General features: G+C 40.6%; 1 protein-coding gene across 1 annotated transcript; it reads left to right on the top strand.

The window, feature by feature from the left end:
• The first annotated feature begins 14,644 nt into the window (after positions 1-14,644).
• LOC18425429 (NADH dehydrogenase ubiquinone 1 beta subcomplex subunit) lies at positions 14,645-30,125 on the top strand. Its single transcript, XM_006829978.4, has 4 exons — positions 14,645-14,991; positions 15,325-15,411; positions 16,437-16,532; positions 29,831-30,125. The coding sequence occupies exons 1-4, from the start codon at positions 14,857-14,859 to the stop codon at positions 29,885-29,887; spliced, it is 375 nt and encodes a 124-aa protein (XP_006830041.1). The 5' UTR covers positions 14,645-14,856; the 3' UTR covers positions 29,888-30,125.
• The last annotated feature ends 41,964 nt before the right edge of the window (positions 30,126-72,089 follow it).

Genomic DNA, 72,089 nt, shown 5'->3' with positions numbered 1-72,089 from the left:
CAACATGAATTAGAATTAGCTCTTTTTTTTGACAAGAATGAATTAGAATTGACTCTCTTTCTCTCTCTCTAGGACTATAAAGAAGTTTTAGACGGTCCAGTTTCTGTTAATTCAGCCCTCTCTTTCAAGTCAGCTCTTATTGATATTCGATATCCTTTCTGCTACCCTTATTTGTACTCTCTTAAAGCTTCTCCCTCTAAAAACCTTTCTCTTTCGATCTCTTTCATTTTCTGGTCAAAATAGTCTCTCTCTCTTTTCGTTCTTGTATCAATGAACTGTTATGAACATTTGCACAAAATTTTTATTTTTTTTAATTGTTCAATTTCACTGAATTGATTCTCTAGGTTGAAACAAATTCTCGTTGAATTATAAGTAGATTTTTCAATCCTAATAGGTTGCTCAGTTCTCATATAAGGAGAGTTAGTGAGAATGAAGAGAAACAGAGAGCTTGAAATGGGTTCTGATTTTGTTTGGTATGAAATATCTTATGCATGTGTTGCCAATAGGAAAGGAAGGCAATATTTACCATTATGTTGGCAAATGTAGATTGCTTGCTTTTTGGGGTTATGTCAAACTCTACTATTCTTGGCTAAGCAGTTTTGTTTGAGCGCGCGATTTGAAACTTGACAGTGTTAACCAATGTTTGAAAAATCGATGAGTCGAACTAGACTCGCCCGGTTTGACTCGGGAATCGACACCTCTATGTCGGTTTCAACAAAACACGCAAAACCGCCGGTGTCTAGAGAGAAACGGGTAATTATGAATAGTGAATCGCCGGAGTCACTGTACAAACACGGGTGAACAATAAAAAGCTTTGTGAATCATCAAAATTTGGCTTTTTTTTATCATTTTTTTGCTTTTTCAGTTTTTAAATCGAATATTGCAGCTTTTATCTTTAACTTTTCAGCCTTATTGTTCGATATATTAGAGCTAAAAGCTTCAATTTCGATCACAAAATCATTGGATTTGTGAAGAACAATGGTTTTTTTTTAGGTTTCCGCCATTTCTTATATTTCAAGCAAAATAGGGCATCATTTTTTATAAAATCAGAGAGTTATTAATCTTAAGAGTGTTATTGAGAAGAAATTATTCGTACTTTGCGATTTTTTTGGTCGATTACAAGTCAGATTTGGGTTTGAAGCCACCGTTGTAGAAAACCAGATAAGAACTTCGGGTTTCCATCATTTAATCGATTGTATTCAAGTTTTAGCAAATAATTCGTTCATAGTGTAGGGTTTTGATTTCTTATGGTGTTATTTATCATAAAATGTATCTAATTTGATCTATTTTATCCGATTTGAGGTGGATATTTTAGTTCGAATCACTGTCGTCAAGTTGAGTTTACCGTTTTTTTTTTTTTTTTTCCGCCATTCATTGGATTACAGAAGATAGGCTAGGCGGTGCTATTATAAAAACCAATGATTAAATTAACTTGTATTTTTCAATGTTATTGTTAAATTTTTAATGCAAAAAAATGGATGTTGATATATAAAACGTATGTATATTATTGACACATATTTTATAAGTATATTATCTTGAACGATTTTATAATATAGGTGAGCATGAAGGATGGACAAGCTTCAGGGATTTTGGATTAAGAGCGCAACAAAACACTAACACTCATGGATTTGGGTATAGTCAGGTGCCCACTAATTTGGATGATTTGTTTTTAGATCGAGTAAATGAATTGTCACGCGAATTCAATCAATGGCACTAGCGTGACATAACGAAAAACGATGTCGTCTATCACTTTACTTTTAGGTCGTATTTTACGAATTGTATGCTTTATTGTACTCCATATATGATGATGTACTTAATCTATGATAATTTTATGCTTTATCCTTTTGTGTGCTGTAAATTAAATGGTAAACAATAGTTCATGCAGGGAAAGAACACATCAATATTCACATTTTTATGCAAAAAAATGAAAATTCTTAATGGATACCTATGTTGAATAGCCAATTAGGATATTAGACATGAGAGTATACGTTTTGCGCAGTAATGAAATCCCCCTGGTCCGGCTGCAATGGCAATATCATTCAAGAGAATAATCAACATGGGAACGGGAGGATGAAATCCAGGAGAAGTACTCCTACCTCTTTTATTAATGACAATATGATTTTGAGAACAAAATCCTTTTTAAAGGGGGGGTTAGGGTGATGTAAGGACCTCAAATTTTCCGGACATGAGACGCGCACGGCAATAGAATCAAAAGAAGGAGGAGCATCGCCATGCGTGAAATGGAGCATTGTCACACGTAAAATGGAGCATCACCGTGTGTGAAGGCAGGAAAGAGGTAACGCCGCATGTGAAGACCAGGAAGGGGTAAGGCTGCTCGTGTAGGCGAAGACAGAGTAACGTCACGCATGAAGAGAGGGTAGCGTCGTGAGTGTAAAAGCAAGGTTCACTGTTGCCGTACATGCCAGCTATGCGCCAGTCAGAGCCATATCTGTCAGTGCCACGCCTGTCAGGGCCGTACGTTTCAGCGCCGCCCACGGTCAGCCACAGTGGATTCTACCTACCTTGGGTACTTAAGCCCTCTCCCCTTCCCATTCCACCGTTGTTTCCTCTATTACTCTCATACTCTCTCTCTCTCTCTCCCTCTCTCTCTCTCTCTAAGAACCAAAGTCAGAGTTGACTACTGCCCTTAGAGAAAGCCATTGCTTGGAGCTTGAAGTGGCCTACGAGTGGGAGATTTGAAGGCATCGTGAGCATCAGATAAGCAAGTTTAGCATCTTTGCATCAACAAATTTTGTAGAAATCAATTTTAAGTAGTGAAAGTGGGTAAGATGATAGGATGAAAAATATGAGTGTGTATGGGTTAAAATGAGAATGAAATTCAAGATTCATGCCTCTAAATACCATGATTAATTAAGCAAGGTAAATGATATTTTTAGTCGTGCAAATTTGCAAAATAGTTCACTGGTGAGGTTAGTTTAATATGGACAAGGTTTTGCATCAAGAGTTGTCTTGGTGAGTGAAATGTTAAGTGTCCTTCAAAGCATGTTAAACTTGAGAATGAGAATTTCCAGACCTGTAATTGTTCTTGCATCGATTTTTTCAGTGGTCAAATGGTATCCAAGTGAGGTCAAACTGGTTTTGAATGAAATATATGGTTGTCTGTTTAGATTTTTCTTTTTACACCATATCAAAATTTCGTATGGGTTAAGAGATATGCCCCAAAATGTAAGGGTATGTCACTGTTCACAGTTGCTGGGATTTCCAGCGACTGTCACCTATTTTATGTCGAGATTTTGACCTATCAAACAATATCAAAATGCCTTCAAACCACCACCATTTGAAATATCTATGAATAAGCTTAAAGTTACATGTTGAACTCATTTTAAAAGTCCACGTAGATTGAGAGTTATGCCCCGAATGTGAGGGTATATCATTGTTCACAGTTGCAGGAAATTCTAACAATTGTCACTCACTTTGTGCCGAGCTTTTGACTTATCAAATGTCGTCAAAACACCTTCAAACCACCGCCATGTTAAAGATCCACGTGTAAGCCTAAGGCTGCATATTCCAAGCATATTGAAATTCTCCCTAGACTGGGAGTAACCTTCTGTGAAGAGGGGTACGTCACCTTTACTTGTCACAGAAAATTTAGTTCTGAGCCCGTGTTGTGTTATCTTTTACTGAACTACTCACTGATCAACTCAAGTGCGAAAGTGTTATCCTTGATAATTGATAAGCGTGACTGTTATTACATAATTTTCATGTGACAAATACTGAATGCTATAGTGTTATGTGAACGATGCTATGTAGCTATGCGATAGGTGAAAACTGATAAGTGCAATGCTATATGATAGTTCCATAACAAATGTTACATAATAAGTGTCATGTGATAACTCTCATGTGATGGATGTCTTATGCTAAGTATCATAGAGTTATGTGACAATTGTATAGTTCTGAGCAAGACTCAAACTTTGAATGATGAAACTAGAATTATCTGTAAGTATGGGTGAATTTTGAATTTAATGCTTGAGCATGTTAAGACGTTGTGATAATGGCCACTAAGCAATGGGACACCCATTGGTAGTGGGTACCATTCTATTATGATACTGTGGTACTGGCTACTACGCGATGGAACATTCATCGGTAGTGGATACTAATATACTGATACTTCCTGCTATGCGATAGGACACCCATCGGTAGTAGGTACTGTTATGCTTAGAAAAGCGATGCCAGCAATGTTCCCTAACTCATTGAATGATAGGATGGAGTTAGGTGAAAGTGAAATGGGAGCGTTCCACCCCCCGAAATTCATATGATGAGACTAGTGAGTGCTTATCAGGTAAGTGCCTATCGAAACCCAAAGCGCGCTGGGGACCGTGTGTGTGAATACGAGGGCATTATGAAGTGGATTTCCCCACTTGTCATTACCCTCCCTCTTGAGGGACGATAGAGGTCCTAAGCAATGGGATTGGCTTAGGCTAATGGATAGGGCTTATACTTCGGGAGTAGGTGAACTAAGGAGTGAGTGAGTAATGATTGAGTAGTGAATGTGAATGATAATGATTGAATGGTAATTATGACATTTTGATATGATGCCTGTTATATATGCATTAATGAGATTTCTTATTTATATAATGTTTGCACTATGATTCTCTATAATTGGAAGAATTGTTCATGACGCATGATAGACTCAATAATGATGCATAGCACCTAGATCTTCTTACTAGGCTTTACAGCTCACCCCAGTGTATCTCCCCTCCTTGTAAATTGATATAGACAGGTCAGAAGGGCGTGAAGTACGTTATTTGTGGCCTACAGTCAATGTCACTTTCCTTTGGGAGGAAACCCAGATCTTGTATGTAAATGGATAGTTTAGCCCTAAATTTTTTTGATTTTGGAAGAATGTAATATTGGACCCTGATGCCCTAGATTCAAGTGTAACATTTTTGGAAGAAATTTTATGTAGTGCAGTTTTAATGATGTATGGATTTTCCCCCCATTTTAAATATTTATCTACACTTAAAATTATTGATTTAGTTCTTTGTCATGGTTTACTTTGATCACCGATATAACGGCATTGAGTCAACTCTTACGTGAGTGACATGCACTATCTTAGGATCATGGACCTGCACTCGATCACCCTCCTGCGTGAAGTGAAGGGTGGTCGGGGGCGGGGTATTTATCGATGATATTTTGGTATATTCAAAAAGTCGGGAACTACATGAGCAGCATCTAAGAATTGTCTTGCAAACTTTGAAGTCGGAAAGATTGTATGCTAAATTAAGCAAGAGTGAGTTTTGGCTCCACAATATAGCTTTCCTTGGGAACATCATTTCTAAGGATAGGATCATGATCGACCCCTCTAAGATTGAAGCAGTACTTAAGTGGGAGAGACCAAAAAATAGAACTGAAATTCATAGTTTTCCGGGGTTAGCTAGATACTACAGGCGCTTTGTAGAGGGATTCTCAAAGATAACACTTCCCCTTACTCGGCTGACCCAGAAGAATGTGAGATTTGTGTGGTCAGATGAATGTGAGATAAGCTTCCAGGAACTTAAGAAGAGAGTTACTGTTTGAACACATTTTTTAGCACCTTGGGTCCCCTATGCGAAATAAAAAGAGAAGTTGGTCAATAAAGCCTGAATTACAATGGAATTCTCGATAGTCTCGAAATTACCCCAAAACAAGTGGAAATGTTCATAACGACTTCAAAATGCCACTTGCCAAGTTTCGTCGCAATCCAATAGGTTTAAGGTAGTGCATACAAAGACACAATTTCAGAAAAATTATTCTCTAGCACCCTCAAACGGACTCCATAACTAGAACTCTATTTTCAGTGTGTCAAATTACTGTGGGACTACTGTCATTGAATCTGGCACGGCAAAACACCCCTACAGGTCAAGTATCAGCTTAATCAGACCCTCCAAGATAAAGTTATGGGTAAAAGACTGAAAATGGGTAAGCCGCATACTATTCATGTGCGCCCTCCCTGCACCAAATCACCATTAAAGGTGATTGTGTTTACAGTCTCGGGCAGTAACTTTCGGGAGCCATATCTCACTCTTCCCAAGTCGGATCATGCTCAAATTTTGTGAGCTTGTTCAACTCGTTAAGACGAGCTTTTTGATATGTGGCATGCCATGTGACGACGCTCGAGTAGGGAGAAAAGCTACAGAGAAATCAATAATTTGTGAAGGAAGTTGAAGGAAATTCAACAGCGACACGTACCGCTCAAGCAGCCATAACACGACGCTCGTACATCAGATTGACAATATATTAGTTCCATCGTGTGCGTAAGGTTCAGGGTTACCATTGGTCCGAACCCCGTGCATGATGAACGGTCCAATTTTATGCACGAAGCCGATATAGTTGTTGTAAATTCTGGTTGTCGAAATTCAGATTTCGATCAAAAACTCAAGACTGCAAAATCTTCGTCCGGGTACAAAATCAAGCTACATTTGTTGCCACACGATCGTGACAACATGCTCAATGCAATACAGTGAAGAAATCACGAAGAAACATCAAGATATGAGCACATCATCAATCTGAAGTTTTCAAGATTCATCTGAAATTCAAGTCGCACATCGTGGCTTAAAAACACAATCCGTGGTTCGAAGTTGGTATCAAATCGATCGCCATGACGAGCCCTACAAGAAAGCAATCATGCTTTTGTCAAATGGGCATCAGAGCAATCCCGGATCATCCATGGAAGATCACGTACGTTCTAGGGCAGCAGCAGGGACTGTTTCGAAATTCCATGTAATGTTAGGCAGCGGCAAAACAGTCATTTTGCACCCATTTTTAGAATTTCTTTTGATTCAATTAAATTATAATTATCATCAATTATGAGAGTTTTTGGGCATCCACCCATGTTTGGGCTTAATTTTATAAATACATGTTAAACCTAATTGTAAACGGACACCCCCTCTCATACTTTCAATTCATCAAGAAAGTTCAAGTTTTTGCATTGAGTTGGATAGGCATGTCTTGGAGAGAGAGAGAGAGAGAGAGAGAGGAGAGAGAATAATTAAGTCAGTACCCCTCTTCCCCAAGGTAATTCTCTCTTTCTTTCTTCTCTCTCCTCCTTTCTCTCTCTTTTCTTTCTTCTTTTTTTCTCGATTTTCTCTCTCTTTTCTGAGAACATGCACGACTATGGTAGAGTCGTGCATGCCTCTCTCTTCCTTTTCTTTCTCTCTTCTCTTTCTTCTTCTCCTTCTTTCTCTCTCTTCTCTTTCTTTTTACTTCTCTCTGTCTGAGCATGCATGGCGATGGCAACGCCATGCATGGATTTCTCTCTTTATTCTATTTTCTCTCACTAACACACACAACGATGGCATCACCGTGCATGTTTCCTTCTCTCTTCTCCTTCTTTCGTTTCTCTTTATTTATTCTCTCTTTGCTCAATCTTTCTCTCTGCTTCTCTCTGTCTGAGCCTGCATGGCGATGGTAGTGCCATGTTGTGCACGATGATGCTCATCGTCGCGTATGACATTCCTCTCCTCATTCTTTTACAAGGACATTGAACTCGGCCCTTTCCAGAGTGACGGGTCGGGTCGTGTCTGAGTCCCTTACAACACGAGCGGCGATGCCTAACCCTGCGCATGTCTTTTCTCTTTCTTGTCCCTCTCTCTCTTGTCATGGACAGCGACAGGACAACGAACCTGTCGCTATCCATGTTCTTTTTCTCTCCTCTTTCCTCTATCATGAGCGGCAAGACCCATCGCTATCCATGTTTTTTCTCTCTCCTCTTTCTTCTATCATGGGCGGTGGAACTCATCACCATCCATGCTCTTTCTCTCTCCTCTTTCCTCTGTCATGAGCGGTGGAACCCATCGTTGTCTATGTTCTTTCTCTCTCACCTTTCCTCTATCATGGGTGGTGGAACCCATCGCCGTCCATGTTCTTTCTCTCTCCTCTTTCCTCCATCATGAGCGGTGGAATCCATGGTCGTCCATGTTCTTTCTCTTTCCTCTTTCCTTCGTCATGAGCGGTGGAATCCATTGTCGTCCATGTTCTTTCTCTCTCCCCTTCCCTCTGTCATGGACGGCAGAACCCATCTCCGTCCATGTTCTTTCGCTCTCCTTTTTCTCTCTTCTTCTTTTCTCACCTTTCTTTTTCTCTCCCTTCTCTTCTCTTACTTAGTTCTTCTCTTGCCCCTTTCCTTCTGTCTCTCCTTTCTTTCTTTCTTTTTTTCTCCTTTCTCTCCACATTCCTCTCTTCTCTTGCTTCTCTCTTCTTCTCTTCACTCTCCTTTCTCTTCTCTCTTCTCTTTCTTTTCTTCTCCTTTCATTCTCTTTTCTTCTATCTCTTTCTCTCTCCGCTTTTCTTATCTCTCCTCTTTCTCTTTATTTTTTTGTTTTTTCCTCTCTCATTTGACCAAGGAACAAGTCTAACATTGTCACAATAGTCTCATCGTCGAGAGCCAGTCTGAGTAAGTCCCGAACTCACCTTAAATTCCTCTCTCAACGGTTGGTATACCTGCCCTTGCTCTTGAGCAAGGTTCCCGAGAGAGCGATCTCAAGTCTCGGGTTCCCTTCGAAACCTGAGACTCACCAGATCATCTAGATCCAGGGGCAAGATCGAGGTACCCAATCACTCACTACAGCCCCGATACTGACTTCGCTTGAAGGAAATAAGGACTTTGTGATTTACATCGATGCTTTTCCTAAATAGCTCGCGTGTGTACTCATGCAAAGAGGGAAGGTCATTGCTTATGCCTCCAGGAAGCGGAAGCCGTATAGAGCTTGAGACCATAGTATTTGCTTTAAAATTCTAGAGACACTACCTCTATGGGGCCCAATTCAAGGTGTTTACGGATCATAAGAGCCTCAAGTACCTGTTTTCCCAGAAGGAGTTGAATATGAGGCCAAGAAAATGGATGGACTTATTGAATGATTACGACTGTACAATCGATTACCATCCATGCAAGACTAACGTGGTAGCCGACGTACTAAGCCGAAAAGTCGTAGTCTCAGTGGTGCACCTGATGGTTTGAGAGATGAGATTGCTAGAGGATGCAGTGGAATGGCACCCAACTCTACCCCTCAATGATGGGGTCAGAATGCTTTCGTGTTTGAGGGTAGAGCCACAACACTTTCAACAGATCCAAATGGTGCAAAAAGAAGATCCTCAACTTATGAAAGTCCTTGAAGAAATGATTTTTTAATGGATTCCTTAAAAACAACATTTATAATGAACTTTAATAATTTTTTCGGATTTTTTTTAAGTTTTAATCCAATCGACTCGGTCGATTTCAGATCCGGATCGCCGATTCACTGATCCATATGGGTTTTGAGGTGTCTGATCTTGGGCACCGATCCGTTTTTTAAACCATTGATGTTAACCCTAAACATAACATTGGTATTGTGGTTACCTTTTTCATTTCTCTTGAATATGCCACATATGTACAATCTTGAAGTTTAGTAAGTTGATATTCTAAAGTGACAAGTGAATTAAGGCCTGAAATTAGCTCAAAGCATGAGTTTTGAAAAGTGCATGCTTTCCTTTTTTTTCTTCTTCTTCGTGTTCTGTGGTTTTTTTTTGCATTTTTTGTTTGGGCTTTTTGGACTTGGGTCATCTGAGATTTCTTTTTTCATTTTTTTTTATATGATTTTGGCATTGTTTTGCATGTTGGTTTGGAATATTTGTAATTTTAGTAACTTTCAAAGTTTTTTTCTTTTTGTAAATCTAATTCTCTTAATTATATGCAACTTTTATGAACTGCTCCATGGGTTTTGCTGATGAGCTTTGAAAGGTCTTTGTGTTTTTTATTTATGAAATTTGATGCAGTTTTGTCGAATGTCCAGCCATGTATTTTTGTCATTGTTTATTCCTTTTGTATTTTCCATAAATGGAACCGAAAGAATATTTACCAGTGTTCATCTGATCTTAAGTACCCTATGCAAAATGACCAAACAGGATGGCAAAGGAGAGGCTTTGAGAATTCTCAAAGAAGAAAATATATGTACACCAAGAGTTGAAGATTGAAAACTCTCTCTCTGTAAGAGATATGTGTAACCAATGCTGAAAACTAATCTCTCTCTCTTCTCGGTATTTGGAAAATCATGTCTAGAAAATAGATTTCAAATTATACAGATGAGTTCCGATGATGTAGGCTTCAATGTGTTTTAGTCATGTTTTGATTTTAGGTAAATTGTATGTAATAATATAAACTGGTCTCTTGTGGGTTATCTGCAGTGACGTTTATAAAAAAAAATCATTCAATTTTTTTAAGGACATAACGATCCAGGTATTGTACCGGAAATGATATAATCTAAAAGGTTGTGTACAACAGTTGCTAATATAGGCCAACAATTGCCTTCTCACACCTTATATTGGAAATTACTTTTTGCGAAATTTATTTTGTCATTACATAAAATCATCTTGTACAGTTGTTTGAATGAATGTGATGTGAATAGAATGACTTGGATGAGCTTGCGTTGTGAACAATGGTTTAAAAAGCAGATCGGTGACTCGGATTGGGTATCTCAAAAATCGATTCGAATCGATAAATCGACGATCCGAATCGGGAATAGGCTGAATCGGTCTGATTAAAGCTTCAAAAAAACCCGAAAAAATTATTAAAATTCATTATAAATGTTGTTTTTTAGGAATCCAATAAGAAATGAGGGTACTACATTATTAACTTTTATTTTTTTCATCAATTTGTGAATATTGAGATGCTCTTTCCCTGTATGTACTTATGTTGACCATTAAATTTACATTACACAAAAGAAATCATAGAATTATCATAGATTAATTATATAATCATATATGAACTACAATAAAGAGTTGACTAAATCGATGAAAATTTGGCCACTAAAATATCGAATTGGCAGAAAACCCTAATCCGCTAAAAAAACCCAAATTATTACAACCTAACTGACTATAATATTATATACCAACAATATTTTATAATTATTTTATTATATAAATAATAACAAATCCAAAATTTTTTATAATATCATCTAATTTAAAATGTATTATTGACAACTGTAAGAAAAATAGTACACTACATGATTTATAATACAAAAATTAATAAATAAAATAAAGATTTGGTAATCAGTGTAGAAATTATTAGAATGTGTACCAATTTTCTTTAATTTTTTAATTTTCTAGAATAAATTAGCGGAAGAAATTGTTAGTAGAAAGAGAGAGATTTCAAATGGCCTCATTGTATGAATCCTATCTTTAAATTAATATTACTAAATTTATGTTAAAGACTATCTTGTTATAAAATAAAAAATATAATTAGACCATTTATTCCTAGGTTGTATGAAGAAAATACCTTTTATTTTTTTGACAAGAAATACTTATTGTGTTATCTTTTTTTTTTTTTTACAAGAAAAATATGATACTTGTTGATTATCTTTGTTTTTTCTTTTTGACAAAAGAAGAAGATATTGTACTACATTTTTTTTTTTTCTTGTTGTATTACTTTTTATTTTTTTTGCAAGAAAAATAAAAAAAATGATGCTGTCAAAGTACATTTTATTTTTTTATGCCTTTTGTTTTATTTTATTTGCAAGAAATACTTGCTATATTACCTTGTATTTTTTTTACAAGAAAAATAAAAAAAATTTGTATTATCTTTTTTATCTTTATCTTAAAAAGCCTTTTATTTTATATTTTTTATATTTTTTTACAACAGTATTTTTGCCTTTGTTTATTTTTTTGACAAAAAATTGTATTTTTTACAAGAAAAATAAAAAAAAATATTGTATTATCTTTTTTATCTTTATCTTGAAAAGCCTTTTATTTTATATTTTTTCTATTTTTTTACAACAGTATTTTCTACCTTTGTTTATTTTTTTGACAACAAAAGTTTTTTTGTATTTTTTGGTTGTGCGCTAAGGGGTTCGAACTAAAAAAAAAAAGAATTTTGTTGTGCGCTAAGGGATTTGAACTCAAAATATTTTTTGGTGTTCGCTATGGGGTTCGAACTCAAAACATACACCCAAAATTCGATGTTGTCAACCAACATGGCCACATCACCACATGAGATTTTTTTAGCTTCCATAATAATATATATTCAATGATATTGCTTTAATGACTTTTTGTGGGAATTAGCTTACATTGAAGGATGAGTGTTGCTTGGTTCTCTATAAAGTCATGTGTATTAGATTTTTTGTTGCGCATACAGAAACGTGATGGAGGCAAACGTGAGATGAGTTGCCACGTGTCACTCTCGTGCGATGGCCACGTGTCACTCATGTGAGGCCTGAACCGGTGCACGTGTGGGAGTTTGTATGTGGCACGTGTGACGCGTACACATGTGTGAAGGCTAGAATCGGAAGGGAACCGGCTAGAACCGGGTGGGAACTGGCGGTTCTGCTCTAGAACCGGGCGGTTCCCGATTTTGTGTCGGAACTAGCACGGTAAGTGCCGATTCCCGAGTCGAACCGGGCGAGTCCGGTTCGACTCGACGTTTTTTTAAACACTGGTTGTGAATGAATGAGAAAATGAAATTCGGACCCCTCTCTCTCGATCTCTCAATCTATATATCTTTGAAAAGTTTCGGGGGTATTTTGGTTAATTTATTTTTTGTGAATTATTTTTTAAATATTTTTATTAAGTAATGGACGCCTAAAATTTCAAGTTATTTGGATTTTTAGAAAAAAATTTAAATTCAAATACGAAATGAGATCGTTACCGTCAGATAGACCCATATTCAATCTAGGCCGTTGGGCTCATATGTTCATATGAGCTAGTGGGCTAATCTTAGCATTTTCATATATATATATATATATATATATATATATGTATGTTTCCCCTACAACATAAAACTTATATACTTCCCTTTATCCAACCGTCCATTGTGAATGGAGGGCTAAGATTGCCCCAATCACAATGTCACGTCTCTACACTATTTTATTTTTAAGTTTTTTTCAATAAACTATTTTTATACCAAATTTTGGACTTCCAATCCTCTATTAAACTCGCACTAGCGAAAAATATAAAAAAATATTTCCAATAAATAAAATGATCAAAATACCCTTGAAAGATTCAATGGGTATTTTGTTCATCATATTTTATCAAAAATTTATTTTTAATATTTTTTTATAGGCACGCCCCAATGAGAAGATGACACTTACCAATTTCATAGTTATATAATTTGTATTAAAAAACTAAAAATAAAATACTTTGAGACGTCAGATCTAAGATCAAACGGTGAGTAGCTCTCTTAATCAAAATTGGACGGTTGGATGATTGGGGAAGCATAGATCCTTTATGCTGTAAGGGAAGTATAGAAACCTTTAAATATATATATATATATATATATATATATATATATGGAAAATATTAAGATGAGCCCACTGGCTCATATGAACATATATGTTAGTCTGAGCCGATCTAACGGTTACGACCTCATTTCGTATTTGAATTTTAAGTTTTTTTCTACAAATCAAATAATTTGAAATTTTAGGCGTTTATTCTTAAAAAATAAGAGAATCTAATAAAAATATCAAAAAAATAATTTGCAAGAAATAAATTGATCAAAATAGCCTTGAAAACATTTCACGGCTATTTTGGTCAATTTGTTTTGCAAAGTATTTTTAAAATATTTATATTAGGTGCGCCTTGATGACAATAATGCACACCTAAAATTTCAAATTATATAGCTTCGTAGAAAAAAAAATTCAAAAACGAAATAAAGTTGTGATCGTCAATCTTGGCGGTTGTGCTCATATGTTCATATGCGCTAATGAGCTAATCTCAGCATTTTTCTATGTACAATAATATATACTATTTTAAAAATTAGGTCGGATCTGGATCGAATCTAAATATACTAGATCTGATATAAATTATTATTTAGATCCAAATATTATACTAGATCTGTATTTCAAATCCAAATCTTAAATCTATACCCAGATCCAGATAGGATCCGAATTCCTAGTTTTAGATCTAAACTAAGTAAATTTTGAGCTGTAGAATTCTAGTACCAAAACAACATCTTTTAACTCTACTTAAAAGTTCACTTTATTTTGATTGTTTAGGGCCACAACTATATACAAACCTCACGCTTGTGATACTTACATAATAAGATCATGGGTGCAGTTGCATATAGATGCATCCGTAGCTGTAGAGGTAAGATGCATCTTTAATTTTTATCATGGTATATAATTTTGATATAAAATGTTATTAAGATTTTCTCAAAATCTATTTTTATATCTAATTATAAAATTTCAAATTTAAAAAATGGTTAAAATAAGTAGATCTATAGACATATGAAAATCTTAAAAATGGACGGTATAGATAATATGTTATAAAATGCACTATTTTTTAGACTTAAAATCTTTTTATTTTTTATGCTCATACATCTTGATGTCAACGATGTCGAGGTGATCTATCAAACGATTTTTCAACATTAAAACTACTTTTTTCGATGGATTTTTGAGGTGCATCCGTAGTTCTACATTATAAAGTTGCATCTTTATATAAACTTTTTCTTAAAATCATTTATTTTTTTTACATTTATCCATGGAGGTTTCAATCACTTTTTTTTTCTTTTAAATTTGACTATAATACTGCCATTGAATAAAACAAATTTCTAAAATTATAATTCTCGGACTCCATTCGCCCCGAGCCATCCAATTCGCCCCGAGCCATCCAATTTGATCTATTGATCGTGAACGATTCTAACCTCGATGTATAAGAGATGAAAGTCCTCGTGGACAGTTCCATGAAAAATAAAATTAATTTCTGGCCGTTCAAGAGTGTGCGCCTGTACTGTTCGGCTGAGACTGAGAGATACCGGGAGAGAGGAGGGCTGGGAATCTCTGAGGAGGAGGTGAGGGAGAGGGAGAGGGACAGGGAGAGAAGAGAAGCAGTAAGAGTTGAAAGAGGAAGAAAGAAAGAGAATATAACAAAAGGAAAGAGAGAGGAAGAAAGAAAATGGCGGCGAAATTGAGCAGCGCTGCGGCCCGGATTCTGGGAGGGAATGGGTTGTTGTTGAGAGGGCGTTCCTCTCTCCGCCACCGTTCCGGCATGGGCCTCCCTGTTGGAAAACACATAGTTCCTGACAAGCCTGTGAGCTCTTACTCTCACCCCAAATAATGAATCAGTCAATCGATACATACCCTTTTTGATTATTTTCTGCTTTCCCCTTTCAATCTCAAATAATTAGTAATCTATCAAAAAAATCATGGTGTGTTTCCACACCGCAGAAAGTCGGTTTTTTCACTGGATTCCTTGATTAAAATGGAGAATCAATTGCTGGTGATTGGGAACCTTTTTCCTTTTCTTCTTATATGACTCTTTGATTTGGTGCAATTTAATTGCTTTTGATCTTCTTTTACTTTTGAGATTATGGTGACTTGGGTTCTTTTTTTACCTCTGTTTTGTTCTGAACATTGACTTCAGCTTCCGGTGAATGATGAGCTGATCTGGGACAATGGGACTGCTTATCCAGAGCCCTGCTTGGATAAGTTGGCTACAACGGTTGGGGAGGTAATCCCTAAATGCTTTGTATGTTGATCGATAACGGGGAAATGTGCTTCGAGTGGTGCTAGTTACAGGTTCTCTTTAGACATTGTTTCTTTTTCTTATGGAAACCTTCGAGGCTTCTATAGTATGAAGTTGAGTGCTGTATATTCTAATGTGAGTTTTGGGATTGCTGTTGTTCACAACATTGAGTTCTGTTCTGTTGTTATTGAATGTATCGAATAGAATATATTGCTATTATTATTATTAGGTTCCTATCTCTATTATTATTATTGATAACTAATTGTCCTTGATTGGTTTTGGGATGGAATCCAAGACAAGATCATGTTTTGGTATATGATCCATTGGATTAGTTCAACTTGTAAGTAGCCATGTGTTATTAAATTTTTGGAAATGGTGATTACATTCTACTGAGTCTTGCGTTTCTTGAGGACTTTGAGCATAAATGGCAATGTTTAAAAAACAAAATTTTGAAATGGTGGTTGGCAATTCCTAATTCCTTCATTTTTAGGGGGACGGTTTCTTCTCTCTTCCTTTTTTCTGCTCTGGAGACTTAGGAGGAGCTGTTCCCTTGACGTAAAAAAGTTTTGGCGTATCAGTTCTATAAAAAGTTAGTGTCATCGTCAAGTGGCTCTAGTAGTTCTATCTTCTGCATGGGCCTATGATACAAGATGTAGAGTCTCCCATCTAACCTAATGCATCAAGAGTGCCAGTTAGGGAAGTATTTTAGTTGTTATCTCTCCCGCTGTAGTCCTTTCAACAGTAAATAAATTATCCTTTGTCGGTAGATCCAGGCGTTTTCAGTTTAGATGATTCAATATTATGTCAAAAATGTTTAGGCTGGTATGGCATGTACTTTTTTTGTTGTTTATGCCATTTTTTCTGTCTTTATTTTTGAAACTGATGCACATGTGAGCATGGGATAATGGGTTTCTTATCCGTCTTATGTTTTTACCTGTTATGATCAGCAGCAACGGATTTTTATTGACTTAGCTCTTGACTGAATTTTTGTTTTGTCTTTTGTTTTTCAGTATGAGGCCTTAGCTTGGCTATGTGGAGGTTTGGGGTTTTTTGCATCTCTCGGACTCTTAGCTGTATGGAATGACAAAGCATCAAAAATTCCATTTGTAAGTTTACAATCTTTCTCGCTTGCAGCGTAGTTATTCTACATTGTTCATGTATTAGTTTAGTGCCCCTTTAATAGATTACGCTTTATGATGAGTTTATAGATAATTTTTACTTTTGCATTGTTCATATGGTAGATACATACTACTTCCTTAACTTCTTTTTCTATTTTTTGTTTCTTTTGCTTTTCATATTTGAAAATTTATTTTGGTTTGAATATATAGATTTAAAACATGAAAATCAATTGCTTGTATATATTTTATATCCATGATTCATATTCTGTAATTAGTATTTTTTTTTTAATTTCTTTCTTAGTTGAGTAATTTAGGAAGGATTAGATCCTTTGCAAACGATGAACTACACTTTTTTTAGTAGATGGTTGGTAGTTACTTTGTGATCTATTCATCCAAATGGCATCTTATTCTGGATAAGATGAAGCATTAGGTCTGCTGTTACATTGGAAATTTGCAAAGGAATGTATAAGCATTGAGTGGAAGTGAAAAAGTGGATTGTGAATGATATTTTAGCATGAAGGCAAGCTAAAGAAGTGAGTTTGTTGTTAGAATGTAAAACGTTTTGAATGACGACATGTCTAGCCATCTGTTGCACGAATAATGACAAAAATCATCAACATTTAGCAATCGTATTAGATTTAGTTCTCTTTGGATGAAGAGGCTCCATAGTTTGCCGCAGTCCAATAATCCTTCCTTATGCATGTGAGACCTTGGTGGTAACAAACATGAGATTGGAGAGGTCTAACGCTTTAGAGTGATAGCTGGTGGGATTTTGTGTACTACCAAGACCAATAGTGGTGTCTTACATGGTCAATCCATGACCAACATGACCTGATGGGACCTAAGCATGGTACATATGCTATATGTTTGGTTGATATACACCTGAGTTGGTTTGGTGTTGACCAATAATGGTTAAGTGTGTGTTCAAATTGTGTGAGATCCCGGACATGGGCATATGTATTAGTCAGGCCATGCGAAAGTAAATGTAGTGAATGCATAATGAGCTCGATTAGCCGTTGTACGTTTGAGTTGGTATGCATGGGACAATATGTAGAATGGGTTGACCTGACAAGTAAGAACCTGCCCCCTGGTTAATGTGCCATGGACAAGCCATTGATGTGGGGGCTGAAGCTTGTAACTACTACACTACATGGTGGGCTGTAGTGGTGGTGCGTTTAGGGCTTTGTGTGTAATCTATGGGCCGTGTTTGAAAAATTAGAAGCTGGCTCCAAATCACCGTGGGTTTGATTATAATTTACTAGGTCAGACTGGAGTGGTTCTCAATTCTATTCAGGATATGTTTAACCAAAAAATTTAAACATTCTACGGAATTTAGAAAAACTGGTGATTCAAGGGTTTTTCAACATGGAACTGCTAGGCTCCCTTTTCCGAACAAACTCCGGCGATTGCTCGTCAGGCCAGTGGTTTTTAAATTGCTGTTGATGGTTTAGTGTGTGGGCATGGTCAGGGCTATATAACTGCTTTTCCCTGATCCTTGAGAGGCCTTTGTGGCTTTAAATGACAAAGTTTATATAGAAATGAGAGTGGGCTACAACCATTTTTTGTGCTTTATGTGTGTCTTGTGTGCTTGTCTAGCTTCCATTCCTCTTTTGTGTTTTTGAGGAAGACTGACCTTGGCTTAGTTCTAGGTTTGGCTTTCTCTAGGTGTCGCACGGTGTGGCTAAAGTAAAAATCAGCCCTATGACAGATGATACAAATGAGAGTAAGCCTGGGAAGGACATGATTAGGTGATTGAGATTAACCACATTTGGTTCTCCTTTCCCTCTTTACAAGCGAACTCCTATTACCCTTTGCAATGGCAAGGGCATGCAGCACCTGCTTTCCTAAGGTGGAGCTCCTTCCCCATGGGTGCGTATGTTGTGTGTGTGTGTGTGTGTGTGTGTGTGTGTGTGAGAGAGAGAGAGAGAGAGAGAGAGAGAGAGAGAGAGAGAGAGAGAGAGAGGGAGATATCCATCAATAAGTTTGATAGACAAGTTCTTTTGGATTGTGAAAATAGGTGATTGCTATCAAAGCTCCTTCTTGAAGTCATGTATGGACTAAGCGAGGTGTGCAAGGCCTCCCTTGGCAACATAACAAATAAAAAATGAACTGCAAGTTTCCTGTGCTAGGCTAGCCACCTGGTCAAATGTCTATTTCTTTTCTTTTGAAACTAGAAATTATTTGAAACTAGAAACCTGATGATATCCAGTCTCAAGGCATTCCTTGTGCATGTGAAGCCTTGGCGACATAGCACACATGAGACAGGAGAGGTCTAGTGCTTTAATGGCTGGTGGGCTTTTGTCAACCGCCAAGACCTATAGCGGTGTCTTACAAGACCAATAGCGGTGTCTTACATGGTCAATCCATGATCAACACGACCTGACAGGCAGAAGCATGACTCATGTGCTACAGGTGTTGTTGATCATACACTTGGCTGGTCAGGTGTGTTGACTAATAATGGTCAAGTGTGTGTTCCAATTGTGTGACTAACCCAGACATGGGCATATGTAGCAGTTAGGCCATGCGAGAGAGGGTGAGTGCAAATGTAATGAGCCTGTTTGGCTGTTAATGGCTGTGTGATGTTGCATGTTTGGTATGCATGGGACTATAATGACTTGTAGAAGGAGTTGACCTGACTGGTCGCCAGCCCTTCCTCGTTGATGAGCCATGGCCTTTGGTGGTTGTGATGTTGCATGTTTTATTTGGTATGCATGGGACTATAAGGACTTGTAGAATGGGATAACCTCACCAGTAAGACCACACCTATCCCCCCTCCTCCTCCTGCCGGCGGTGGGCAGGGCTCCCTCCCTCCCACCCATCCCTATTAATGAGCCATGGTAAGCCATTGATGGTGGGGGCTAAGCTTGTAATTGCTACATTAAGTGGTTGGGAGTAGTGTGTGTAATTGATGGGAAATGTTTGAAATATTAGAGTATGGCTTCAAGTCGCATGTGGTCTTGTTTTTGATCTACCAAGTTAGACTAGAGTGATTCCCAAGTCTATTCGGCCTATGCTTAACAAAAATGGAAAAAAATTTAGATGCTAAAGGACTAGGAGGATCGGGTGATTCCAATGTTCCAACCTGGCTCCAGGTTCCTGATCCCCAACAAACTCAGGTGATTCCTAGTCGGGTCACTAGTTTTTAATCACTATTGATGGTTATTGTGTGGACATACTCAGGGTTGTAGAAACACCTTTCCTTGACCCTTGAGAGGCATTTGTGGCTATATATGAGCAAGTGTATGGAGAAGCGTGAGCTACAACTATTTTTTATCCTTTTTTTTTTGTTTTTTTTTTAAAGAATGCTAACTGGTTTGTATTAATGTAGGTAAAGGGTACAAAAATTGGCTTCCTGAAATGGAAGCTATTTACAACAAAAATTGTCTCACCACAAGTTGTGAGCTTTGTACAAAACCACCTTAAGTGGACTGAAAACAAAAAATGGTAGCCATGGAAGTAGACGAGAATGGCGGAGGTCTAGGGGAAGGTAGGACTGGATCTTGAAAAATGCACTCAGACACTTGCATTAGTTGCCCCAGCTTTGGCTAGTGAATCCGCATCTGAGTTGCTCTCCAAACGTGATTCCAAGAGAGTGGGTGGCCTCTAGTAAGATGAGAGATTTCATCAAAGATGTGTATCAAGTACCAGGGGCATGCTATAGAACCAGATGCCTAAGAGATCATATTACGTGAGTCACCTTCAACCACCAAGCCAGGCTCCATGTGGGGTCAAAGAGTCAAGGCCTTCAAGGAGAGCAAGAGCCTCTGCTGTTTGAGAGTCTGCTAGGCCAATATGTTTCGAGAAGGAAATCAGAACTGCACCCTCATTGTTCCAGTAGAGGCCTCCAATTCCCACAGGTCTAGGATTGCCTAGAGAACATCCGTCAAAGTTGAATTTGACTAAGCCAGGCTTTGCAGTTTTCCAACGAGGGACGCAAGGTATACGGTGTGGGTTGAAGTGAAGTAAGGCTTGCCAGTCTTGATGAAAAGCTGAAGGGGGAAAGCTTTGAAGGTGGGATGATTTGAGGCCCAAAAGATTACCATTGCTTTGAGTTTTTCGAATAGGGCAGTCAAAGAGGAGTATTCCCCTTAAGAGATCCTAGTGTTGCACTCGATCCAAAGACTCCAAAGCAAGGCTGTCATAGAGGCCTTCGACAGTAGGATACCTGATTTGGCCCAGGTATTGGGGTGGAGAGAGGAGAAGAGGAGAGGGACAGATCGGGAGGTGACCCATTGCCATTTGAAGAGTTGGAGCAGAGAACTCCATAGGGCTTGTTCAATAAGGCAGTGAAGGAAGAGATGAGCATTTGTTTCTTCCGCACCCCTGCACATTGCGCAATGGTTGGGAATAGGCAGGACTCCTTTGCAATTGGTCGACTGTGAGAGCTCTCTCGACGAGGGCTGTCCAAATGAAAACCTTTATCTTGGGGGGAGCAAAGGAGGAGCGGGCTTTAGCAGCTTTGGAAACAGGGGCGTGAGGGAGGGTAGGGGGTTCAAGGAGTTTCCTAGAGAAGGAGGAGACTGAATAGCTCCAGATCTGTGTGCCTTGTGTGCATGTGCTTCTCTAGCTCCATTCCTCTTATGTGTTCTTGTGGAAGACTGGCCTTGACTTGCATTTTATGCTTCCGCGTGGTGTGGGTAAAACTCAGCCCTATGACAGATGATGCAGACGAGAGTGAGCAAGGCCTAGAAGAAAATCATTTGGTGTTTGAGGCAAACCACTTCCGGTTCTCCTTTCCCTCACTACAAGCAAACTCCTATTTCCCTTTGCATTGGCTTAGGCAGGGCAGCTCTGTCTTCCCTAAGGTGGAACTCCTTCACGGCTTGGGCAGGGAGCTCTTGCTTTCCTAAGGTGGAACTCTTTCCTGTGATTGTGTGTGTGTGTGTGTGAGAGAGAGAGAGAGAGAGAGAGAGAGAGAGTAAGGGATCGTTTTGATAACTTGAAATATATTGTATGTGAAATATATTACTGACTTAACACATTACTGCGCAATACATTACATGCAAATGGATTGTTACTGTTTGGGTAGTATTTAGATACAACCTGGGAAATACATTGCTACTGTTTAGTTATGTCTGGAAAAAATATGAGAAATGGTGGTGCATAGAGAAACAAAGTGAACCAAACTCAACAGCAGAAGCAACATAAGCAAATTAGCTTTAATGGGGATCACTACGTCATAGAGGCAACTGTAGAGAGAATAAATTGGTTCAGTCTAATAAGAGAAAACCAAGAAAAAGAGGGAGAAAACCAGCTAATGGGAGAGAACCCCCTCAAATTGAGGATCAAAAGAAAGGCAACACAGAACAGAGGATCAGAAGACAGGGGTATCTCAAATTGATATTGAGGTCCAGTCTTCATCTAATGAGGGGATCTCAGAAATCTTCTGCAACAACCCATCAATCCAAATCCCTTTTGGATTGATGAGAAAAATTAAAAACAACATAAAACATACCTAAAATTTCTTCAAGGGCTTGAAGAGCGATGACATAATAATATGAGAGCTGATGGCTTCAGATGAGGGCTACAACCCAAATTGGGGATAGAGGGGATGTAGAAATGGATGTGCAGGAGAGTGTAGAAATGGATGTGCGCAGGATGTGCAAACACGTATAAGTGGAGTTTGGAGCGAGAAAGTAGAAATGGATGTGCGCAAGAGAGAGGGAGAATGGCGGGGATAGAGGATTTTTTTTTTGTTTTTTTGGGCAAGAGATGCGCGTAGTTAGATTACCCGTTAAGCGCGTAATGGATTTCACAGCCACCCTGCGTGTAATAGATTTCACGTATTTTGGGAAAATCTTGTGTAATTTATTTCCATTTTCTTACAGTTGAAGTGTACTGAAACATGGTAAATCTCATATTTCCTTGTAATATGTTTCCTTGTAATAGATTTTCAGGTACCCAAACGGCCCCTAAGTTGAGAGAAGTCATTTTGTGAAAATAGGTGGTTGGTGTCAGAGCTCCTTCTTGACATCATGTGTGTGGGCTAAGTGAGGTGTGCAGAATCTCCCTGGGCAACAGAACAAATCATAAATGATCTCCATGTCCTATACAAAATAGTGCTAGTTTGGGCCATTTAGCTGCCTCTCCGAATCGAGAAACCTGTATGAGGTAGTGTTATCTAGTCTCAAGACCTCCCATTTCTTATGCATGCGAATCCTTGGTGGCCTAGCACACATGAGATTGGAGAGGGCTATTGATTTAGAGTGATAGCTGGTGGGATTTTGTTGACCACCATGACTTTGTGATGTCTTTCATGGTAATCTGTGACCCGACTGGATAAAAGCATGAACTTGTGCAAGTGTGTTGACCAATAATGGTCAAGTGTGTGCATGAATTGTGTGACTGCCCCAGGCATAAGCATATGTTGCATTCTGGCCATGCAAGAAAGGGTGAATGCACGTGTTATGAGATTTTTCAAGCGCCATTTAAATGTCACCGATGCGATTTTTATGTGATCCATAGAAATTAATTTGAATATATAGACTTGAGGTGATTTTAGCCCTTCGCTCCGAATAAAACCCAGCGTCGAGGTTGAATCCACCTTTTACTGGTGAACTCCTCCATCTGAAACACTGATGTTATTTTCATTTTTCCTGGTGTTCCCTCCCCAAAAGCCATTTTTTCTCTCGAGATAGCCCCAAGCTTTCGATTTCCTCTTGCTGCTGTTTACAGATACCCTCAAGCTTGCAAACCATTTTGCTCTGTTTCATGATCAGTGTTAATTGGCACTAGCAGCTAGCATTTTGGTTTAGCTGAATAGGGTTTGAGATTTGATCTCCAGATCTACTTCTGATTCAAATTGGAAACTTGTGAAATTTGTGTACGAATTTCTAGCTTTAACAACAGCTAATCAGAGCTTGTAACAACTGCAATTATGGATGAGCATTTTTTTTTTTTGGGAGGGGAGAGAGAGAGAGAGAGAGAGAGAGAGAGAGAGAGATGGAATTTTAGAATTTCGAATCAGTTTCGAACAAATGCACTCTTACAAATGCCGTTTTGTACTCTCTATATATATGGTGGGCGCCTTGCACTTTCAAAGTCTAATATTTCTCTCTCTTCAGGGATGGTTTGGTTTGTGTTTTTCAAAAATCCACCTCAAAAAGCTCCTATTTGGTTTGTGTAACCCAATCTTGGATTCTGGCTTTTAAGTGGTAAATGTGCGAATTTGGGTTTTTCTTCATAGTTTTGAATTTTGGGTGCTTCTTTGTTGATTTCGAATGGTTGTGAAAAGCATCTTCAACTCTCTTTTTCTCAATTGTTGTTTGGGGGCTTACCTTAGCTATTGCTGGCACTTTCCGATCGACCTTCTCTGAATATTAAGTTTTATCAAATGATTTTTCTGAGCACAAAGGGAAAATGGTAGTTTATAAGAAGGTTTGTGTCGATTCTGAATCTTGGAAGCAAAAATTTCCAATGGTTAGCATAAGGGTTACAGGTTTTTCTAAACTATTGAAAATTTGAAAACCGAGAGCCATGTTCTGTTAGGCCTATGAGAACCAAGAAGCTTAGGAGCTTTTGGTTGCAGTGAGCTTGGGTACGGCAGAGAGAGGAACTGTGTAACTCTGGGGTACATGGAGAGAGAGGACAAACATGGAGGGAGAGGAAAATGGCTTTTGGGAAAGAAAGAGGGCAAAAGTGAAAATAACATGGTACATGAGGTTCAACCGGTAAAAGGTGGATTCAATCTCTTGATTTGAGTTTTAATTGGAGGGATAAGAGGAAAAATCAACCAATCTTGTATATATATGTGTGTGTGTGTGTGTGGGTGCATGTGCATGTGTGTGTGTATGGGAGTGATTTCATGTCACCATGTCATTATAATATAATGAAATTACACCTCTAGAAAGCTATATTTGTGACATTTGTATGGACCCAAAACGTGCATACACTCTCTCTTCATCCCAATAGTCAATCCCAAAAAAAATAAAATTCAATTTGCTCTTAGATAGGATCAAATTAAATCCCTCTAACAATAAATCTAGACCATCTATTTGGTGAATTTCAAGATCTAGGTCTTTACGAACGAATTTTTTTTTTTTTCTTTTTTAACGTTGTTCATCTAATGATAGTAAAGCCATCTAAAAAAATTGGAAAGGGAAAAATCCTTCTAAGGCCTAGATCTAAGTATCTTACCAAAATAGACAGCCTATAGGGCTAAAAAGAACACTTTTTAGGCTGTGTTTTCAAATTTCACCTTTTTGTGATTGTTCGTTGGAATAAAAATAATGTATTTTTTAAAAATTAGGGTCAAACAAATGGTCTTAACATGGTTTTTAAAGATTGTTTCATTATATATATATAGTTACATTCGTAGTATTATGATATTTGAAGTGAAAGAAGCTTTGAGAAATATGACAATAGGAATGGCTTTAAGACCAGATGGTCTTCCAGTAGACGAAAGTCCTTTCAGGTGGCCCCTCTCTGACCTCCAAACCTCTGATTTCCTTACCCTGTCATCCATGTTGCCCTCCACGTTTTTGGCCTTCTCTAGCTCTGACCAAATCATTTGGACCCCTTCACCCTCGGGAAGGTTTTCTGTTGCCTCTTTTTACAAGAGACTGCTGATGCCATGTTCCTACCACAGTTGTTGGAAACGCCTGGGAGCCCGAATCGATTTAGGAACCGGAATCACAGAATTGTTGCCGGTAAGAAGATTCCTGTCATAGGAATCGTTGTCCGGACAATAGGAATCGCTAAGAACGAGATTCTTAGTTTTTGAGAATCGTGTTTCGACCGAAATAGATCCATGTTTCATCCACATATGGAATCAAGATTCTGTCATCTTTGGAGTCGAGATTCCCATGCCCATGAATCGACACTCTGGGAGTCAAGATTCATTAATATGCGGAATCGAGTTCTGACATCTATGGAATCGAGTTTCTGGCATATGTGGAACAAAGATATGTTGCTATTTCAAATCGTGATTCTAACATATTTGGAATCAAGTTTTTGACGTATATGGACCAGAGATTCATACCAGTTTGAGATCAAGATTTACAATAATATGGACTATGGAATGCGTTTGACGACCCCTATCAAAAATCGAGATTTCATTTTTTATGGAGAAGGAAGCCACAAGCACATCTTGAGCCTTATCAACTTTAGAACATATATTGGATATCTCTTATTAGAAGGTTTCCCAAATTTTAAAGTGACTGGTGTTGATTATTGAACTTACGGTCATTATATACAAAAGAGAAGTATTTCTAAATTTATTATTATAAAGACAAAATAGGATTATGTCTACTCCATAGTTTTACTTTTAATTGTATGTGTTGTATTTACCAGTTATATTTTAAATTTAAAGTAAATGTTGTCCACGGTGGCACAAATAAAATAATGAATTCCTACAACCACTAGAAGCATTCGAAAGAACATTTCTACTCGAATTGACGTGGAATCAAGATTTAATCCTCGTTGGAATCTAGATTCGATATATTTGGAAACGTCTACCCAAAATTAATGGGTTTAAGTTACTAAAGATGTGTTGGATCGAGATTTCGAAATTAAAGAATCGAGTTCTTTGGTTCCGATAAATGGTTTCTAAAGATGTGTTGAATCGAGATTCCAAAATTAAGGAATTGAGTTTCCTTGGTTCCGAAAAATCGTTTCTAAAGATGTGTTGAATCGAGATTCCAAAATTAAGGAATCGAGTTTTCTTGGTTCTGAAAAATGGTTTTCATGGATATTCCTTAATAGAAACACGGAATCGGGTTTCAGAACCGGAAACGCGAGGTTGGTGGAGAGATTTCGGTAACTATGGTTCCTACGCTTTCTTCCCTAGATCCATTGTTGCTCAAGCTTGGCCATCCATTCCCTCCCCCCCCCCCCCCCCCCCCCCCCCCACACACACACACAAAGTTCAAGCCTTGACCTGGATCGTTATTTCGCAAAAGGCTTTCACTGTTGATCATCTTCAGCATTGAGGGGTTCATATCCCCAATCTCTGCGCGATGTGCCTCATGGATGAAGAAAGCAACTCCAACCTTTTCATCTACTATCAACTTCCTCACAATTTGTGGGGTTCTCTGCTTCAACTCTTTGGCCTCAACTGGTTTACCCCTCTCTTCATCCCGGCCCTTTACCATCTCTCCCTTGACACACTGTGGCCCAAAGCAGGTAGGACCTTGAGAAAGGAGTCCATAACAACATTGATTTGGGTCATTTGGACCGAGAGAAATACCAGAATTTTTCGTGGGGTCAAAATCGAGGTTCCTACCCTCCTTTGTAAGATAACGGCTGCAGTCTTCTTCTAGCATTTCAAAGGAACCCCCTCCATGAATTTCTTGCTCCAATGGAAAAACCTTATCTACAACTGTTCCCCTAGACATTCTCAGTCTTGCGTCTGGACCCCTCCCCCTGAGGGCTAGACCAAACTCAATTTCGACGGGTGCTCACTCAGTAACCTTGGGCCAGCAGGTGTGGGTGGAACTTTTCGAGACCACCTCGGGAATATTCTCTCTTCCTTCTCTAGGAACATTGGCCACACAGACTCACTACTAGTTGAGTCTAAGGCACTCCTATCTAGACTCAGACAATTCGATCCCTCTTGGAGTCAACCCTTGATCATTGAAGGAGATGCTCAAAACATCATCACTTGGGCCTCCGGCTCCTCACCTTGCCCCTAGTACCTCGCAACAATTTTTTACGAGATTACTCACATTTGCAGGGATATAGCCATCTCATGGAGGCCTACCTGGAGGGAGTCCAATGGCATGGTGGATCAGCTGGCCAAAGATGGAGCGCTCTCAACTGTCTTGTGACCCAGTGTGACCAGGATTTTTGTATATGGCTTTTCTTTTATTAAGATAGGTTTTCTGCACTTGTACTAACCCATTTTTTGTATGTCCTAGACCATCTCGATAGGTCTATTTTTTGGTAAGAGGCCTGGTCTTTGGTTTTCATCTTCGCGTGATGTACTTTCTCCTTACAGTTAACATTATAAAAAAATATGGCCAAGTTGTTCCATAGGCACGACATCACCCCATATCTCATCTTTGTAGGGTTTTCCAATGCAGAAAGAAACTAAACAACATTTAGAAATTGTTAACTCATTTCCTTTCTTGAACGAAGCGATCTTGTATGGCTTTGGGTGGCGTTCCGTCTTCAATTTTAGTTGTCCACCATCTCTTGAGAAACAATATTTTTTGCAACTCACCCCATTGATAATAAGACTAAACCTTCCCATAGGCTGTGCATTGAGTGTGAAAATATTAGTGCGCAACCAATCTGCCTTGTCTACTACTCAGGGTATAATCATGCTTCGTCGGATCACTGAAGTCTATCTATTGTCACTAACTGTCATTTTAGATTCTTCCTCCTCTAGTTCCTCATTATAAACAAGGTTCCATCAAATGATAACTTGCTGTCCTCTTTCAAAACTTCCTCAAAAAAGTGCAACAAACTTCCTATTTGGTGATTGAGCAACGATGTGTTTGTTTCTCTAATACTTAAAACACTTAATAATGTTGTTGTTTCAGTAATACGGGTGAGTAGAACCACCCCCAAAACTGATAATATCCTGTTGTTTGGACGAACCAACAGCCGTGTTGGTCTGTCCAGCCAATAAATTCCCACTTTGTAATATAAAATCGCTTCTCTAGCTACTTGTACCACCTTGGGCTGTGCCCCACCTTGATGATGGATGCCTCTCTTGGGCTTCAACGTTAACTGCAAGGTTGTAAGCTTCGAATAAAACTGTAGCAACACATCTTGTATAGATTTCTAAGCCCACCTACGTAGCGAGCTAGGTACTTTCTTTCTTTTAACCACATCACTTCGAGCCATTAATTGATGAAATTCATTGATGTATTGAATTTCTTTTTCATCTTCTCCTAGGTATTAATTTAGGGCATTCCAATTCTCTCCATTTTATCCCCAAGTTGTTCCCACCATTGTTGAGGCATCTTGCTTAAATCGTATGGCAATCATTTTTACTCTTTTATTTGTAGGAACCTCTGTATAACAAAAAACTCTTTCTAAAGTAGTTATCCAATCTATAAACTCCTCGAGTTGAGGCTCACCATCAAAGTCAAAAAGGTAAACTTCATGTCAAAAATCCTATAGCGGTGCCTCTCACATCTAGGTTTTCTGGCACTGTCCTCATCATTGAACTCCACACGCGGAGTGTGATGGTGGAACGAATTAAATTCGACATCTTCGTGGGTGGAAAGATCCCCATCTTGCCTGTGAGTGTTATCCGCGAATTGCTGCAGAAGTTGCTGAACTTGCGTTTTGAGTTCTTCAATTGCCTCATCTCTGGGATCATGGGGTTGATCTATGAGAGCTTCCCTTCATCAACCCCTCCATTGCCATGGGTCCACAGCAGTCACAAAACCTAGGCAGAGAATCAACAAACATAGCTGAAATCAGCAAGATCTAAGCTGAATTTGACAAACTATGTGCTGAAATCAGCAAATCCTTGCCCAAAATCAGCAAACCTTAGACTTGGCTGTATTTTTCTGGCCTTGATGTTGAAAAAACCTGAACTCAGATACCAAATTGATGTAGGAAATTTGAAAAAGAAGAGAAAATCAACTATATTTCAGGAAAGCACATGTGATCTCTTCGAGGAACCTTTCTTTCTCGAAGAGATAACTAGGGTTCACCAAAGCACCAAGCTTCTCTTTCTTTCTCTAGAAATTATGTCAATAACTGGTCAAGGCCCCACACACCTCTATTTCTATTATAATTTGATGTTCGAGACATTAAAGTCCATAAATAAATAAAATGATAGGACATGGATAAACATTACGTACATTATAACTTTGTTGCTGCTGGCTGCTGCTGCTGCTATTGTGACATCAAAACAAATGAGGGTTCAAATGATTTGGTGGTTTGGATTCCAAGGTTTGTAGCTCGCCCAACTCCTTCCAGAAAAAGGGACGGAGCAAAAATTAAATTGTTGGATGAAGATATTTGGTGTGCCCTGCTGCATTCATAGTGACTTGCATTATGGAGAATACCATTGGGCTTTAAGATGTAACACTGTCATATGCCGCACTATAGAAGGAGATATGGAAACCATATATGGCTATATTCATCTAGAGGGAGTTGAAAATAACATGGGGGAATGTTTATGAAGAACTGGATTGGAGGTTTGTTTTTACTCTGGTTCGTAAAAGTACATATGATTTTAGTATTTGTATATAAGATTTCGAAATAAGATAAAATTTAAACGTCGTGTGTAAAGTTGTGAAAACTAAATGAAGTAAAAGATGTCACTTGATTGTTTCGATATCTTCATGTTGTCTAACAAGTACCAAGGTTCTTTTTGTGCGCAGACACCAAAAGTCTACCCATATGACAACCTCCGTGTGGAGCTCGGTGGTGAACCCTAGAAGTTCGTTGCGGGCCTGTGGTGTTGTTGTTCTAAGAACAAGCTACTGGTTGTGTATCTTTAGTAGCAATAATGCTTGCAGCTGCTGTTTTTATGTCTTTCTCAATATTTTCATGAATGCGATTGACAGATTATTTGACACTCTCTCTCTATCAACCGGTTGTGAATCTTTGGTACCAATACTGCTTTGTAGCTGCTGTTTTTCTGTTCATGAATGCGATTGAAAGACTATTTGACAATCGCTCTCTCTCTGTCCCTGCCTGCTTTTGTGTGTGTGTGTGTGGTGAACATAAGGTTAAGGGTTGCATATGTTGCCATCTTTTTAGTGTCTGAATTTTGCCTCTTTTGCTTCTCCCTGCAGTGGGATTTCGATCCTAATTCAGACATTTGAGCTTGAAATGTTTAGTTAGAAGTGATTTTGATCCCGAATCACATACCCCATGGGTGAGAAAGTTTGGTATTTTGGATGTTTCAAGGACAGATTTGATGTCTCATGTCTGTGATACCAGAGAAACAAAATGGATACGATATCTGATACATTTAAAGACCAAATTCAAATTTGCCCCATTTTTTCTGAATATTCAAATTCATTGAATGTTAGGATTTATAAAAGTAGTGATTTTCTTACATTTTTCCGACACTTGTATTTTTCCGACAGTACTTGTTTTCTATGTTCAACTAAACAGTTCTATGTCAACGGTATATATCCTCAACTTACCATTGGTACGTGTTTTGCACCAAAAGAGAAATTAGACGAATTTTTTATAGTTAATGTAACGGAGAAGTAAATGCCGATATTTTTATCCTTATTTAATGGAAAAAGTTTATACAAGGATGCTACATGTTACTATGGATGCCCCTAAAAAATCCGTCCCTCAAAAATCCATCGGAAAAGGTAGTTTTAATGTTGAAAAATCATCTGATTGATCATCTCGACATTGAGATGTTTGACTATCGAAAATAAAAAGATTTTAAGTCTCAAAAATAGTGCATTTTACAATATATTATTTGCACCGTCCATTTTCAAGATTTTCATATGTTTATAGATCTATATGATTTTAATCGTTTTTGAAATTTAAAATTTTATAATTAGATTTAAAAACAGATTTTCAGATAATCCTAATAACAGTTTACATCAAAATTATATACCATGATAAATTTTGAAGGGCACCGTGTCTCTACACCTACGGAGGCGTCCGGATGCGAACTGTGCCCTTATTTAAATTCAAACCATTCGGTATTTTATACGGATATTTAAGTGTTTTATCTTTTTCATGTATAATCTCTCATATTTAACTTTTTTATTTCTGCTATTTTCTAAAATTTTTTAAGACCATGAGATGTCTTTCCCGTTGTTTTACTGGAATGGTAGGAATTTCCACTTTTTTTTGGAAACAATGCATAAAAAAATTATATTGGAAATTCCCACCAAAATAGGAATTTCCGTTTGAACTTAAACTGAGCTGTGTAATAGAAACGCGTGTTAAATGGCCTTTTTGTGTGTTTTTGACATACCAATGGTGCGACATTTATATCTTGTTAAAAATCTCATTATAAGATACAATTTCAAAGGCCGAGGCTTTATAAATAGAAAGCAGTGTCTTACCTTGAATCTTTGTTGGGACAGCACTTTGGACTCTGAAAATTTATATGGTGGCTGTAAAATTAGTTTTCGATATTAAATATGAAATAATAAAACTCAAAAAATAATATAGATCTTGCAAATCCATGAATTTGGTTTTAGGGTGAAATGGACAGTTTAAATAGTGGTATAATATACATTATTTTTAAGGCTTGAAATTCTAATCCTGATAATAAGTTTGAAGGTTTTTAAAACTTAGATCTACAATTTCATGTGAGTTTTGATGTGAGGTTTTACTTGTTCCAATGGGGCGTATAGAGCCGAGGATCTAAACAATCAAAATAAAGCACACATCCAACTAGGGTAAGGAAATGTGGTTTCAATATTGGGAATCTTTATGATAGCTTTAAAATATATTTTTATCTTTAATTATAAAATTAATGCTTCAAAAATAGTGTAGATTGAGCATATCTATGAAAATTTGGAAATCTTGAAAATTGACAATCCAAAAATATATTACAAGATCGATTTCTAAAATTTGAAATCCATTTTTCTCTCATTTCCATGCATATTGATGTCGAGATGATCAATTTGCAGATATTTGAACATCAAACCAACATCTTCTAATGAAATATTTGAGGTGGGCTCTAATTATATTGTTTAGAGCCTCGGCTCTATATAAACTTTTTTCCAGTAAGTATTGAGGTTTCGTTAAAGGGATGTACTTGTAATGATGAGTTCTCTTGTGTCCCCACCGTCCTTACAAACGGATAGGGCAAATCGAGCCCAAATTTCGTTAAGGGACGTACTTGTATACAGGGTCCCACCACCCCCTTTTCCTATAATTTACCTTTTATTCTCTATTAACAAATTTGATCTCCTCCATATCCTAACATGCGAAAGGAAGTAATGGTGGAGATTTAGATAAGGGAAGAAAAAGTAGGATATTTCTCTTTGCATATGTTTCTCCCCTAAATAGAGATTTTCGGATATGAGTGTTTCGACCAATTTTATTTCTGAAAAAAATTCCAAAAAGAAAACATGGAACCTTGAGATATAAAATGATGGCTGGCATTATTGGACCCATAACCAACCTATATGGGTTAAACTTGACATGGGACCCAGAATTTCCAATTTGCTTTCTCTCTCTCATACACACACCACACACACATACACAAAGCTAATGGAAATGGATTAAAGGTTGTGAATCCAGCCGTACTGATTTGTTGAAGTTATGAAAGAAATGTGATTCTTGTTCAAAAAGGAAAAAAAAAAAAAAAGATGTTGGGAATCTAGCCATGCGCCTATTGAGAGATTGGCACCTTCTAAGAACCATTATTAGTCTGAAATGTGATTGTGAATATATAAAGAAAAGGACACATTGTGTTTTGAGTTAATGAAGCCAACAATAAATGGAAAAAGTTTTAATACAAACCGCACCCATTATAAATTTACATTCATGGAGGTATTTCACTTAGCTTAGTGTTAGACTCCAGTCATAGACAGATGGTGATCTTGGTCTAGATATAAAGACCCATTAAGATTCTGCACATCGATTTAGCTCTTTGGGGACGGCTAACGGGAAGGTTATTCTTGACTTGAAGCTACCTTCACTATGGTTGGCTTGGTCAGTTACTTTGGGATTTGGATAGATTTTTACGCTTTTTTTTTTCAAGATCTGTGCGAAATGATACGAGAGGTCGTCACAGACTGCAGGTTTTCTCCGCGCCTAGTTTTCAGCTGAGTCAATAATCGGCTTATAAGGGGTGAAGAAAGGTGGCGCCATGACAAAGGAAAAAAAGAGCCTAAAGTAAGGAAGTTCATTCACAGGATTGTATTTGATTTTCAGGAGATAATAACCCTAATAGGGAACATCAGCATGAAGTGTGAACCTTCGGCCTATAACTTTGGTAGATGATGATGATTTGCTGCAGCTTATTGGCTTTCTTGATAGTTGCTGCTGATTTTTCAGATGTCATCCGATGGAAGATGGGAAAACCCCCCTTATGATGTTTAGGAAGAAGTTCTGTTTGACGATTATATAATTGTGCCCATCTTGTATCAAAGGTAATAACAATCCCTTGATATAATTATGCCATATGTTTGTTGATCCATCCCTCTCCTTTCTTTACTCCTATTGGTGTTACAAGACCCATCTTGTGTGTGTGTATGGATTAGTAAGAAACCTTAACCATTTTATTTGAGTCTTGAGGTGTCAGTTGATCTTATCATCTCATCTTACAAGCGAGTTAAATTAGAGGTCCATAGTATAAACCCGTACTAGATGTCTTAAGAACGCCAATATGTATTTCCTAAAAGAATAATCAATGTAATCTTGCCGGGTATGTATATTTTTATTTTTTTATTTTCACCCCTTTTATTTTGGCGAAGATCACTTATAAGTGGTCTTATTGCAATAACTCATGCTTTAAAGAAAAGTAAAAATAAGACCTTAAAACTTTGATGCCACTAAACCATTTCTTTAAACAAAAGATATAACCACTACTTCATATGCTTAGGAATATGAAGGTAATATAATTAAATATGTACGAAACAAAAGATATGCTGGATATTACTTCAACTGGACTTGTTACACCTTACGCCGAATCACTGCCATCCGATAGCGTGGGATCAACGATCAACCTTCAATCTCAATCGAGAAAGCAATTTTGGATCAAGCCCTTCAATGGAACTATGAACTCTTCTTGATCACAAGACTTTAGACTTTAGGTTCAAACCCTCAAGACCTAGTTTAGGATATCATCTTCTTAATACAACCCAACCCTTAGGCTTCAAAGCAAGATGAGAGAGAGAGAGAAAAACCTTCTAGGTGGGGTGTACCCCTCACAAAACTAGAGAGAGAGAAGAGATTTTTGGTGTAGAGATTTTCATAGAGGGAGGTCCTCTATTTATAGAGCAATAATACAATTAGGGTTTCTTAGGGTTTTTCATAGCTTGCCTCTTCTTGTGAGATTGAAATGGTTTCTTAGGGTTTACCTCTTATTGTGAGATTGAACATGAACCATTGATCTTGGGTGACTTGTGGGGTGAGAGATTTGAGACCCCCATTCCATATATGGACCATTAATATTATGGAAGGTGCTAGAACCTTTATCCCCCTTTCCTAAACTATTTTTCCATTAATAGAAATTAGGAAAAATTTCATGTAGAACCCTATTCCTCATATTATTACGTGGTCGACCCTCATGTTTTTCTTTCAAGCGGCATAAGGAAATCCCTGAAGATTTCACTGTACCCTCTCATATATTATCTCCCTCTTTTATTGAATTTTGACCATAAAAATTACCCTCAACAAATCTTTTTATACCATTTCAATCAAAAACGCTTTTAATGGGTGGAAAGAGGAAAATAGGGTTAAAAACGTTTTTAGATTGAAATAGTATAAAATGATTGGGACTAATTTTTATGATAAAAAGTCAACAAAAGAGGGAAATAAGAGATGAGGGGGTAAAATGAAATTTTTAGGGTTTCCCTTATGCTGCTTGAAAGAAAAACGGAAGGACGGTCTACTATGAAATAGTATTAGGAATTAGGGTTCTATACGAAATTTTCTCTAGAAATTAAATAAAATAATTTCAAACGCAATATTGTGCATACCATAATATTGCACATGCATTCTCATGCTTTCCAAAAATCCATTCAAACCTTCTTCAAGCCAATATATTTCCAAAACACATAGCAACTTACTCTACATATCAAAAGTTGCTTTATCATAAAATATGGGATTTGGTAAGCATTCAAAAAGGGGTGGGGCGTGCCACCCATGAGGGAATCTCATGGGCCCCACCAACTAAACTATGGTGGGCCCATATGTACAATAGGTCCCCATGCAATTTTTAAATATTTTAAAATTCAATAAATTTTTTTTTTGGAATTTATTTGAATATTTAAATCACTGTAAAATGAATATTCTGTTTTTATAAATGCAAATTTTATAAATAAAATATCCAGATATTTATAAAAATTCAAATGATATATACAATAAAACAAACATAAATAAATTCATTAGATGGGAAAATGATCCATATGGTTTAGGAATTAAATAAATAAACATGGGGCACTCCACCTTCAACTGTAGACTTCAGACCGCACTTGCTTTATCAAACCGTCCTAGTATTATCCATGACCGACAGCCCATGCAGCGGCTCATTAGTGGGTCATCAAAGTCTGGCCGATAAGCCAAGGGATCGTAATCCCAGTCTGTAGATTATAGGTTCTTCCCTAGAGACATTCCAAAGTCACCTAGACCCTTGTGACCACAACTCCTATGATGCATAGGGGTATCTCTAGCACATACATATGTTTCACCTTGAGAGGTGGTTCACTTTTCCAAAATAACTATCATTATGCACGCCGTGTGATGGTACATGAATGAGGCTTTGGCCCCCGTCTCTGAAGGCCACTATCACACACAAGGGTCACACAATCCCTTCGGCTCACTCAACTGGGCATACTCCGACCTCATAAAGGAATGACCTATAAGAACTCTTATCGAATAATTTTTTATGCTCAGGTAACATATGTTTTTCCCAACTGTCTGGCCTAGCTTGTCAAGCTCAGTTTGGTATCAGCAAACATATTTACATAATATAGTCCACGAGGGACCACACTCCCACTGAGTTCATGTTCCATTATATCAAAATGTTTTGTTACAAACACTTATAAGGCTTTTAATGACCACACTCAGCCAACATCTCACACTTGGCTTTTGAAGGCCTCTACATTCTCTTTTCCTCACTTTATCTCATCCACATCTCTCTCACATGTCTTACAAAAACATTAGGGGCAACCCCCTTAGTTAGAGGATTTACAATCATCAGATACGTAGATATATAGCTAATCTCAAGCTCTCTCAATCTCATCTCATTCCTCAGGTGATAGAAGTATGGTTTTATGTGCTTGGATTTCTTATGAAAACGTGACTCCGTTGATACTCAAATTGCCGCCGTGTTGTCGCAGGAAATTCTTACTGTCTCAGAATGCACAGGATAGAAGTTGAGTTGATTAAGAAACTTCTTAATCCACACGGCCTCCTTAGCCACTAAACAACATGCCACGTTGTCACAGCCCTGTATCCTACCCCCTGCTGCACACACCAAAGAACGATAGGGTGTAGGACCGCGACCACATGTAGCGAAAGCCACTCAGGTGGGAGTGTGCTCAACGCTTTGAAAAGATGGAAATCAAAGCCAACCACAAAATAAAAACCAAACTATCAAAACATGAAGCACTCAACCCCCAAACATACTGGGCAATTCAAGCCCCAAAGTTTTATAAAGTAGATCCAAAATATTACAAGAGAGTCCAAGGCACGAAAGACCCAACAACAATATATAGTTATAATACAAGTGGACTATATGAGAAAAATGCCATCTATCACATACAATTGAATAGAGGCTTCCACAAGAAGTACGGGGCTCCAACCAAGGTGACCAAACCACCCTATTTGAAGACATTGTTCAGCACCTTGGGTCCCCGATGCAGAATAAAGAGAGAAGTTGGTCAATAAAGCCTGAATTACAGTGGAATTCTCGATAGTCTCATAATTTCCCCAGAATAAGTGGTAATATTCATAAGGACTTCAAAATGCCACCTATCAAGTTTTGTCGCAATCCGACATGTCTAAAGTAGTGCAGACAAAAAAACAATTTTTGAAACATTAGTCTCTAGCACCCTAAAACAGACCCCATAACTAGAAATTTATTTTTGGTGTGTCAAATTACTGTAGGACCACCACCATTGGATCCAGCATGGTAAAAAACCCATATAGATCAAGTTTTACCTTAATCGGGTGCTTCAAGACAAAGTTATGGGTAAAAGACCAAAAAGGGGTAGGTCGCACACTATTCCCGTGTGCCCTCCATGCACCAAAACACGATTAATGGTGACTGTTTTTATAGTATTAGGCAGTGACTTTTGGGTGCCATATCTCACTCGTCATGAGTTGGATCATGCTCAAATTTTGTGAGCATGTTCGTCTCGTCAAGATGAGCGTTTTGATATGTGGCATGCCCCTGTGACGATGCTCAAGCAGAGAGAAAATCTAGAGAGAAGTCAATGATTCGCTAATGAAGTTGCAGGAAATTCATCAGTGACATATCCCGCTCGAGCAGCCATGTCACGATACTAGCTCATCGGATTGACACGAGACCAGTTCCATCACGTGCGTAAGGTCCAGGGATACCATTGGTCCAAAACATGTGCATAATGAACAGTCAAATTTCACGCATGATACCGATAAAATTGCTGTAAATTTCGGCCACCGGAATGCAGATTCCGACCAAAAACTCAAGATTGCAAACTTCGTCCGGGCATGAAATCGAGTTGCGTTTGTTGCCATGCCATGCTCAGTACAATACAGTGAAGAAATCATGGAAAAAAATCAATAAACAAGCGCACTATCGATCCGATGTTTTCAAGATTCGTACGAATTTCAAGTCGCATAAACTTGGCTTAAAAACATGATTCGTGGCTCGAAGTTGGTATCAAATCGATCACCATGATGAGCCCTATAAGAAAGCAATCATATTTACGTCAAACGGGCACCAGAGCAACCTCGGATCATCCATGGACGATTACACACGTTCTAGGGTAGCAGCAGGGACTGTTTTGGAATTTTATATATTGTTAGGCTGGGGTAAAACAATCATTTTGCACCCATTTTTAGATTTTATTTTAATTCAATTAAGTTGTAAGTATCATCAATTAGAATAGTTTTTGGGAATCCACCCATGTTTAGGGCCCAATTCTATAAATACATGCTAAACCTAATTATAAAGGGCTTCCCTCATACTTTCAATTCATCAATAAAGTTCGAGTTTTTACGTTGACTTAGAGAGGCACGTCTTGGAGAGAGAGAGAGGAGAGAGAAAAAAAGTCTAATACCCCTAGATGAATGTAACTTTCTCTCTCCTCTTTTCTCTCTCCGCTTTCTTTATTTCTCCCTCCTGCTCTTTCTTTCTCTCCTCTTCCTTTTTTCTCTATCCCCTTCTTTTTTCTCTCCTCTTTATTTCTTTCTCTCTTCTTCTTCTTCTCTCTGTCTCTCTCATCTCCATCTCAAACCTGCACAGCAGTAACCATTGCCGTGCATGTCTCTCTCTTTCTCTCTCTTCTTTTTCTTTCCACTTTTCTCTCTGCTTTTTTTCTTTTCCTATTCCCCCTCTTTCTTATTCGTCTCCTTCCTTCTCTTTCTACTTTCCTTTCTTCTATATCTTCCCTAAACACTTTCTTCCTCTTCGTCTTTTTTCTCTCATCCTTTATTTCTTTTCCCTCTCCTCTCCAGTCACGCACGACAATACCCATCGCCGGGCATGACATTTTCATTCCTCCCTTATCCTCTGGAAACATGTACAGTGAGTTGGGCCTTAACCTGAGTGGAGGGCCGAGCCTCTGTCCAAGTTTCTCCTTCCCCATGTTGTGCACGGCGATGCTCATCGCCTCGCATGACATTCCTTTCCTCATTCTTTGACAAGGAAATTGAATAGGGCCCTTCCCCAAGTGGCAGGTCGGGTCATTTTTGAGTCCCTTACGAAACAAGCGGTGATGCTTAGCGTCGCTCGTGTCTTTCCCTTTCTTGTCCATATCTTTCTCGCACTCTCTTACTTCTTCTTCTTTTCTCTTTCTCTCTCCTCTTTCCTCTGTCATGGACAACGGAAACTCATCATCGTTTATGTTTTCTTCTTCTCTCTCGCTCCTTTCATGGAAGGCATAAGCCCATCACCTTCTATGTTATCTTTTTCTCTCTTTCTCTCTCTCTCTCTCTCTCTCTCTCTCTCTCTCCTTTCATGGATGACGGAAGCCCATCACCGTCCATATTCCCTTCTCTCTCTTTCCTTTATCGTGAATGACAGAAGCTCATCGCTGTCCATGCTTCCTTCTTCCTTCTCTCTCCGCTATCATGAATGTTGAAAGCTCATTGCCGTTCATGCTTCCTTCACTCTTCTCTTTCTCTCACCTTTCTTCCTTCTCTCTCTTCTCTTCTCTCTCCTTTCTCTCCCTTCTCTTCTCTCACTCACTTCTTCTCTCCCCCTTCCTTCTGTCTCTCCTTTCTTTTCTCTTCTCCCTTCTCTCCCTTTTCTCTTTTTTCTTCTTTCTCTCTACATTCCTCTCTTATATTTTCTTCTCTCATCTTCTCTTCTTTCTCCTTTCTCTTCTATCTTTTCTCTTTCTTTTCTTCTCCTTTCCTTTTTTTTTCTCTTATCTCTTTTCTTCTCTCTCTCTGCTTCTCTTATCTCTCCTCTTTCTCTTTATTTTTCTTCTTCCTCTCTCATTTGACCAAGGGACAAGTTTAGCACTGTCTCGATAGTCTTGTCGTTCAACAGTATTGCCGCCGTGCCGATCTAAGTTACCGTGCCCGTCTTGTTTCCATGTCGAACTCGCCGTTGTGCCAGGTTGGTTGGTGTTGGTGTTCTGTCATCGAGTAGTATTGCTGTCGTGTCGGTCCGCGTTAGCATACCCATCTTGCTACCACGTCAGGTCAATCATCATGCTAATCTAGCCACTGTGCTAGGCTAGCCACCTGGTCAAATGCCTATTTTTTTTATTTTCTTCTCTCTTCTTCCTTCTCCCGACCCTCATCTAATCATTTTCTCTCTTTTCTCCTTTGAATGTGCACGCATGTGTGCATTCACCCAAAGACAAGGTGGGGTCCCTTGGCCCACTTGTCTTGTAAAATTAACTATGTGTGTGTGTTCACAGAAACAGGAGAATACAGGCCAAGGGAGGCGATTTCGACCCAGTTGTACGACTGGGGGCTTTTCGACGTGATCTAAAAGGGCGACCACACGAGCCAACCCGAGTGAGTCATAGACCTAGGTGAGGTGTGTCCCGCCTCATGACAAATTCCTCGCTCATTGGTTGGTACACCTACCCTTGTTCTTGAGCAAGGCTCCCGAGAGAGCGATCTCAAGTCTGGGGTTCCCTTTGAAACCCGAGACACGTGTCACCAGATCATCTAGATCTGGGGGGCGAAATCGAGCACCTAACTAGCTTGGCGACTCTACTAGTGACGTACTACCCGTTCGTCAGAACATTCTTGTTTGGCTAGTTCCTCCTTTGTTTTCTATTTTCACACACCAAATGGCTTTTGGGTTCCTTAACCCATTCATCCGTATCAGGGATTTTCTCATCCCACATTCGCGAGGTTCTCCTGAAACAAGTTCCTCGAACTTTGTTCCTAACTTTTCTTTTGAGCAAAGACCCAATGTCTAGCTACCAGGTCTTAACTTGGATAGGCGTGAGGAGGGACTTAAAGGTCCCTAACTCCCCATTTTCATGCCTTGGTGGAACTTCAACCAAGGCACCTTGCACCGATAGCACATCTGCTACCACTCACAACATGCATCGACAAGTCACTTGTCGATCGTATTGCCGAAGTATGCCGGAAGACTGCCCAGTCCTTAGCAGCAAAAGATAAGCAAGTTGCCATTGCTCCTATGAGTCTCTACAAGGCTACCCCCTGTATTCCTGCACCACCTCTGGTGTCTATGATTAGAGACTCAACACATCGAGGAGAAGACCCTGGGGCCTCCACCTCACACACACACACACTAAGACTCATGGGTCATCCACTCGAGTCACACCTCGGGGAAGCCCTTGTGCTACCTCGAGTAAGCATCCAAAATCAGGCCTCCTTGGGCTGAAACATGGGCACATGCATATGCATCCCACCACTCGGGGTGGCGACATTGCTGCACCAACTCGAGTACATGAAAGGGAACCCCCTCGTTCTCCCTCTCAGCACACACTAGTGGACTCTGTAAGGGGTAGGCCCTCACCTGTTCCCTTGTAGACACCTGCTCGCAATTCTCGGCAGACCACCGGTTTGAGCCCGGGCTGATGGCCAAGTTACCTGGAATGCTACTTCAAGGGGCATACAAGCGCCATCTTCCTAGGCCACTGCTTGCTCCCAACTTAGACATCATTGAGAGCCAGTCCCCTCTTCTTCCGCCCTTTCTCCTCCCGACAGATATCTTAAGACCTGATACTCGAAGGTTTTCCCTAAGAATACCATCCTTAGCCAGCCCCGTCAAGCTGGCTATGCCTCTGGAGCCCACAAAGGAGTTCAGGGAAAAGGCCTAATGATTGATTAAGTTTTACAACTTCGAAGGCAGCAGCCCAAGCTGGCCCCTGTCCATGCTCCACATTCGCTGCCCCATCTTATGGACACAACACCCTCTCATGCTCCAAGAAGGCGGGTCAACCTCGATCCTAGTCCCAGTTCTGGAGAGAAGTCTACTACAGCCTCAAAGATAAGGAAAACAGAGGACTGCAGATCCTGATTAAGGAGCCAACCCGAAAAGCCAGGGCACCCAGCTCTAAGGGTCTCCTTTCCGAAAATCCCTTCTACCCTCTTCAAATCATAGAGACTGAAGAAGAGGTGCGAGAATCCTGCACTGTGGTCAGCGTCATAGAAGATGACCCGACCACCGAGCAGCCACGGTCCTAAGATCGTCAAGAATCGATCTTCACACGGTCGACGTATAAGACTCGAGTCCAATCGGGGCATGCTGACCCCTTGCTGATCGATCTTCCAAGTGTGACCCGCCAAGCTCGAAACCCTCAACCGCACCTAAGGTTGACCTTCTTGGAGAAATATTCAACATTATGATTGTAAATGAACCTAGTGACAGCCAGGAAGAACGCATGCATAGGTTTGAAGACATGGTGCGCGCAATGATGGAGAAGATTGGCCGCGTGGAAACCATACGACACTCGGCTAACCATGAGGCCAACTCCCATCACTCAGATGATGTAGCTCCAAGGTAGCCTCCTCCCCCTGCCTCACAAGACAATTATGTCCCTCACCTTGTCTCACAGGCGGACATCGATGCTATGGTAACCCACAACTTAAAAAGTAGAAAAATTCCCGGTATTCAGGGTGCAACACTCTATAAAAAACCATACCCTCTTACATTGATCAGGTTCCATTTCCCTCGAACTACAAAAAGGGGAAATTTCCCCTGTTCAATAGAACAATATCTCCACACTAGCATATCGTCCATTTCCAAGTGGCATGTCAAGAGACAACTGTTGGAAGGTATTTTTCATCAACATTGGGCCTCCGCTCAATACAACCTAGCAAACAGTGGAAATTCTGGTAGTCTCAGATTAGCCCTAGAATAGGCCAAGATCTTCATAAGGTCTCTCAAAACTTTCCCATCAAGTTTCTTCGTAGTCCGACATGTCTAAAGCATGAAGACTGAGAAACAGTTCTAGTAGAATCAGCCTCTCGCACCCTAAAACAGCCCCTATAACTAGAGCTACATTTTCAGTGTCTCTAATCACTGTGGGACCACTACCATTGGATCCAGCACAGTCAAAAACCCTAAAGGGTCAAATTTCAAGCCGAAAAAGATAGTCGAGGAAGTAGTTATAGGTAAAAGAGTGAAACAGGAGGGGCCGCACGGTATTCCCGTGCGGCCACCTTGCAACTCCACGCCATGGAAGGGACAGTCACGACCAGTGAATTTTGATGCTCATATCTCACCTGCCCCAAGTTGGATCGCTTTCAAATTTGGTGAGCATGTTCGTCTAGTCAAGATGAGCGATTCGATATGTGGCACACCCCGTGACGACACCCAAGCTCGAAGAAAAGCAAGAGAGAAGTTGCTGATCAGTGAAGAAAGTGTAGAAAATTCAGCAGCGTCATGCTTCGCTTGAGTGGCCAGATCACTCCGTTCGTGAGCCCGATCATCACGAGACCAATTCTATCGTGTGCGTAAGGTCTCAGGCCATCATTGAGTCGAACCCCGTATGTGATGAACGATCAGATTCTACATACGAAGCCGACAAAGCGACTGTAAATTTCGTCGTTGGAATTCCAGATTTCGGCCAAAATTCCAAAGTTGTAAAATCTTCGTTTAGGCATGGAATCGAGCTGTGTTTGTTGCCTCGTGATCATAATGGCATGCTCAATGTAATTCAACGAAGAAATCACAGAAAAACATCAACATTAAGGAACGAGTACACTATTCATCCGAAGTTTCAAGATCCATCCAAATTTCAAATCACATGATCGTGCACTAAAAATACGATCCATGGCTGAAAGTTGGTATCAAATCGATCGCCATGCTGAGAACTACAAAAAAACAATCATCTTACGATCAATCGGGTATCAGAACGACTCCGGATTAGCTATGCAAGATCACACAAGTTTTAGGACAACACAGGGACTGTCTAGAATTCCATGAATTGTTAGGAAGGGGCAAATCTATCATTTTGTACCCTATTTTCTAATTTCTTTTAATTCAATTTAATCTTAATTTTCAGCAATTAGAGTTACTTTTGATCATCCACCCAAGTTTGGGGAAAATTCTATATATATGTACCAGCATTGTACGCACTAGAGGGCTCAACCTTTCACAAAAGAGAGAGTTTTTACTTAATACAAGTTTCTCTTTCTTCTCATTATTGGGTCATGTTTGAGAGAGAGAGTGAAGTGAGCGAAACTTTTGATCGGTACCCTTATGTTCAGGTAAATCTTCTCTCTTCTTTTTTTTTTCTTCTTCCCTTTTTATTCTTTCCTCTCTTCTCTCTCTTCTTCATCTGAGTTCCTCGTAGGGGACATGCATGGCAGTGGTAGTGTCGTGCATTCCTCCCTTGAGTTCAAACAGATCGTGCATGGTGATGACAGCGCACGAGTCTCCCTCTCCTTCTTTTCTTCTAGCTCTTTCATTCGGTGAGGCCTATAGAGAGTGCTGCCCATCATCGTACACAGTCTTAGCTTTGACATCTCACTAAAGAATCCAGACGGTGAAACCCGTTGGCTCTTGCAGGGGTGTTTCCCTGTTGCATGTTTATAGTAGACGGTGATACCCTTCGCCACCTACTAGAGGCCTTGGCAACACCTATCGCCGTCCGCAAAGCATCCTTCGCACATTTGGTGTTCATCATTGTCCTTCCTGCATCCCACGCCTATCACTGTGTGTCTCGTGATGATTACTGCCACACACTTCACGAATGGCTATCGTCGTGCGCTTCATTAGAGACTATCGTTGCTCGTACGGGGGCGTGTTGTCTTCTTATGTTGCCAACAACGATACCTAGCATCGTCTGTAGTTCATTTCTCAATCTCTAGCCATGAGCAGTAGCGTCGAGAGCTCTCCAAGGGCCACGACGCTGTTACTCCATGATCATGAGTGGTGACGCCTAGCACCGTCGGGACCTCATATCTTTACCGTCTTGTGTCTTCTTTTCACTCTCTTTTCTCTCTTTACTTGACTGAGGGTAGACTTAACCTAGCACCGCCATATTGGTCTCGATTTTGAGTAGTATTGCCACCGTGCTGGTCTTGAGAACCATGCCCGTCTTGCTACCACTCCGAGTCGATAACTTCCCGGTTGTCATGCTAGTCTTGCCTCTTCGTGAAGTTTTCTTCTCTTCTCTTCTCTATTTTTATTTAAACCTTATGCTTCATCATCCTCTCGCATGAACATACGATGCCCGAAGATAAGGCTGGGTCTCTTTGCTCACTTATCTTACAAATTAACCATAAAAGTGTTGTGTAGAAAACAAGAGGATTGCAAGTCAAGGGAGGCGATTCTGAACCAGCTAAAGTAGCTGGGGGGATTTTTTCATGATCTAAGAGGGTGCCCATGCTAGCCTGCCCGAGTAAGTCCCAAACCCACCTTCAGTTCCTCTTTCGTCGGTTGGTATACCTGCCCTTACTCTCCAGCAAGGTTTTGAGAGAGCGATCTCAAATCCCGGGTTCGCCAGAAACCCGAGATACGTGCCGTCAGATCATCCAGATCCAGAGGGCAATATTGACGCACCTAACCAACAACGCCTGATGGGAGACTCCTCCTCCATCAGTTTGTTGAAACTCTTGAAGGCCTCGCCTTTAAGTGTTATGCTCGGCTTCTCCCAAATTCAGAGCATACTTGAGAGGAAATGGAGAAACTGTTTCACTAATGTTTCTATGAGGTCGAGAGAGAGGTCCAAACCATCGAGCTCCTTACCTTGACCCAAGAACCAGATGAACATGTGGATCGATTCATACCAAGGTGGAGAGATTCAGCTGCTCGCCATCCCAATCCCCTGCTTGAGAAGGAAGCAATTCAGACTTGTGTGCGAAACATGCATCCTGAGATTGATCTAAATGTTGAGGCCTCCAATCCGACCTCCATGTCAGAGCTGATTTCTAAGTCAGTTCGCATAGAGAGTTTGTCGTGCCTCCATGGCGGGACACGACAACAGCCTTCAAGCTTGGAAAACAACCAGGGCAATGGTAATTCTTGAGCCAACGCTCAGGGCAACCAACAAAAAGGAGTGATTAATGTGGCCGTCACCATATGTCACAACCCCGTCTCCTGACCCCTGCCGTCCCAATCGGAGGGCGGCAGAGTGCAGGATCACGATCGGAGGTCATGTACGTCACTCAGATGGGAGTGGCATCAACATGTGTTAAGAGTGAGGAATCAAAGCAAACCACGAGAAATCAATAAAACTCATCCACCAAGCACTAAAAACTGAAATAAATTAGAACCATTTCATATCCATATACAATCTCCAAGGTCATAAACAATTCATCAAAGGCAGCAAAGGCTATTAACAAAATTACAAAGCTTCACAAACAATACTATACGGCCGAAGGCCAGCTGACACCTACAAAAACAAGGAGATCTTTTAGTCGAGCGCGGGCCTTCAATCCACCAATCACGATCACCGCCCGCCCGTCTTCGACTTGCAGCCGTCAATCTACAAGGGTGGAAGCAAAGGAATGAGCTAAAAAGCCCAGTAAGTAGATCACAGTATCATGCTTCCTTGCCTATGAATATTATCTCACAACACAGATCAAGGTTCTAAGCCATGCTCATAAAATAGGAGTCATGCATCACAATTATGTCACAATTATAAGATGATGCTTTTCATGGTAGAGAAGGCACAATACAAGATATCAGATATCATATACACTAGCAATCTATCAGATTTCAACAGATCCACAAAAACAAGAGAGCATAACGAAATCAACAGACACAATCCACTCTCTAGCCCTATTTATCAGGCCATTCCCATATCTCGCAAAGCAATCATATAACTCAGGTAATCATATATCTCGATCAATCTCATAACTCAGGTCAATCACACATCTCAAGTCAATTACATAACTCATATAACTACACATCTTGGGTGATGCAATTTGCACAAGGCATTGTCGGGAATTCACATATCATCTCGTGCGCACCTCACTATTGTGTCAGCCATGGCTATGTGATACGCTCAAAGCTACCAAGTAATTGCATAACAGCCGCAATATCCAACTACCAATGGGTGACCCATTGTGTAGTGGTCAATATCACATCTGCTCACATATTCACTGTATGCCAACAGTTACACATAACCTCATGTGCACTCAAAAGTCACATATTCTAGTACAGTATACCCCACTACCAATGGAGGACCCATTGCATAGTGGTCATATCACATATATCAGTTTTACATACAACAAAGTCAGAATACTCACTACCAATGGAGAACCCATTGCATAACGCTCATGGTGCATATCACAATATAACAATATTAGATTCATAGAATAACGGTGTCCATATCACAGATTAACAGTATCAAATTCATAGACTAACAATGTCCATATCACAAAATAATAGTATCAGATTCACAAAATAACAATGTCCATAACACATAATAACAGTATTAGATTCACAATATAATGGTGTCCATATCACATAATAACAATATCAAAGTCACAGAGTAACGATGTCCATATCACATAATAACAATTTCAGATTCACAGAATAACGATTTCCATATCACAGAATAACAATATCATATTCACAGAATAATAATGTCCATATCACAGAATAACAATATCAGATTCACAAAATAAGTGTTACAATTGCAATTTCAAGCCGTGACATCTAGTCGTAAATGGGGTCATAACTTTTGATTCGTTTGGAATTTGAAGACAGCTCCAAAACCAATTTTACACTAGACACACTTATCATTCAAACGGGGGTAGTTTGAAAAAAATTGGACCTTGCTTAGCCCCCCAAAAGTTCAAAAGAATAGAGATATTTCATTTGAAATCTGCTGTGCAGTGAAGGTAGTGGCATATCCTTAAAATTTACCCCATAACTCAGAATCAAGAAGAAATTTTAAAAAAGTGCTCAACATGTGAAGTTAAGCTTACTCATGAACCGTTCAAATGATAGTGGTTTGGAAGAAAATAGACCCCCTTAGGTAAGTCAAAATTCATGGCGACAAAGTTTTATAAAAGTTGTCCATAGTAATATATTGTTATTAATCATATAACTCTCAAATTAGGGAGAATTTCTAAAAGTGCTAATAATGTGATCTCAAGCTTACTCAAAAAAATTTCAAATGGCAGTGGGTTGGAAGAAAACAGACCTCATTTGGTTCGTCAAAACCCTTGACATCAGAGACATCAGTTTTATGTTTTTATCAAAACTTTTCACAGTGATCTACTGACATGTTTCGAAGTATAACTTTACATAAATAAAGAATTATAGAAATATGTGAAAATTAAAATTAAAATAAACTCAAAAACTAATGGCATGATTTTGTATCATTTGAACTTCAATTTCTTAGTCAAACTCTCAGTATAACAGAAGTAACATTCTTGGAAATTGTCATAGTCTGCTAATAGTGATATATATACACAAAACGATGCATATCTTCGAAAATATCAAGAATCTCAATTAGTCATAAACACCAAACGCGAAGTAGACCCACAGAACTTTCAAATGGTGGCCACTTGAGGCCAATTGGATATCATTTTCTTAGTCAAAATCTCATCACAAAAGCATGTAAATTCGCTAGAAAATCACAGTACAAACATTGCACATTCCAAAGACTATCCCATAACTCCAAAACCATACATGATAACAACATGAAACCTTTTCTATCTTAAAATAGACTCACACAAGCATTATTCCACAAAATTTTAGGATCCACAAGAGTGATAACTTATCACACAAAGAAGACCTAATTGCTAAAAAAATAGAACACAAACATACATGCTTAACTTCAAGCCTAATCCATGCTTTATTTATGCTTAAATCACACTTTTTTCATGCCTAATTCATGAAAATTCATAATTAAATCGCATACTTTCATACATAAGAATCATATTTCATACTATGAACATATAATAACCTTGTGCTTCAATGGTGGTCCCAAGTCCTTCACACAACTCACTCTTCAAGTCTCTCAACAATGGACACAAAAGGCTAGAATCTCTAAGGGTTCAAAGGGGAAAAACACGAGGGATAGAGAGAGAGAGCTGAAGGATGAGAGCTGGGGTGGTTGAATGGTAGTGAGAGAAGGGGAGTAGAGGTGGCAACAAACCACCTCTAAGTGTCAAGAAAAAGGGTTGAGGTGGCAACAAGCCAAAGCAAAAGGATGACACTTGGAGTGGGGAAAGAAAAAGAGGGAAAAGAGGTAGTCCCTCATGGACTACCCTACTCCAATAGTCTTGACGGTCTAGTCGCAACACTCACGACGGTACATGCATGACGCTGATCACTCCTTGCGCATGGCGTTACTGCTCTTTCATGCTTGGCCTTGCCTCTTCTACTCGCGGAGATAGCCCTTAAATTCAAGTGCGACATGAGTCCAGTTCACATGTGGCATTGCTTCTTGCACACGCGGTGATGTGTAAATGACGCTACTGAAGTTCACATGCGGTGATACTCTTATGCGCACGGTGTTCCCTCTCGTTCATGCACGGTGCTTCTTCCTGATCATGCCTACGACAATGCCCCCTCACGCTCATGGCGATGTCCCCCTCATGTTCACGGTGATGCCTCCATTCACGCGCATGACGATGCCCCCTCATGCTCACGGTGATGCCCCCTCACGCTCACGACGATGCTTCCATTCAAGCGTGGTGCTATCTTTTTTTCATTTGCTGCGATATCCTTATGCACGCGGCGTTAGCCTTCTCCCTTAGCGTCGGGCGTGTGCTTCCTTCTCTACTTCCGTGAGTGTCCTATTCTCTATTGCCTTGAGTGTCTAAGTCCAAAAAATTGGGGTCCTTATACCGTAAGCGATTCAAAGAAGTTTGCCTCTCAAACTTTGGACCTCTCTAAAGGGATAGGCACTGTAAAAACCCAGACAACACCTTAGGGAGGCAAGCAGCAGTCATACAACAGGGTACCCCCACCTGCAAACCTTAATAAAGATGACTATTGGACCATGCATCAGAATAAGGTATATCATTTTGAAAAGGAATGGGTTTCTGCACTACTCCGACTATTGCTGGAATAGAACATGATTGAGCTGCCTGAGACCAAGTTCCTTGAGCAAGCTGGACTCGACATGCATGCAGGATGCTGTGCTTATCACTGAAGGGTAAGCCACTCATAGAAGAATGCTACACACTTAAAGGCCTCACCTCGGCTCAGATCCAGAAAGGTCAGATCCAGTTCGAAGAACTCAAGAAAGCATTCTAGGCAACTGAGGCTTCCCACGTGGTAACAGTATAAAAAAGTCTACGTCCTTTTGATGAGATGTCAACAGATCTTCTCCACTCTCTGTTTGGTATAATGCTCCAACAAGGACTCATCACACCAAAGCAGACAAGGCAACTCAGCACCTTGCTCAGGGAACTGAGAATCACTGGTGCCTCTACCATCAGATATGGGGCCATGAGCTGAGTGATTGCGATGGGTTTGAAGCTGTGGTTACAGAAAAAGTCCAGGCAGGTCACATTGCTTATGCTGAACACTCACAAGTCGGTATTTCCATTAAGCAGAGTGTCTCAGTATAAGACTCTCATGATGAAGCCTCTGTAACCGCTGAACCCTCGACTTCCCTACCATGGAAAGTCCATCACGGGCAAAGCAGGCTCAAGTCTTTAAAGCGAGAAGAGATTCGTCAAACTAGGGTTGTTCACAACCCTAGCAAGATGGACCAAGTACCTCCAAAGGTGGCTAGAAGAAGACGAGCACCAAGAACTGCTCGTCGGAAGAACAAGGTTCCTCAGCCACCAGTCAAGCTAGAATTTCTCTGGCCTCTTCCTCCCTTACCGACCTTACAAGTCTTCATACCGGTCGCCATCGACCTTATTCCTTCATCTCACCAAGGATACCCCTGGGTCATCTCGTACTCGGGGCAAGTCCAATGAGGGTGACAACATTAAAAGCACCCCCCTATGGTCGAAGCAGGAGAAATACCAAAAGATCCCATACACACGTCCAACTCTTGTGATGACATAAAAGCTGCCCAAATCGATCCGATGAGGGGAATGACCTTAAAAATCCCTCACCTACTGACCCTTCTCATTCTTCCTCTTCTTCTTCTTCTTCTTCTTCTTATCCTTCCTCTTCTATATCTCTTGTAGGTAGAACCTTGAAATGTAAAGATTTCGAAGCTCTTGACAGAGAGCTTGAAGGAAGCAATATAAGCAGGATGCACTGGAGGTGGCTAAAAAAGACGTTAGCCCAAGCAGCTAGATTCTTGGCAATTATTGACTCCCTGACAGCTCCAGCCAAGTCAGATCCATCTTCTTCTACAAAGAAGCACAAGAGGTCAAAGCCAAAGCCATCCTAGTGGCCTCCTGAGCCTGACTTTGAGCAGAGGCTGAGAGAATCAAGAGGGCAGAGTTTCTATTCTCAGGAAGCTTGCCACATGGTACATGACTATGAAGTATCAACTAGCACGGGGAAAACACTGCGGATACCCATGCAAAGACCGAGCAATTCATAAGAGGGTGCCTCTAGCCCCACAATCATTGAATCTCAACTTCCCTGTAACTTTCAAATCAAATTCCTGCAGCTTGATATGCTATCCATGTTTGAGGTCGACCCTTCTGATCGTCAGTTCGAGAAAGGTGTAAATATCATGACCTACCATGGAGCTCTATTGGAAGCGGAGATGTCAAGATCATGGGTTTCTGCCCTTGAGGATAATGAGAAGACCTCTGAAACCAATGATGAGGAGATGCAAGAAGCCATATAAGAATGGGAAGAATGTGGTGAAGCCATAGCCGATGAACTCAAAGAGATAAATCTAGAGGATGAGGCTGATCCTAGACCCACTTTCATCTCGGCAAATATGTCTCCAGAGGAGAAAGAGAATTTGTCTCCTTGTGAGCAAAGTGAGATGTTTTTGCCTGACATTACCATGAGTGCTTGGTTTAGATCCTCAAGTCACGGTTCACCATCTCGGCATCGATCCCTCTGTCAAGCCCGTCAAGTAGAAATCAAGGAGGTTTAGGCTTGATCTCGAAATGCAGATAGATGATGAGGTGACCAAACTTAGGCAAGTAGGCTTCATTCGTGACGTCAAGTGCCCAAAGTGGCTGGCAAATGTTGTACCAATTAATAAGAAGAATGGTCAAATTAGGGTATGCATTGACTTCCGTGATCTGAATACCGCCTGCCCCAAAGATGACTTCCCGTTGCCATTCATGGAGGTGCTCATTGATTTTACGGATCATTGTCACGTCTTCTCCTTCATGGATGGATACTCAGGGTATAATCAGATACGAATGACACTAGAAGATGAGGAAGCCACTGCATTCTTGACTCCAAAAGGGGTCTTCTGCTACACAATGATGCCCTTCAGATTGAAGAATGCCAGTGCCACATATCAGAGAGCAATGACGACCATCTTCAAAGACATGATGCACAAGGAGGTGGAATGTTATGTAGATGACTTGGTGGTGAAATCCGAAGAGAAAGATGCTCATATGAGAGACCATGAAAAGGTGTTCAAACGGTTATGCATTCATCAACTCAAAATGAACCCGCTGAAATGCACTTTTGACGTGCATGCAGGAAAGTTCTTAGGGTTCATTGTTAGACATTGAGGGATGGAAGTTGTGCCAGTTAAGATCAAGGCGATCCAAGAAATGCCATCACTAACAACATTGTGAGAGCTATGATCTCTCCAAGGGTAGCTAGCTTATATCCACAGGTTCATCTCAAACTTCTCAAGTTGTTGTAAGCCTTTTATGCATCTGTTAAAGAAGGATACTCCATTCATCTGGGATTAAGCATGTCAGGCAGCCCTTGATGACATCAAGCACATTTACTCAACCCTCCAGTACTCTCTACACCAGTGTTAGGAAAACCTCTCATCCTGTATGTGACCGCTCTAGATGAGTCACTTGGAGCATTATTGGCGCAAAACAATGACGAAGGGAAAGAGACCACACTATGCTATCTCAGCCGTATGATGCAAGGGGCCGAGAAGACTTATCCCCCTATCGAGAAGATGTGTCTGACCCTAATCTTTGCAGTACAAAAGCTCCGCCACTACCTGCTTGGTCATGATGTAAGACTTATATCAAAAGCAGATCCTGTAAAGTTTCTCATGACACACCCATGCTTGTCAGAACATCTTTCTAAGTGGGCATTATTGCTGGCGGAATTCGACATCACATATGTACCACAAAAGGCCATCAGGGTCAAGCCTTGGCTGATTTTCTGGCAGCACATCCTGTATCGGCAAAATCTCCCTTGAAGAAGTCTTTTATGTAGAACTTGCTCAAGCATGGGAGATGTACTTTGATGGAGCCTTCCAATTTGATCTCGGAGGCGCTGGGTTGGTATTCATGACCTCGAAAGGAGGAGTGCTTCCTCTATCCTTCTCTCTCATCGAAGATGGTTCCCATAACGAGTTAGAATATCAAGACCTTATAATTGGGTTGGAGATAGCCTTTCATCTAGACTTGGAGCAGCTCAATATCTATGGTGATTTTGAGTTGGTTATTCGATAGCTTAAGGGGATCTATGACATGAGAAAGAACACTCTCACGCCCTATCAGGATACTGCAAAGTCGTATATGGCTTAGCTTGAGGATGTTTCTCTAAGTCACATCCCCAAGAGATTAAACTCGCAGGTTGATGCACTCGCAACACTCGGTGCTACAATTCAACTGTCTTCACCAGGGCCAACGTCTATTTGGGTCATGGAGTGGAGACACATTGAACTGAGAACCGAAGTGGAAGAAGATGATGAGAGAATTCTCATTCATGAGTGTCTACCTTATCCATTCAGGACACCTCTGGCAGCTAAAGATGTCATTAAAGCCGAGCAGTAAATGACATGGAGTCGTAGTGCTGGAGCCGAAAGGCTAGAACCCGAGTCCGTTAATCTAATGTGTGCAGAAATTGAAAAAGTAAAAGATTGGAGAGAGCCCATCATCAATTTCAAAAAGCACGGTAAATTTCCTGAAGATCGTACCGAGTGCAATAATGTGCATAGAATGTCTACCAAGTATGCCCTTTTTAAAGGGGATGGTCTTTTTCGGTGATCTTTCGATGGTAGTCTTCTAAGATGTGTAGATGCGCAAGAAGGAAATAAGGTATTGAAAGAAGTACATTCAGGCATCTGCAGATTGCATCAGTCCAGCCCTAAGCTTTATGAGCGGATACACATGCTGCGCTATTATTGGCCTTTGATGATTGTTGACTCTCTAAACTATGTCAAAAGATGCCAGGTATGCTAGATGCATTTAAGTCTTATTCATCAGCCATGAGAACCTTTACAACCTATAGTGGCATCATGGCCCTTTTCGTAATGGGGTATGGACATTGTAGGACCTATTGATCCTCCGTCAGCAATCAACAATGTCTTAATTATGGCAGCTACAAATTATTTCTCCAAGTGGGCTGAAGCGGTCCCCCTCAAGCAAGTTCCGGGGGATGCGGTGGCCAACTTTGTGTGACATCATATCATATATTGATTTGGAGGACCTGATCGGATTATATCAGAAAATGGCCTTAAATTTAGAAGTCATCATATTGATCGTTTGGTTAATCAGTTCGGTTTCGAGTGGAAGTAGTCAACTATATACCACACTCGGACGAACGGCTTAGCTGAGCCTTCAATAAGATTCTATGTGGTGTTTTGAGGAAGTCAGTATAAAAAACAAGGAAAAATTGGCATGCGAAACTTTCATAAGCCTTGTGGGCCTATCGCACTGTCATAAGAAATGCCACCGATTCCACTCCTTATTCCTTGGTCTATGGGGGTGAAGCAGTCTTATCCATTGACCTTCTACTGCCCTCGCTTCGTGTCGCCATACATCAAGGGCTGGCTGAAGATGAGAGGGTCAAGCTTCATTACCAAGAGTTGGATGCACTTGATGAAAAGAGATTGGAAGCTTCATTCACCTGTGGAGATCTGGTTTTAGCTATCAAAAGGCTGATTATTATGCATGGACTGCGCAAAGGAAAGTTTGAACCTAAGTGGGAAGGCCTTTTTATAGTCAAGAAGGTCTCACCTAATGGTGCTTACATACTGTCACATCCTGATGGAGGGGAGGCGATGCCCCCCCATCAATGGTCGGTATTTAAAGAAGTACTATTCCTGATACGTGTTTAAAAGACTCAATGTGCAAAGGAGTTAAGAATAGGAGAAAGAAACAACGATGAAAAGGAAAATGAGCAAGACAATTCAATAAAGTTGAATTCTTTTGTTAAAGAAATTACAATTTACAATCAGAAACTCATTACTAGGGAATTTACATGGATATATTATCAAGCGTTGCTCTTACATCATAGCTGACCCCAGTGTTGCTCATGCATCTGAGGAAAAGACAGCATTGCTCTTGCATTTGAGGAGAGGACGGCTACAGACCAAAATTGGTCTCGCATAAGAAGCATTGCTCTTGCATATGAGGAAAAGAGGACGGTTACAAGCCAAAAGTTACTCTCACATTAGGAGAAGGTGGAAGCACTTTGATCGAGAATATCAAACATACAAAGAAAACTTCTCTAACAAGGAACTGGCCTATAATGGAGTGCATACCCTATTCATAGTCAGGGCCCTTCCATAGAACAACATGGAGTTCACAATTGTGCTGGAGGACTTGGCTTCCAACAGGCTTCATAAGCTAGGCCTCACCATTGGTTACCACCCTTTGCCAACCCAAGTCGTCGCTATGCACGATCACAGCAGAACACGATTCACCGCCATTCATGAAAGGATCACTGAGGCAGTAGCTACTGCCATGCACGACTAACGTCGTGTGCATCATGTTGATGACCATGCGTGACTAAGACACTGACTAGTGTTGTGCGAGACTAATGCTGGGTGTCTTCAAAAAGACCAACGCCGGCTACGTTTCCAAGGGCTAACCTCGGTTGTGTTTTCAAAAGACTAACGCCGGTTGTGGCTTCGAGGAGTAATGCCGACTTTGTCTGACAAAGGGCTAACGCCGGCTGTGTTCTCTATCGTCGCGCGTGCTTGCTTGTGAAGCTTCGATTGCCAGTGACAGTGACTATTCAACTTCCTTAAGACCCTTTCGTCTCCCCGTGACTGTTTAGATGCCCAATGACTGTTCAATTCTTGCGACCCTTCGATTCCTGTGACTGTTCATTTATCACGACCCTCCAGTTCCCACGACTCTCCAGTTCCCTAGCAACCATCCACCTTCCAGTGGTTGTTCACTGTCCTGTGACCTCTCGGCTTCGTGCCGGGAAACCATTTCACTCGCTGGAAAACTCACGGGCAGACCTTCCCCTCTCCCTCCACAACACTGAAATATCACCGCAAAATCAATTTAATTTCACCTGTAAACCCCTGCTTCTCTCAACTCTCACCTGCCAATAGCAGTGACCCCCGCGAAAGTCCCTTGTTTCATGTGAGACTCAGCCGAAACTTTCTTTGCCGGAGTTATCACCAGACCACTGCAAACACTTCCCCGCTAGTGTCCTACCAGAATTCCTCACACTTTCACCAGAAGAATCTGGCAACCCTCACACAAGAGTCCTGTGCTCCGTCGGAGTTCTCACTGAAAGCCTCTCTCCCTCCCTAGCCATTTAACCTTCGGTGAAATGAAGAAAAATGGGGTTTTACCCCCTTATAGATGCTTCCTCGAAGTCCCTTCACAAAGCAAGAATACCAGACGGGTCCCTGAAGGCCAAATGACAATGGGCCGAACAGGGTCGGGCCCAGACTCGAGACCCGAACAGAGGTGTCACAACCCCGCCCCCGACCACCGTACCTTACATGGCTACCGGCGATCGAGCACGGGTTCGTGATCCAATGTAACATTTGTGACTTAGGTAGGAGTGAACTCAACACCTTTATTTTTGGTAATCGAGTAAACCATGGAAAAATAACTAGAACAAAAACTCAACTAGCAGAAGATTACATTCAGTTTGGGGCATTTAGGCCCAATATTACACATATCCACCAAGAACAAAACAAAACCTAGGCCAAACAGTTTAGACATAAACAAGGTCTAAGCACCTTCTTCAAGAACACTAGCTTCATCTTCTAGCCACCAAACATGAACTTCCAGCCAATCTATAAGGAGAGGAGAAATAATGGGAGCTATATAGCCCAATAAGACGGTCTAGTGTCATGCATCTGTGGTGGTTCTATCCATGTATGAGAACAATATAGTTCATCAATATAAAGTCGTAGTTTAGCATAAATTCATATTTGGTTAAGGCAGCGAATATGAACATTTCATTTAAACGACAGTTACCTTTGAATTGGTGTGATCATAAGCATTAAACCAATGAATCATTAATCATCCAATCATTGAAATATTAAATATTCCTTATATAAAAAATCAATTCTTATCCACTCACTCCCTAAATCACCTACTCCCGCAATAGAGGTCCTATCCATCAGGCTAAGCTAATCCCATTGCTTAAGACCTCCACCATCATATATGAGGGAAGGTAATGAAAAGTGGGTTAATCCACTTCGTAATACCCTCAACACACATGCACAGTCCCTAACGTGTATTGGGGGTTCGATAGGCCCTTACCTTGCAAGGCATCAATCATTTAATTTCATAAATCTGGGGTGCTCTATCCTCTCCCTAAACACGTTCCTATCATTATGCATGTTAGGGGATAAGTCAACATCTCTTTCCTTACAATTGACAAGTGTCCCATCACGTTGTAGGCAATATCATAGCAGTATCCACTACCGGTGAGTGTCCCACCGCGTGGTGATCAATATCAACATAAGAATAGGTTATTAATCACAGTATCGCAACAATATCCACTACCGTTGAGTCTCCCACCGCGTAGTGGCCAATACAATGCCTCATCATGGATGAAGCACTTTCTCATAAATCATTGTCTCATACAGATGAATCGTATTTCATCATAACATCAGAGAATTAAGCAAAATACATGAATTTCATAAGCTTTCACATGGCATTTACACATAAGCCCTCTCAGTAGCATTTGACATTCATTATGAATTCATTTGATCACTATCACACTTGTGGCCCTCTTTCTCACAAAGTACAGTTTACACGGCATCATTCATATATCTTTATGGCATTCTCATGAAATTTATCATATGGAATTCACATTTATCATATATCAAGATAACTTAGCGCCGCATGGTCATAAAATGATGCAGTGACATGTAACAGTGACATGCCCCTCTTGCGAGGGTGTAGTTCTCGATTTAGGGGGAGTTTCAGGATGCCTTAAACATGAAACTTTGAGCTAATATACAAACCTTTACAAAGATACTAAATTGAAAGAATTTGGGGGCCATTTGATGGGTCAATTGTTCAATATAAGGTGAGCATTAGTTGCTGGAAATCTTCCATGCAACAGTGCGCAGCGACATACTCGTGCATTTCGGGTCATAATTCAAAATCAGTGGGAAATTTCAAAGCCTCAAAACATGAAACTTTGAGAAAATGCATAAACCTTTCCAGTGGTGGAAGTCTTAGGGTTTTTGGACACCATTTTTTGGGTCAAAAGCATTGCCCAAGGAGAGCCATAGTGATGGAGTTAGTTGCGACTATGAGCAGTGTCATACCTCGACTTTTTAGGCCATATCTTTCCTTCTAGGTGAAATTTCAACATGATATAAAATGTAGGCTTAATACATACCTGCCTTTCATTCAAGATAGGTTTGGTCTCATTTGGATGCCATTTGGCCATCAAACATGTTGATGCAAAAACAATCACAGTTCTGGAAATTCATATGCTCAAGTTAACATGCTTTTAAAGAACACTTAATGTTTCCTAACCAAGCTACCCTTTGGGCTTGGAACCTTGTTCATGATAAGGAGTTTCACTGTGAGCAATTTCCTGAGTTTCCATAAATAAAAAGATCATATATGTGGTAAATACAGTCATGGCATTGAGAAGCACAAAAATTGAAATTTCAACCTCATGTTAACCCATTCATTCTTCACATTTTCATTCTATCATTTGCCCATTCCAAATATTTGTTCTCTACATAAAATATGGATGTATAGAACTAAACCCACTTACCTTGACTTCTCACGGTATCTCAAATCCTCACTCAGGGCCTCCATGGGCTTTCCTTAAGCTCCACCAGTGGGTTATCTTCAAAGGGCAGCAGTGAACTCCTTAAGGGGAGAGAGAGAATAGAATGGAGAAAATTTGTTGTCAAAGGGCTTAAGTGCTCGCGGTTGGTGGGATTCACTGTGGCTGATGCAATCACTAATTGCTCTAACACATACGGAGAGGCGCTAACATGTACGGAGGCTGTAAGTTTGACCAAGACACTCTTGATGCTGCTCTTTCTTGCTCCCCTCTTTCCAGTCAGTGCTGGGTCACAGTCGGTGCTAGGTTTTGCATTAACAGACGACGATGGGTTCTCTTACACAGCTGGCAGTACATCTTCTTCTTACTCAGTCGGTGCTGTGTTTTCCTCGTACTTAGTTGGCACTGTATTTTCCTCTCCTTCAGTGGGCACTGTGTTTTCCTCTTAGTCTACGCTGTGTTTTGCTCTTACTCAGTCGGCGCTGTGTTTTCCTCTTACTTAGCTAGCGTTGTGTTTTCCTCTTACTTAGCCGGCGTTGCGTTTTCCTCTTACTCAGTCGGTGCTGCATTTTCCTCTGACTCAGTCGGCACTACATTTTCCTCTTCCTTTCTCTTTTCTGCTCCTTCGTCATTGACAGCGTTAAGCTCCCATGAATGGCAATGCCTCAGACGACAATATGCTCGTGGGTGATATGCTCTCGGTAATATGCCAGACGACGATACGCTCGTGGTGATGCTTCTTATGCCTTTCTCACGCAACGATAATCCTTACGCCTTTTGCGCATGGCGATACTCCTTGTTCACACACAACATTACCAATTCTTCACCCTTATGCACGGCGTTTGCTTTTGCTACATGGGCAGAACTAGGCCAAGTCACCCAGACGGCGTTAATCCTCGTCATTAGCGTCTGGTGTGCGCTTCCATTTTTCTCTACTTCCTTCTCTCTCTCCACTATCGCGAGTGGTCCAGTTTAATCGAATTGTGGCCCTTACATCATCCCCCCCTTAAAAGGGACTTTGTCCTCAAAATCATATCAACATTAACACAAAAGGTGGGGGTATTTATCCCTAATCTCATCCTCTCGTTCTCAGATTGATTCTTCCCTTGAATGATACTGCCATTGTACCCAGACCAGAGGAATTTTTTTATTGCGTAACAGTTGTACTCTCCTGTCTAATATCTCAATTGGTCATTCAACATAGGTTAAATCTTCCCTGAGTGGGATTGGTTCATACTCCAAGACATGGGACAGGTCAGGTTGATATTTCCTCAGTAGTGATATATGAAAGACATTATGGACGTTGATCAATTCAGGTGGCAGAGCAAGTCGGTAAGCCACTCTTCCAATTTTTTCCAAGACTTCAAAAGGCCCAATGAATGGTGGGCTCAACTTTCCCTTTTTACCAAATCTCGTAACACCCTTGGTTGGTGATATTTTTAGGAAGACTCGATCCCCCACTTCAAACTCGAGGTTTCTCCAATGATTATCGGTGTAGCTCTTTTATTGACTTTGAGCTGTCTTGAGTTGCTCTCTAATTAAGGAAATATTCTCGAATGTAATCTGAACTATTTCGAGCCCTAATAATCTTCTTTTGCCCACCTCATCCCAACAGATGGGCGACTTACACTTTCTTCCATACAGGGCCTCATAAGGTGCCATCTGAACACTGACTTGGAAACTGTTGTTATAGGAAAATTCTATCATAGGTAGATGGTCTTCCCAGCTTCCCTTAAAGTCAGTTACACATGCCCTCAACATGTCCTCCAAGGTCTGAATGGTTCTCTCTAACTTTCCATCTGTTTGGGGGTGGAAGGCGGTGCTAAAAGTAAGTCTGGTTCCCAAAGCTGACTACAGACTTGCCCAAAATCTAGAGGTGAATCTAGTGTCCCTGTCTAACACAATGCTATTGGGCACTCCGTGCAATCTCATAATTTCCCTTGTGTACAATTGAGCTAGCTTGTCTAGAGCATAGGTAAGAAGTGAGCAGCTTTAGTTAATCGGTCCACCACGACCTAGATATTATCATGCTCTGCACTTGATCTCAGGTTTCTGATGCTCTGCCTTTACTTGCTGGAACATCAAACACTTAGCGACAAACTGTGCCACATCTCGCTTCATGTTGTTCCACGAGAAGATCTTTTTCAAATCTTGGTACATCTTTGTACTCCTAGGGTGTATCACGTAATGGGAGTGGTGTGTTTTCTCTAGGATAGCCTTTTTTATTTTCCCATCATTGGGAACACACACGCGGACTTTAACCTTAACAAGTCAGAGAAATCTCTTTTTCCTTCCATGTTTAGTTCTTCAAGGATTTTTATCAATTGAGGATCTCCTTTTGGCCTGATCAAATTTTTTGAAGGAGTTGGTGTTCCTGAGATGGGTGTTTGAACGTATTTTTCATCACCTTGGTCCCTGGTAGGAAGCAGGTCAATAAAGCATACAAAACAGTGGAAAATTCTCGACAGTCTCATAATGACCCCAAAATTTCTCAAGGATGTCATCAGTACTTTAAAAGATCACCTGTCAAGTTTCATCACGATCAGACATGTCTAAGGCACACAAAGAAACAATATTCAAAAAATTAGCCTTTGACACCCTGAAACGGACCCTACAACTGGAGTTACATTTTTGGTGTCTCAAATCACTATGGGACCACCTCCATTAGATCCGGCACGGTAAAAAACCCTTATGGGCCAAGTTTCAGCATGATAAGATACTCAAGAACAAAGATATGAGTAAAACATTAAAATGGGAGAGGTCGCACACTATTCTCGTATGGCCTCACCGCACCGAAACACCATTAAAGGTGGCTGTTTTTACAATCACATGCAGTCACTTTCGGGCCCTGTAACTCACTATTTCCATGGGGGATCGTTCCCAAAGTTGGTGAGCATATTCGTCTCATCAAGATGAACAATTCGATATGTGGCACGCCCCTAGACGATATCCGAGCAATGAGAAACGCTAGAGAGAAGTTGTCGATCCGTGAAGAAGTTACAGAAAGTTCAACAGCAACATGCATCGCTCGATGAACCAAATCACGACGCTTACATAATGGATCGATGCAAAACAAATTCCATTGTGTTTGTAAGGTTTAGGGCTATCATTAGATTGAACCACGTACATGATGGACGGTCAGATTTCATGCATGAAACTGAAGAAGTTACTGAAATTTCGATTGTCGCATTTCAGATTTCGACCAAAACTCAAAAGTTGTGTAATCTTTGTTTGGGCTCCAAATCGCGTTCCAATTGTTGCCACGCGATCATAATGACATGCTTAGTGCATTACGATGAATAAATCACAGAAAAACATTTGGGAAGGGCCTCACTATCTATCCGAAGTTTCCAAGATTTAAACAAATTTCAAGTCTTGTGATCATGATTCAAAAACATAACTCATGGCTCAAAGTTGGTATCAAAACAATCGTCGTGTCAATTCCTAGAAGAAAAAAATAATATTTTGATCAAACAGGCATTAGAATAACCCCGGGTCAGCCACGTAACATCGTGCAAGTTCTCAAGCAGCCACAAGGACTGTTTTGGAATTCTACACATTGTTAGGCATCGACAAAAGAGTCCTTTGTGGCAATAAAGCGGGCACAGTAACTATGACCGACACACCAACATTGCAGCTAAACGACACTACTACTATTGAAGGCTAGTCTCAACCCTTCTTGATCAAATGAGAGAGTAAAAGAAAGAAGAGAGATAAGAGAGAGAAAGAAAAGAAGAGAGAGAGACGAGGAAAGATAAGAGAAGAAGATAAAAGAGAAGAAGAAATAGAGTAGGATAGAAAACCATGAGAGAAGAAGAAGAGAGAGAAGGGAAGGAGAGTAGGAGGAAGACACAGACGGTGATGGCTTCCACCTGTGAAATAAAGAAAGAAGAGGGAGAAACGAGGCGGCGTTAGGCTTGCATCGGCTGTGGCCGAAAAGAAGAAAGAAAGAGAACCCGGACGGTGCTAGACTTGTGCCGACTGTGATAGAGGAACTAAAAGAGGGAGAACTTAGGTGGTGTTAGGCTTGCGCCAGTTGGGATAGAAGAGAAGAAAGAGAGAGAACCCAAGCAGTACTAGGCTTGCGTCAGCTGTGACAAAAGAGCAGAAAGAGAGAGAGCCCAGGTGGCGCTAGGCTGAGACAGAAGAGAAGAAAGAAAGAGAACCTAGGTGGCGCTAGGCTTGTGCTGACCGTGATAGAAGAGAAGAAAGAGAGATAATTTTGACAGAGGTCTGGCCTGCCATCCAGGATAAGGCTCGGCTTATTGCTCCTGTCTCTTGAATAAGAAGGCATCACACAAAACGATAGATTCACCGTGCATGAATAGAGAAGGAGAAGCTGAAAGATTGAGGCATGATAGACCAAAGGAGGAAGGAGAGAAAGAGATAAAGATGAAGGTAGGAGAGAGAAAGGGAGAGATAAAGAGAGGAGAGAAAAGATAAGAGGGAAAAAGACAGAGAGGAGAGAGAAAAGAGGAGAGAGAAAAGAGGAGAGAGAAAGAGGCGAGAGAAAAGAGGAGAGGAGAGGTAGAGATGAGAAAAGAGGAGAGAGAAAGAGATAGAGATGAGAAAAGAGGAGAGGAGACAGAAAAGAGGAAAGAAAAGAGAAAGAGGGGAGAGAAAAGAGGAGAGGAGAGAAAAAGAGGAGAGAGAAAGGGGGAGGAGAGAGAAAATTACCCCATTGAGGTATCGACCCTTTTCTTTTCTCTCCTCTCTGTCTCTCCAAGGGGTATCACCAACTCAAGAAAGAATTTGAATCTTTATCGAATGAATCAAAGTTGAACCCAAAAGTCCTTTTATAATTAGGCTTTGCATGTTTATATAGAATTAGGCCCAAACATGGGTGAATAACCAAAAACTACCTAAAATTGAAGATAATTACAATTTAATTGAAATCAAAGAAATTCTAAAAATGGGCACAAAAAAATGTTTTACCCCTGCTTAACAATGTGTGGAATTCTAAAACAGTCCTTACTGTTGCCCGAGAACATGCGTCATCTTCCATGATTGATTCAGGGTTGCTCTAATTTGATGCCCATTTGATCGAAAGATGATTGTTTTCATGTAGAGCTCGGCGTGGCTATTGATTTAAGACCAACTTCGAGTCATGAATCATGTTTTTAATCCATGATCATGAGACTTGAATTTTGGATGAATCTTCAAAACTTTGAATCAATAATGTGCTTGTTTCTTAATGTTTTTCTTCAGTTTCTTAATTGAATCACACTGAGCATACAATAACGCTCAGTTGCAACAAACACAACTTGATTTCGTGTCATGATCAACATTTTGTCGCCATGGGTTTTTTGCCGGAATCTTGAAATTCGACGGCCAAAATTTATAGAAAATTTGACAGCTCCGTTTGTGAAATCCAACCGTTCATTATACGTGAAGTTCAGACAAGAGATGGCCTCGGACCTTACGCACATAATGCAATTAGTTTCACTTCAATCGGGTATAGGAGTATCATGATTTGGTCGTCAGAGTGAGGCATGCTGCTGTTGAATTTTCTGCAACTTTATTCATGGATCAGTAACTTATCTCTAGTTTTTCTGTCTGCTCGGGCATCGCCATGGGGCGTACCACCTATCGAAATGCTCTTCTTAATGAGACGAACAAGCTCAAAAAATTTGAGCGCGATCTGAGTTGGAAAAAGTGAGATATAGGCCCTAAAAGTCACTGTCTGTGACTATGAGAACAACCACCTTTCATGGTGGTTTGGTGCAGGGTGGCCACACGGGAATAGTGTGCGGCCTACCCCTTTTCAGTATTTTACCCATAAATTTGTCCTAGAGTGCCTAATTAAGCCGAAACTTGACCCATAGGGTTTTTTAACCATGTCAGAACCAATACGGTGGTCCCATAGCTATTTGACGCACCAAAAATATAGTTCTAGTTACGGGGTCCATTCGGGGGTGCTAGAGGTCGATTTTACCGAAATTGTTTCTTTGTGTTCACTGCCTTAAACAAGTCTATTTGTGATGAAACTTGGCTAGTGGCCTTTTGGATGGCTTATGAAGATATTGACGAGTTCTGGGGTCGTTCTGAGACTATTGAAATTTCCACTGTTTTGTCAAGCTTTATTGACCTGCTTCCTCCTTTTTCTGCATTAGGGACCAAGGTGCTGAAAAATGTGTTCAAATAGCTTGCCCTACCAATTGTTGTGCTTCGAGAGAAGTGAGAAGGACAACATTAAGAAAATTTCCTTCGGCTTTATTACTTTTTTCTTCCTAGCTAAAGGACCACGTGAATGTCAAGGACATTCACGCAATGCTGCAATTAGGATGCTCAAACATTTGGATGCAATGTACAGGTCCATACATGGTCACTTTAGGGGGAGAAGAGACTTTTTTGAGTGATCTTGTTGAAGTCCTCACCCTCAGGTGGACTATTTGTGATTATGAAGCTGAGAATTTTTTACGGACCTCGTTAGTCAGAATCAGGCCTGTCTAGCATTTGAGTGCCATGGTGAAGGGCATTGTTCCAATTTGGTTTGGGTTTCTTTGTCTTGGATAGACAACCAAAGAGCCTTTGGTTGGTGATCATCTGCTTTGCAAACCAGATATTCCTTGGTGGGCAGGGTACCTCAGTTTATCGAGGTGACCAGCTTTGGGTATAACCCGTACCCACTATTAGCAGTCTGGCGTAATGGTCCAAAGTCATGGCTGACTTAGCCCTCTTGGGGTGCCTTTGGTTTTTTGGAGTGACTTTCTTGTTTGTTTATTCTGGATGGTCTACTGAAGAGGCTTTGGTAGGAGCTCATCTACGTCATGCACCAGTTATTCCTTGGCGGTTAGGGTACCTCAGTTCATCGAGGTGACCAGCTTTAGGTATAAACGCTACCCAATGTTAGCAATCTCGCATGACAAGTCCAAAGTCATGGCTGACTTAGCCTTCTTGGGGTGTTCCGGCATCTTTAGAGTGCGTTTAGTAACCTCCTGGGAATGATGCTCTTCTTCATGAGACTTGTCTTGCTTTCCAAGAGAATCTTCTGTCTTTCGAGTCGTTTTTGTGAATGGACTCAGGTTGTCGGAATATTTTCCTTGAAGTTCATATTTTTGGATCTTCGTATTGTGACACCAGGGATTTTTCTTTTGAGTGTGGGTTGAAGCCGCCTGTTGAGGCGAGCGCTGCATCAACCTGTTTATTGGCCCAAGCGTCCCTTACGGACTTTCACTTGAACTTGGGAAGCGGCGCCATAGAAACGATTTTCACCAACTTCCTTTTTATTTGGGGCTCTTTTACTCATGACGTTTCGGCCATGTCCACCCTTATCATCCATATTTACGCACGATGCCCTTTCAGGTTTTCATCGTGCTCGGGTTTTTATTCTTACAGAACTCTTTTACTCAAGGTTTCATGACCATGCCTATCCGTCATTTTTACTCATGATGTTCTCTTGGCTAGGTATGCATCATGCCCATTATTACTTTTCTTCTTTTTTTGTTTTGTGAAGGCGTGTTTAGGGTCATGCCTTCAAGACCTGCGTAAAGCCTTTTAACATCATGCGACAAGGACGTGCACTACATTTTAAGGTCATACAGCTTGACCGTAATGGAGATAGATGATAGTCTGTTGAGGCCATAGAGTGCGTATGGTGATGGTTTTAGCTCACTTTGGGGAGATGGCATGAGGCTACCTATGAAAGATGGATGATGTATGAAAGTTAGGTGAATAATGGTGACCCACTAGCTTACGACGAGTATGAGTGGCAGGATGGTTAGTCGTTTTGTGAGCTAGGGTGAGAATCACTGGGGAATGATGATAATGAAATGAATGGATTCATTGGGGAGGTAATGAAGATGATGCGCACACACAAACGGGTCAGTTAGGGAAGATGTGCATGAAAATGCATGTAAAAGGTGTGTACACATATGAGGGGCGAGTTTAAAGTCATGCCTCTTAGACCTGTGCAAAGCAGTTTAATGAAAAGTCATCCTTGGGACAGACAGTATTCAGGTACTTGACTTCACAAATGAAGCTGGCTTGTATGAGTTTGGTTACTTCGGCATTTATCTGCATTTCGAGGTCAGGTCTGAACCTTTTTATTTCTATTTGATAGGTTTGACATTTGGATCAATGACAAGATGATGAACAACTACTTGAGGGTCTAAACCGGACATCTCAGAATAATGCCAGGCAAATACATATCGGTTTTCTCGCTAGAAAGTAGAGAATCTCCTTTCCTTTCTGGGGACATAATCACTGAAATAAAAGGGGGCCTAGGATCAATCTCATCTCCTAGATTTATTTCTTCAAGTTCATCAGTGGTGGCTTGACCGCTTTCTTCCCATTCTTCTGGGGCCTCTTGCAACTCTTCTTCATTGTTTTCAGAGGTCTTTTCATAACCTTAAGTGCAGAGACCCATGATCCGAACATCTCTACCTCCGACAGAGCTCCAGGGTAGGTCGTGACTTCTGCACCTTTCTCGAATCGAGGGACAGAAGGGTCAACCTCAAATGTGGAAAGTCCATCAGGCTGCAAGAGCTCATCTTGAAAGTTAAAGGGGATTTTAGATTTAGCGATCGTGGGCTAGGAGCACCCTGATATGAACTGCTCGGCCCTTACATGGGTTCTTGGAGCGTTTGCCTTGCTCCAGCTGATACTTCGTAGACCTGTACTATGTGGCAAGCTTCCTAAGAATAGAATCTCTGCCCTCTTGATTCTCTTAGTCTCTGCTTAGATTCGAGCTCAAGGGGCCATTGGGGTTTCTTTAGCTTTGAATTTTTGTGCTTCTTTGAAGAAGGTAGCTCTGCTTTTGCTTTAGCTGCCAGGGCATCAGCAACTGTTAGGAGTTCAGCTGCCTGGGCCAGGGTCTTTTTCATCCGCTTCCTCTGCGTCCTGCTTATGTTAATCCCTTCAAATTCAAGGTCGAGGGCTTCGGAGTCTGGAAATTTCAAGGTTGCACCTGCAGGAGACATTGGGGAAGAAGGATGAGAAGCAGAAGAGGAAGAAGGAGAAGGGTTAGAAGGTGGGGATCTTTTAAGGTCATTCCCCCTCATTGGACCGATCTGGGCTGCTTTTTATGTCATCACCAGGGCTGGACTTGTGTAGGGGGTCTTTTATGTCTTTCCCTTGCTTAGAATGTTGGGGAGTGCTTTTAATGTTGTCACCCTCATTGGACGTGATGTGAGGAGAAGATGACTTGGGGACGTCCTCTTGATGGGATGGTGAAGGAAGAAGGATCATGCCCATGACGAAGTCCAGTAAGGTTGGCAGTGGAGGAAGAGGCCTGAGAAATTCATGCTCGACTAGCAGTTGAGCCGTCTTGTTTCTTTGGCCAAAAGCCCTTGGCGCACGTCTCTTTCTGGTTTTATGAGGTGGTGCTTGATTCGTCTCGTTAGGCTTGCGAATAGCCCTAGTTTGGCGAACGCTTCTCATCTTATAGACTTGAGTCTACTTCGCCCATGATGGACTATCCATGGCTGGGAGGTAGAGGGTTCAGCACTACCTAAATCAGCTTTACCCAGGTCTTGAGTTGGGAGACCCTGTCACTTGCGGGAACGTTGTAATTCTCTTGATATTCCTATATTTTCTTTGTGATTATATCATGGAAAATGGTACATTCACAAAGGTAACACCCCCATATCTGGTGGTATGGGCACCAACGGTCCTCAGTTCCTTGAGCACGTCGTTGAGGCTGCCTTGCCTGTTTCAGTGTGAATAGGCTTTTCTGAAGCATTATAACATAAAAGGGGTGGAGGATCTAGGGGGCTTCATCTTCTTCTTGGACTTTGTGGAAGGCTTCTGCTGCCTCGAATGCCTTCTTTAGGTCCTCAAGCTTTATCTGATCCTTTTGAATCAGGGCCTCGATGATATCCTTTAGCATGAAGCAGTCATCTGTGGGGGGATTGATCCTTCGAAGGTAAGCCTAGTAATTTGCCTGAGTATCGAGCCCAGTTGCTCAGGGAACTTGGTCTCTGGAAGCTGGATCATGTTCTGTTCCAGCAATATTCGGAATAGCGCAAGGACCCAATCCTTCTCAAAGGGGTAAACCTTGTTTCTATGCCTAGCCAGATAGTCATCCCAATCAAACAAAATTCGTTTTCATGCAAACCATAGCCATTTGAAATATATTTGAATGAACTAAAATTTGCATGTAGGAACTATTGTGAAACTCTTTTTAGATTGAAAGTTACACTTCATTTATGAAGGTATGTCGTTGTAGGTAGTTTTGATAAAATCGAGAACTATTACCTTATTTGGCACGAGTTTTTGAACCATCAAATGAAATCCAAATTGTTTAAAATTAGCTTTGTTTGAAATATGTGCATCTTGGCTCAAACTTTTATTTTGTAACCATCACAAGTTGCTTCTCGGTTAAGGAGTGATAGTGATATGAAGCAGGGTATGTCGCTGTCCCCTGTGCACCACAACGTGCGGCCAGTAAACCCTCACCTCTTTGGACTTTTAAGAGGCCAAACGTGGTCTAATTGTCTTCAAACCAATCCCGTTTGAAGGATAGGTGTGTTTATTACAAAATTGGCTTTGGAATAACTTTCAAACACTAAACGGTCTAAAAGTTACGACCCTCCAGGTGAGCGAATGTCATTGCCCTTTATGGCAGGAAATTTAGCGGTAAAGCTTAAATAGAACAATGTCATTATTACCATGGTATTGCCATTATGATATTGCTTAATATGATGTGCCACTATCGAATGTGATATGTGAATAGATACCTACTGTGTGAATGATGGTATCATGCTGCTTATGTGATATGAGAAAGGGGTACCTACTGTGTGAATGATGGTACCATGTTGCTTATGTGATGTGTGAATGGGCACCTACTATGTGAATGATGGTGCTGGCAGCTGCCTGATGGGAAGGGAACCTACTGTGCGGATGATGGTTCCGACAGCTGCAATCTTTCCCTCACTCCCCATGACAGGACAGGAGTCAGGATGTGAATAATAAGAAGGGTCGCGCCCCCCAGATCTATAAACGCACTACGCATTGGGCCACCCAATGGTAGTGTAACACTCTCTTGCTAGAAGGGCTTAAGGAGAGGGTCGTGTCTTGCAAGGCCACTGCCTATCAAAACCCCAAAGTTTGCTGGGGATGTGTGTGTGTGTGTGAGGGCATTGCGAAGTGGGTACCCACTTGTCATTGTCCTCGCTCTTGAATGAGGGTAGAGGTTTTAAGTGGCAGGATTGGCTTAACCTGAGCAATAGAACTTCTACTTCAGGAGTAGGCTTTGCTAATTCTGTAATTATGTTATGTTGCCCCTACTGTATTGTTGGTAGTGAAATGATTTATGACTCATGTACTGCATATTAGACTGCTTCTTCATAGTATTGTTAGAATATTGGAAAGCATATTGGAGGGCCCCACTTGGTACTTTGTGAATGTATATATATATATATGTACACTACATAGTACTATCATCGTTATACTTGTTGCTATGCAATGGTGTAGATTTGCTTACTGGGTCGTTAGCTCATTCCATCTTATTTACATGACTGCAGAGTGAAGAGTGTTGACTTCTATGCTAAAGGTGGGTGGTAGTTTGGGGGTTGGAGTTTGAAATTAAGAAGTTTGAAAATCCATCTTTCAAAGACCTTCACAGTATTTTTTGGTTGTTTCAGCATTGCGATATGTACTTTACGTTGTGTATTTTGGGCCAGTAGTGCCTTGTAGGAACTGTAAAGACTTTTGATATTGAATGAATGAAACGTCTGTACTTTTGAGGTGATATTTGTCTGTGAATGGATTTTTTTTAGCTTTCTTTCATGGTTTGCTCTTGAGTCCCTGTTTTTATGCGTTGAGCAACTCCCATCTGAGTGACGTTCGTGACCTCTGGCAGCGATCTCGCACTCTGTCGCCGTCCGGTAGGGGTCAGGGGGTGGGGTCGTGACACTTTGATGCCTCTGTGTGGGAAATCCAACTGTTCACGTACATGGGTTTGGACCGGAGATAACCTCGGACCTTACACACCTAATGCAATTGGTTTCACGTCGATCGGGTATATAAGCGTCGTGATTTCGCCGTCGAAGTGAGGTGTGCTGCTGCTGAATTTTCTATAACTTTATTCAAGGATCAACAACTTCTCTCTAGTTTTCCTCTCTGCTCGGGCATCATCATAGGGTCTACCACCTATTGAAATGCTCATCTTGATGAGACGAACACGCTCACAAAAATTGAGCGCGCTTCGACTTGAAACGAGTGAGATAGAGGCCCCAAATGTCACTACCCGTGACTGTGAAAACAGCCACCGTTAATGCTGTTTTGTTGCAGGATGGCCTCACAGGAATAGTGTGCGGCCTACCCCTTTTCGGTATTTTCCCTATAACTTTGTCCAGGAGTGCCCGATTAAGTTGAAACTTGACCCATAGGGGTTTTCGACCGCGCCAAATCCAATAGCGATGGTGCCACAACTGTTTGATGTACCCGAAAATGTAGTTCTAGTTACGGGCTCCATTTCAGGGTTCTAGAGACCGATTTTGTCGAAATTGTTTCTCTGTGTTCACTGCTTTAAACATGTCTGATTGTGATGAAACGTGGTAGGTGGCCTTTTGGAGTGCTTGTGAAGATCTTGACCTGTTCTGGGGTTATTCGAAGACTGTCAAAATTTTCATTGTTTTGTCATGCTTTATTGACCTGCTTCCTCTTTATTCCACATCAGGGACCAAGGTGCTGAAAAATGTGTTCAAACACCATGGTCCATACTATATGACCTTAAACTATTGTGGAGGTCTAGTTTACATGGTCCTAGCTACATGACTATAAACTACATAGCCACGGTCCAAGCTGTATGACCTCAAATCTATAGTGCACGTCGCATGACATTATACTGCTTTGCACAAGTCCAAGATGCATGACCTTAAACATGTCCCCACACACGCGCACATGCTCTTTTTGTGCATTGTCACACATGCCTTTTTTAACCGACCCGTTTGTGTCCGTGCATCACCTTCACCAACTCCCCATTAAATCCATCTCCCTTCATAACCATTCATCACTCCCCTAGTGAGTCCTGCCCATGCTCACAAAATAACAACAAGCCATCCCACCATCCATACTCGCCATCAGCTAGTGGCACCACTTTCCACCTTCCATCCGCGCGCCATCCATCCCTCACAGGCAACCTCATGCTACTTCCCCAAGTGAGTCAAAATCACCACCATACTTACTCTGTGGCCTCCACAGACTATCGTCCATCATCGCCATGGTCCAGCTGTACAACCTTAAAACTATAGTACATGTTCTGGCCGCATGATGTTAAAAGGCTTCACATAGGTCTCGAAGGCATGACCTTAAACATGCCTTTACAAAAAAAAAAATAACGGGCATGGTGTATACTTGGACAAGGGAACGTTATAAATAAAAATGATGGACTGTCATGGTTACGACACCACGAGTAAGAGAGTTTCATGAATAAAAAACCTAAGCAC

Source organism: Amborella trichopoda, chromosome 7 (assembly GCF_054954075.1).
Source record: "Amborella trichopoda isolate Santa Cruz 75 chromosome 7, AtrichopodaSantaCruz75HAP2 v2.0, whole genome shotgun sequence".
Classification (NCBI taxonomy): domain Eukaryota; kingdom Viridiplantae; phylum Streptophyta; class Magnoliopsida; order Amborellales; family Amborellaceae; genus Amborella; species Amborella trichopoda.
The sequence above is the reverse complement of the archived record's forward strand: the minus strand, read 5'-3'. Positions and strand labels throughout refer to the sequence as shown.

Coding starts and splice junctions, on each gene's coding strand:
- LOC18425429 (XM_006829978.4), top strand. CDS start 14,857: ATGGCGGCGAAATTGAGCAGCGCTGCGGCCCGGATTCTGGGAGGGAAT. Junction 15,412..16,436: donor TGGCTACAACGGTTGGGGAG/GTAATCCCTAAA, acceptor TTTGTTTTTCAG/TATGAGGCCTTAGCTTGGCT. Junction 16,533..29,830: donor AAGCATCAAAAATTCCATTT/GTAAGTTTACAA, acceptor TTTTGTGCGCAG/ACACCAAAAGTCTACCCATA.